At 36.2% G+C, this 60,948-nt stretch overlaps 10 protein-coding genes and 2 non-coding genes across 14 annotated transcripts in view; 8 read left to right on the top strand and 4 right to left on the bottom strand.

Moving 5' to 3' along the window:
- Positions 1–273: 273 nt before the first annotated feature.
- Positions 274–13,498, top strand: LOC106394079 (protein SHOOT GRAVITROPISM 6). Of its 2 annotated transcripts, XM_022718352.2 has the most exons (51): positions 274–433; positions 550–640; positions 718–772; positions 862–993; positions 1,329–1,400; positions 1,886–1,976; positions 2,089–2,184; positions 2,524–2,602; positions 2,689–2,752; positions 3,072–3,175; positions 3,396–3,501; positions 3,600–3,689; positions 3,825–3,902; positions 4,066–4,133; positions 4,221–4,320; positions 4,405–4,512; positions 4,690–4,779; positions 4,861–4,926; positions 5,019–5,114; positions 5,215–5,289; positions 5,511–5,570; positions 5,757–5,846; positions 5,976–6,097; positions 6,590–6,719; positions 6,798–6,877; positions 6,970–7,105; positions 7,243–7,324; positions 7,478–7,623; positions 7,711–7,791; positions 7,887–7,987; positions 8,302–8,540; positions 8,621–8,730; positions 8,844–8,969; positions 9,046–9,120; positions 9,202–9,335; positions 9,419–9,491; positions 9,620–9,751; positions 10,229–10,422; positions 10,500–10,622; positions 10,694–10,754; positions 10,826–10,921; positions 11,278–11,378; positions 11,448–11,553; positions 11,641–11,754; positions 11,841–11,915; positions 12,105–12,203; positions 12,310–12,381; positions 12,463–12,548; positions 12,624–12,714; positions 12,803–12,910; positions 12,983–13,498. In XM_022718352.2, the coding sequence occupies exons 1-51, from the start codon at positions 394–396 to the stop codon at positions 13,160–13,162; spliced, it is 5,124 nt and encodes a 1,707-aa protein (XP_022574073.2). In that variant the 5' UTR covers positions 274–393; the 3' UTR covers positions 13,163–13,498. The 2 variants fall into 2 exon arrangements, with proteins under 2 accessions (XP_022574073.2, XP_022574074.2); XM_022718353.2 differs by lacking the exons at positions 274–433; positions 550–640; positions 718–772; positions 862–993 and having other exon boundaries at positions 2,097–2,184.
- Positions 13,499–15,286: 1,788 nt separating this feature from the next.
- Positions 15,287–16,989, top strand: LOC125585646 (UDP-glycosyltransferase 73C1-like). Its single transcript, XM_048755080.1, has one exon. It carries the CDS (start codon positions 15,371–15,373, stop codon positions 16,859–16,861), a length of 1,491 nt encoding a protein of 496 aa, XP_048611037.1. The 5' UTR covers positions 15,287–15,370; the 3' UTR covers positions 16,862–16,989.
- Positions 16,990–17,221: 232 nt separating this feature from the next.
- On the top strand, positions 17,222–21,935 carry LOC125585647 (UDP-glycosyltransferase 73C2-like). Its single transcript, XM_048755081.1, has one exon. The coding sequence runs from the start codon at positions 18,295–18,297 to the stop codon at positions 19,780–19,782; it is 1,488 nt and encodes a 495-aa protein (XP_048611038.1). The 5' UTR covers positions 17,222–18,294; the 3' UTR covers positions 19,783–21,935.
- A 451-nt stretch (positions 21,936–22,386) lies between these two features.
- LOC106391486 lies at positions 22,387–28,618 on the top strand. The gene is made up of 21 exons (XM_048755079.1): positions 22,387–22,641; positions 22,731–23,741; positions 23,829–23,906; positions 24,011–24,215; positions 24,314–24,473; positions 24,625–24,699; positions 24,875–24,961; positions 25,055–25,144; positions 25,234–25,315; positions 25,399–25,458; positions 25,533–25,585; positions 25,663–25,829; positions 26,145–26,355; positions 26,524–26,581; positions 26,673–26,729; positions 26,837–27,082; positions 27,526–27,590; positions 27,685–27,741; positions 27,828–27,921; positions 28,044–28,184; positions 28,276–28,618. Exons 2-21 carry the CDS (start codon positions 22,758–22,760, stop codon positions 28,447–28,449), a joined length of 3,144 nt encoding a protein of 1,047 aa, XP_048611036.1. The 5' UTR covers positions 22,387–22,641; positions 22,731–22,757; the 3' UTR covers positions 28,450–28,618.
- Positions 28,619–31,944: 3,326 nt separating this feature from the next.
- Positions 31,945–34,659, bottom strand: LOC106392130 (probable 2-oxoglutarate-dependent dioxygenase SLC1). 2 transcript variants are annotated; one of them, XM_013832908.3, is made up of 5 exons: positions 34,210–34,659; positions 33,832–34,122; positions 33,500–33,747; positions 32,528–32,855; positions 31,945–32,344 (listed from the first exon to the last, which is right to left on the bottom strand). In XM_013832908.3, exons 2-5 carry the CDS (start codon positions 34,105–34,107, stop codon positions 32,096–32,098), a joined length of 1,101 nt encoding a protein of 366 aa, XP_013688362.2. In that variant the 5' UTR covers positions 34,108–34,122; positions 34,210–34,659; the 3' UTR covers positions 31,945–32,095. The 2 variants fall into 2 exon arrangements, with proteins under 2 accessions (XP_013688362.2, XP_048611035.1); XM_048755078.1 differs by lacking the exon at positions 34,210–34,659 and having other exon boundaries at positions 33,832–34,143.
- A 9,638-nt stretch (positions 34,660–44,297) lies between these two features.
- LOC125585645 (late embryogenesis abundant protein ECP63-like) lies at positions 44,298–45,906 on the top strand. Its single transcript, XM_048755077.1, has 3 exons — positions 44,298–45,178; positions 45,276–45,454; positions 45,536–45,906. Exons 1-3 carry the CDS (start codon positions 44,384–44,386, stop codon positions 45,756–45,758), a joined length of 1,197 nt encoding a protein of 398 aa, XP_048611034.1. The 5' UTR covers positions 44,298–44,383; the 3' UTR covers positions 45,759–45,906.
- A 758-nt stretch (positions 45,907–46,664) lies between these two features.
- Positions 46,665–46,737, bottom strand: TRNAR-UCU. Its single transcript has one exon. It is a non-coding gene; the product is annotated as a tRNA-Arg (tRNA).
- Positions 46,738–47,690: 953 nt separating this feature from the next.
- LOC125586222 lies at positions 47,691–48,873 on the bottom strand. Its single transcript, XM_048756077.1, has 6 exons — positions 48,621–48,873; positions 48,468–48,549; positions 48,332–48,398; positions 48,085–48,246; positions 47,941–48,001; positions 47,691–47,854 (listed from the first exon to the last, which is right to left on the bottom strand). Exons 1-6 carry the CDS (start codon positions 48,871–48,873, stop codon positions 47,691–47,693), a joined length of 789 nt encoding a protein of 262 aa, XP_048612034.1.
- A 1,448-nt stretch (positions 48,874–50,321) lies between these two features.
- LOC125585642 (bifunctional enolase 2/transcriptional activator) lies at positions 50,322–53,475 on the top strand. The gene is made up of 13 exons (XM_048755075.1): positions 50,322–50,501; positions 50,915–51,043; positions 51,119–51,166; positions 51,256–51,342; positions 51,436–51,516; positions 51,614–51,715; positions 51,813–51,893; positions 52,025–52,240; positions 52,335–52,529; positions 52,626–52,676; positions 52,756–52,896; positions 52,982–53,038; positions 53,145–53,475. Exons 1-13 carry the CDS (start codon positions 50,436–50,438, stop codon positions 53,223–53,225), a joined length of 1,335 nt encoding a protein of 444 aa, XP_048611032.1. The 5' UTR covers positions 50,322–50,435; the 3' UTR covers positions 53,226–53,475.
- On the bottom strand, positions 53,328–57,973 carry LOC125585641 (CBS domain-containing protein CBSCBSPB2-like). The gene is made up of 2 exons (XM_048755074.1): positions 55,820–57,973; positions 53,328–55,698 (listed from the first exon to the last, which is right to left on the bottom strand). Exon 2 carries the CDS (start codon positions 55,654–55,656, stop codon positions 54,010–54,012), a length of 1,647 nt encoding a protein of 548 aa, XP_048611031.1. The 5' UTR covers positions 55,657–55,698; positions 55,820–57,973; the 3' UTR covers positions 53,328–54,009.
- Positions 53,769–53,851, top strand: TRNAL-UAA. The gene has a single exon. It is a non-coding gene; the product is annotated as a tRNA-Leu (tRNA).
- A 113-nt stretch (positions 57,974–58,086) lies between the features above and the next one.
- LOC125585640 (polyadenylation and cleavage factor homolog 4-like) overlaps positions 58,087–60,948 on the top strand; it is a 4,713-nt gene continuing 1,851 nt past the window's right edge. Inside the window, exons 1-6 of the mRNA XM_048755073.1 lie at positions 58,087–58,668; positions 59,561–59,662; positions 59,758–60,015; positions 60,148–60,270; positions 60,346–60,783; positions 60,872–60,948. The exon at positions 60,872–60,948 is cut by the window's right edge and continues 1,405 nt beyond it. Coding sequence (XP_048611030.1) covers positions 58,309–58,668; positions 59,561–59,662; positions 59,758–60,015; positions 60,148–60,270; positions 60,346–60,783; positions 60,872–60,948 — 1,358 coding nt within the window. The 5' untranslated portion in view covers positions 58,087–58,308. The remainder of the gene's footprint in view (positions 58,669–59,560; positions 59,663–59,757; positions 60,016–60,147; positions 60,271–60,345; positions 60,784–60,871) is intronic.

Genomic DNA, 60,948 nt, shown 5'->3' with positions numbered 1-60,948 from the left:
TTTTCTTGTGTTACATCTTTTATATGTCAAAAATTTAATCATGATTTGAAGCATTATGATTTATATATAATAAGACTTGGTTTGGGTTTAAATTGAAGAAATTTAGTTCGGTTTACTTCCCATCCCCTAACCACCGCTAAATTATTGGGCTCAATAATAACTATCCAACAAAGGGATGATCCAAAAGCAACGGGCTTAACACCCGACACAGTACCCGTCCCGGGTTGTCGGGCATGGGTCCATCGTTTTTCATATATTTGTTTTCTTCCCCAAACATTTCTCTTTTTAACATTCAAGTCCTCCGGGAAAGAGGCGACGCAGATTATAAACCAACCACCGAGAGCTTCTCCGCCGGAGAGCGATCCTGATCTCGATCACAAACTTCGATTTCGAATGGCTTCTTCAAGTCTCGGGAGCTCAATCCCCGCGCCAGGTAGCAATTTTCCAGAATCTTCAATTGATCCGATTATTGTTTGATAAATTATGAAATTGGGTCAACATTTGTCGTATTGACCTGATCAAGTTTTGATTTTGGTGTTTATATGGCAGAGGCTGTTCAGCTTCTGGTGTCTTCTCTAGCTGATGATTCCTCTGTGGTGAGAGAAGCTTCCATGGCTTCATTGAGAGACATTGCCTCACTGTATATACCCTTTTTTTTTTGTTTGTATTAAACTTCATACGCAAGACACGCATGCATTAATCATATTGCGTTTATAGGAATCCGCTTCTGGTGCTAGATTGTTGCTATGCTGTGTCACGTGGAGGAAGAAGGGTAACGTTTTTGTTTTCTTGTTTTATTTTTTTCGTCTGTATTTTAGTATTGATTTGACTGGTTTGCGTGAATCTGGTGTGTTGCTGCAGCGGTTTGGTAACATGGCTGGGGTTTTTCAAGTGATGGCATTCAGTGTTGGTGCGTTGGAGATAGGGGAGAGTGATGAAGCTTTCATGGGGAAGCTTGCTAAGATTGCTACAGCTGAGATTATATCTTCCAAGGTGTGTGTATGTGTGTGTGTTGTGAAAAGCTGAACCATTGCTAAAGATTTCCTTTATACTTAGTATTGTTTGACATATTTGCATAGCGAGGCTGGATTTGCGGTATGTCTTGGCTTTTGCTCTTGGAATTTTCTGTTTCGATGTGTCATTTAAAGCTTAGGTTTGTGCATTTTTCTTGTCCGTTGGACAGAAGATTAATCATATGTCGCTCATTCTTATAGGAGAAGTTACCTAGAAATTTGCCTTAGAGATTTCAGGTTTAGATTAATCTCATCAAACATAAGTATATGTTTCCTGATAGTTTTAGTATGTTTTATGGCTTTATAATAACATAGGAACTAAATGCTGATTGGCAAAGGCAAGCGTCAGGGCTCCTTGTCTCAATTGGAACACATTTTCCTGATCTTGTAAGTCTTCTATTTCTTCCTCTTTGCTAATTCAGGTGGGGATTTTTGGACATTAAGAAAACCACTGTTTGTTTAATGTGTGACTTATGCCTTTACTACGTAGTATAGACAAAACGTTGCTGTAAGAGGGTTACTGTACAACATGATTGGTGATAAGATGCATTACTATCTGGATTTACTTCTTGGATTCCGCATACATGTGAACTAACTTTAAAGAATGATCGGTATACTGAAGTAGGTGGCTAACTTTGATAGATTGCGTAGCAGAGACTTTCAACTGTCGTCATGTTAACTTCTGAATTAAGCCATTTTAGATAGTGTCATGAATAAAGCTGGTCCATTTTCTCTCTACTGTCATTTATGATGTAGATGACAGCCTATTCCGCTAGACGATGGCCTTAACTTTTTTTCAGCAAGTCTATTTTTGTTGAATACAAGTCAATTTGTTCAGTGTAATTTTGACATGATCTTAATTGACATGACAGATGATGGAAGAATTATTTCTTCATCTGTCTGGTCCGGCTTCAGCTTCGCCTGCTATGGTTCAAATTCTTGCTGATTTTGCCTCTTCTGATGGTTACATTCTAACTCTCATCTGCTTTCCTTTTCTTTTGTTTCTGACATTGAAAGGTTAATGGAAATTGCAGTTCTCTGATATTTTGAAGTACTTTCATATTTTTATTTGAAGCTTTGCAGTTCACTCCACGCCTTAAAGATGTACTTTCAAGGGTGTTGCCTATTCTTGGGAATGTTCGAGATGTACACCGACCAATATTTGCAAATGGTACAGTGAATCCTTTGATGTCTCTTTTTAATTAGGTTGTGAAATTATTTTATAGAAATCTCCAATTTTCCTCCTTTATCCTATAATAGAAGGGTCATCATGTCAGAATTTGTTCATTTATTGAACCAAAATTCAATTCAATTCATAGCAACAGAGGAGGATATAACTTGTTGATCTGTACATCTTCGAACTCTCGAAATGGTGGAAGAGTTGACAAATGTCAAATATATATCATGCAATTTGCATGTTCACTAATAACAATTTTAAATGATCCAGCTTGTCTCTGTTACCATCTTTTTGCTGATTTGTCTCATATGTGAATCATTGATTTATGTATAGCATTTAAGTGCTGGTCTCAGGCAGTGTGGCTATACATCACCGATCTTACCTCAGATTCTCCTCTTGACAGCGATGTCATGTGAGACTACATTATTTGTTCTGTTTTATTTCTGCTGAACTTTTTTTTGTTTGGTGCACTCAAATCAAGGACTTTATCTGATGCAGGTCTTTTCTAAATTCAGTTTTTGAGCTGTTGTTGAGAGTTTGGACAACTTCCCGAGATCATAAGGTGAGTCTTTGATCTCTTTTAGCATATTAGTCTCCACTTTGGTTTTCATATTATTGCGTCTTCTGTTTAAAATGTATTATTCAAGAGATTACCAGGGTAAGCATATGGTTCATAATTGTTTCACTGACCGTGATTTTATATATAAGTTTGAAGAATATAGTATAAAAATTATTTATCTCTGGTCCTCCCTCCCCCCGTATATTATCAATACAGCGAGAGAAAATCTCTACATGATTTTGCTAGTCGGTTATTCAAATGTTCTACGGAATCTTGACTGTAAAATGTGCTTTTCGTTGTTGTTTATCTTCTGTTTAATAAGGTACGAGTATCTACTGTAGAGGCTCTGGGTCAGATGGTCGGTCTTATCACGCGGACACAACTGAAGTCAGCATTACCAAGGCTTATTCCAGCAATACTTGAATTGTAAGTTGGGTTTTTATTCTATTTTTCTTTCTATCTCAACCCTCAATTCTCAAAGGCCCAGAGCATAGTAAATTCACTGTCGGCTTCATATATTACCCCACTAATCTTAAGTTAGAAAGATGTATATACCAAGGCGTAGGATGATTTTTTTTGTGTAGACTTGTCTCTTTATTTTCTTCTAAATGTAGCGATTATTCATTCCTTTCATTTCAACCTTTAGGTATAAGAAAGATCATGACGATGCTCTTTTGGCGACATGTAGTCTTTACAACCTATTAAATGCCTCATTACTTTCTGAATCTGGTCCTCCGCTGCTTGAGTTCGAGGTAATGGTGTTTCAATCTTCTCTTTTAGTTTGCTAAAGTGCTTCATTGTCTACAATCATCTGAAAGTCGTGTTTCAGCTAAGTGTTACTTCCTTGCAGGACCTTACAATTGTTCTGTCGACACTTCTTCCTGTGATCAGTATAAATAGTGAAAACAAAAGGCACTCAGGTAGTTCAGTGGGACGAAAGGTAAGTCACTGATCGTTTCCATTCTATGTTGTTAATGCAACACATAATGTTTCAGGCCTCTTTTCATTTTTGTAGCCTTTATTTTGGAAGTGTTGTGTATAAATCATTTGCCTATTATTTATCTCTGTGTTGCAGGCATACAATGAAGTGCAGCGGTGTTTTCTGACTGTTGGCTTGGTTTACCCCGAGGATTTGTTTACATTTCTTCTTAATGTACGGAGATACTTTGTTTGATGGATATGGCTCTAGATATTCTTTATATAACTGGCACTCGTATTAGACTCAAGAACTATTGCTTCTATTTGATATTTTATACTGCTTGTTTACATCGAAGTGAAATTTGAAATCTATGTCTTCCTTGTATACTATTCACCAGAAATGCAAGTTGAAAGAAGACCATTTGACTTTTGGTGCCCTCTGTGTCTTGAAACATCTGCTTCCGAGGTGTATTTCTTTATCCTTAGTCAGTATAACATACGTATTCATTTAGAGTTTATTTCCCATCTCAATGATGTTGCATTTTGTTCGGAGGTTACTTGAAGCTTGGCACTCAAAACGGCCTCTTTTGATTGAGGCTGCAAGGTCTTTGTTAGATGAGCAAAGTTTAGCTGTTCGAAAAGCTCTTTCAGAGGTACTGAGCTGGCATATAATGTTGTATTTTAATTCTAACATATGCATGCTTTAGCATGACCTCTTGTCTTCTGCTTTGATACAGTTGATCGTGGTCATGGCTTCACATTGCTATCTGGTCGGTCCATCTGGGGAATTATTTGTTGAATACCTTGTACGCCATTCTGCAATAGGAGAGATTGATAATCTGAAGGTAACCCCATGATTATTATCTTACTCCATGTTGTGTATTATATAATCATCTTACCACTGTATATATGCTAGGGTTGTGTTGAATACATAACTTGAACAAGTTTGAAGTTTTCTCTCTGTTATTACTTACTACTTTTTTTACCTATAAATTTACGTGAGCTATAAATATTTCTCTTAGGCAAAAGGGGAGCCAATTAGTCCAACACAGCTAAGAGCAGTTTGTGGAAAAGGTCTTCTGCTCTTGACCGTTACAATTCCAGAGATGGAGGTGCTGCCTTTTAAAAAAAAGAATGATGCCATTTACTAAAAAAAATCAGATTCTAATGCTAAAGGGGATTTGAAATTGCAGTACATTCTTTGGCCTTTCCTACTGAAAATGATTGTCCCTAAGGTTTACACTGGCGCTGTTGCAACAGTAAGATTTTTCTTTTGCTGCATATTTTTACTTTATCTTTTTTTTTTCTTAATCAGCGAGTAGACCTGAATTTCATTGATATTATTTGATAGGTCTGTAGATGCATATCTGAATTGTGTCGTCGTAGATCTTCAACCACCCCCATGTTGATTGAGTGTAAAGCTCGTGCTGATATTCCAAGCCCCGAGGTGAATTTGTTATTATGCCATGTCATATAATCTAAAGTTTTGATGTGTATGGTAAGAGCTCAAAACTGTAAACGCTTATGCACATATAATATAAATGCAGGAGTTATTTACCCGTTTGGTGGTTCTTTTACACAACCCTCTGGCAAAAGAGCAGTTAGCAACCCAAATTTTGACGGTAAGTATAACTTCAAAAATCCTGCTATAGACTCACGTTCTACGTCCTAATGATCCCACAAAATACTTAAACTTTTTTCTCTTTTTCATCAAGTGTTAATGCTTCTTCGTTATAGCGCCTACTGTTTTAAATAGCTCATATATGCTTCGCCTTATCAAACCAGAGTTTTGCATCTTTGAAGTTCTGTCTTTATCTGAATACTCTGTTGTTACTTCCTTCAGGTCCTTAACTATTTGTCCCCTCTTTTTCCAAAGAACATAAGCATGTTTTGGCAAGATGAGGTATACTGTTGTTTGTTACTTTACTCAAGATACTCTAGTTTTCTTGTATTATGGGGTTTCCAGTCAGTGAGCTACGAGCGAGGGATATATGCTCAGATTACACCGTAGATTTATAGTATTTGTTTTCTTGCATCATAATTCCTGTGGATATGACCCTATTTATTTCTCACATTTGGTAAGCTTTAGATTCCAAAAATGAAGGCGTATGTCTTTGACACGGAGGATCTGAAGCTTGATCCATCTTACCAGGAAAACTGGGATGACATGATAATCAATGTAAGCTTGTTTAACTGGCATCCTTCTGGGACGAAGTTTCCTTAAAGCCTAACTATAAGAAAATTTAATTTATGACCAATTATGCTTGTTGCATGCATTACTTCTGATAGTGGTTCTATTATATATCAGTTTTTAGCAGAATCACTGGATGTCACTCACGATGCTGACTGGGTTATATCTCTTGGAAATGCTTTTGCAAAACAATACAATCTTTATACTCCGGATGATGACCATGCAGCACTTCTACACCGGTAAAAATTCTTGGTTTTTCATGATATTCTGATCTCTGGTTGAAGTTGAAGCATCTCTACTCGTTGTTGACCATTTTGATGTTTGTTGTTGAGCACAAATTTTTGGCTGGGGCTGTTAATTTCTTCTGCCATCAGTGTCGCATAGTTAATCGTCAAAAATGAAAAAAATGTTATTTTTTATAGACATTTGCTTCCTGGGGTTTTTATCTTGTGTCCCATTACCGTATCGTCAAAGTTTAAAACGGAAGAGACATAGCGATGACTATTTTATTTGTCTTTGAATCTATACGTTTTTTGTTTACCACCATTTGGCTGAACAAGCTTGTTATTCTTTTGTTGTTAGTGCTTATATATCAGATCCTGATAGAGAACTAATATGTTTTAAAGTCTCTAGACATCTGCACATATTCTCCAGTTCATAGATACATCTGGTATCTATATCGATAATTGACCGCAGAACTGTGTTGTAAACCCCTTGTGCTTTGATTTTAGGTGTATGGGAATACTTCTCCAGAAAGTTAATGATAGAGCATATGTTCGTGACAAGATTGACTGGATGTACGAACAGGCTGACATTTCTATACCTGCAAATAGACTTGGTTTAGCGAAGGCCATGGGGCTGGTAATTTGAATGTACTTGTCTTTTTTTCTCTCAGATCTTGATTTTCAGCCTACGTTAAGATGCTACTTGATTGCGTAGGTCGCTGCTTCTCATTTGGACACTGTACTGGAAAAGCTCAAAGTCATTTTGGATAATGTTGGGCAGAGTATTTTTCAAAGGTATATTCTTGCATAACTTAATGAAATCATCGGCACAGGTTTGTGAAAGTAAGGACATATAACTGACTTAATGTTCCTCTTGTCAATTTTAGGATCTTATCTCTCTTCTCTGAGAGCTATAAAACAGAAGACAGTGATGATATACATGCTGCTTTGGCTTTGATGTATGGATATGCTGCGAAATATGCTCCTTCATCGGTTATTGAGGCCAGAATAGATGCACTTGTCGTATGTCTTTCAACTTACTTTACTATTTTTCATTTCTATTTATGGTATAATCTTCCACTTACTGTCCTGCTTCGTCTGTCACAATATGTTCTGAACTTATGTTTTTCATAATCGTATGTCATTTTTGTGTACTGCAGGGCACGAATATGCTTTCACGGCTTCTTCATGTGCGGCAGCAAACAGCAAAACAAGCTGTTATAACTGCTATTGATTTGTTAGGTTAGTACGGCGTTAGAAAATACAGATGATGAGTCATTTTTGAAATGAAGGATTGATTTCCTCTCTCTTTGATTTTTTTTCTATTAAGTTAGAGCGCCCAACGTGGTTTAGGTAAAATGGTAGGACTCTGATCTCTTGTGTCTTTGTGTGAAGGTCGTGCTGTCATAAATGCTTCCGAGAGTGGTGCTACATTTCCATTGAAAAGAAGAGATATGATGCTTGATTATGTATTGACTTTGATGGGTCGAGATGAAAATGAAGGTTTTGCAGAATCTAGTCTTGAACTTTTACACACTCAGGTATGATAATCTACGGCAAGAATCTCGACCATGGCGCTTTTCTTTCAAACAAGCAGCTACCATTTCTCTGACTAAAATATTGTTCAGGCACTTGCTCTAAATGCCTGCACAACCCTGGTCTCTGTTGAACCGAAGCTGACCGTTGAAACCCGAAATCGAGTCATGAAGGTGAATAGTGTCTAGTTTGAGCCGTCTAAAAGGAAAATAATGAGATAAATGTCATTTATATTCTTCCGTAAATTTATGCTCGTTTTCTTGGACAGGCTACGTTGGGATTCTTTGCTTTGCCCAATGATCCATCAGATGTCATAGGTCCCCTTATAGACAATCTTGTGTCTCTTTTGTGTGCCATCCTCCTGACAAGGTATTTGTGAGGCTCTAGATTTTCTGAATCTTTGGTCAAGTTTGTTGAAGTCGCTTTTTGCTTTATCAGTTCCATTGATGAAATATTTTCCATGGTCTATGTTTTTTCTTTCAGTGTGTAAATATAGTACTTTTCGTTACTAGATACATAATTTCTAATTGACATTCTCTTATCAGTTCATTTGATACCTCTGTTAGATTAATCAATGATTATGGTAGTGAATTTACAGTAATATCAAATATTGAGTCCTACTTCAAGTGTAAAATTTAAAAGTACTATTTCTCTAATTCAACGATAATATGTGCATGAACTAGTGGAGAGGATGGCAGAAGTCGAGCTGAGCAGCTTCTGCATCTGCTTAGACAGCTTGATCAATATGTTTCTTCACCCGTTGACTACCAAAGAAAAAGAGGTTGTATGGCAGTTCATGAGATGCTTCTGAAGTTTCGTAAGCTTTGCGTTGCTGGCTACTGTGCTCTTGGTTGTTCTGGGGATTGCCCACACAGAAAGTATGTAGACCGCAGTATGCAGGGGAATTTTTCAACTCTTCCATGTATGAAAATATCCTTAAACCCATTTTTTCTTATCTATTCCGTACACCATCTAATTAATTCTCTTTTGTTTGAACAATAGCGGTATTTTTATTTCCTGACCGCGAGGTATTGTGTTTGGGAGATAGAGTCATAACCTATCTGCCACGCTGTGCTGACACAAATTCTGAAGTTCGGAAAATTTCTGCACAGGTATTTGATTTGTACTTATCCTGATGAATTGTGTCAAAAATAATGGGGGATCAATTCATATGAGTACGATTATGATAATTTCTAATGGTTTCTCGTGCTATTATTTTTGTTAGATTCTTGACCAGTTCTTCAGCATTTCCCTTTCCCTTCCAAAAGCAGCACTCTCAAGTGGGTTGGATTCTGAAAAATCTTATAAAGCCTTGTCTTCCCTTGAGGATGTCATTGCTATTTTGAAAAGTGTAAGAACTTCGTGGTTCGGCTCAAGAGTTTTCTACATTTTTTTGTTATGCTTCATACTCAGGTGTCAACTTTCAGGATGCCTCTATTGATCCATCGGAAGTTTTTAACAGAATCGTCTCATCCATTTGTGCTCTTTTAACGGTGGATGAGGTTTGTTTTCTTCCTTCTTTTGTATAAAATCTGATATCATTTAATGGCTGAGGTCTGATTATGTTGTGCTATGTCATGTAGCTCGTAGCAGCCTTGCACAGTTGCACTCCGGCCATCTGTGACAAAATCAGGCAATCTGCGGAGGGAGCCATTCAAGCGGTTACTGAGTTTGTTTCAAGAAGAGGGAGTCAGCTTAATGACAATGATATTTCAAGGTACAACAAAGTTTATTTTCATAGACGGGCTATAGTCCCTTTATTTACATTATTATTTGATGACCTTAAATCTCTTCTGGCAGGACGACTCAGTCCTTGCTCTCGGCAGCAGTTCATATAACTGAGAAGAGTTTACGTGTTGAAGCTATTGGAGCGGTATCCTTCACTCAATTCCGTTACGATATTCGATTTGCATATAGATTTGACAATGCTGTAATATATAACTCACTAGCGTTTATCTTGTACGCTGCTGGTGTAATACTTCTTACCTTAATCACTTGAAGATTTCTGCATTGGCCGAGAACACACAATCATCGATAGTGTTTAGTGAAGTGTTGGCTACTGCTGGAAAGGACATCGTGACAAAGGACATAACTAGGATGCGTGGTGGCTGGCCAATGCAAGATGCATTTTATGTAAGTAGCATTCTCTCTGAACTATGATATAGCATGAGACGATTCTCATACATGACATTATTTTATCTTATTTTCTTTCATGGTTATATCATCTTCTTCGGAAGTCTAAAAAAAATTTGGGCATAATCGACTGACTAGAAGTTTGTACTTCTAGTGTACAACATGTAAGGGAAATGAATAACATTTTACACATGGCACATTTTTTTAGAAGTGTGATTGTGCCTGCGGGGTGGGTTGGCGCAATTTCACCCTGACTAGTAATGCTCAGGCAGCATACTAATTTCTTAGTCAAAAGAAGAAATCATCTGAGCCTTGTATTGGGGGTTATAAAATTTCCAGGTTTAGGTTTTCTTATGAAATAATTTGGGCTGATACGATGCTATTCCTTCTCTCAGTTTTTCCTTCTGCGCTTCTTTATCATTGGGGCAGTATAAATAATTTGACAAGACATCTCATTGTCAAAAAAAATTGATGCAGGCTTTCTCTCAACATACAGAGCTTTCAGTTTCTTTCATGGAACACTTGATATCTGTTCTCAATCGTAGTTCTTTAGTTAAAGCTGATTCACATAAGGATTCACATAAGGGAGATAATACAAGCTCTTCTTCTGAAACACATGTAGAAGATGAGTTACTTCAAGCTGCCATTTTTGCTCTCACTGCCTTTTTTAGGTACGTTTCATAGAACCATCAATTTTACTTGTGTGTACGTGATGCATTTTTGGTGTCTGATATACTAAATTAACCAGAGGTGGCGGAAAAACTGGAAAGAAAGCTGTTGAGAAAAGCTACTCTTCTGTCGTTGGAGCACTTACTCTTCAACTGGGAAGCTGTCATGGACTTGCAAGCGCTGGCCAGCAAGATCCATTACGGTGACTCCCCTACTTCAAGTAGATGTAACAATTGGTAGTGAAGCCTTTGTAATGTTTTTCCTTCTTGGCAGGGTACTTCTGACTTCCTTCCAGGCTTTCTGTGAGTGTGTTGGTGATTTAGAGATGGGCAAGGTACTTTTAACTTTAGCATTAAATTGATTCTGGTTAATTTCCAGTATCTGACCTGACCTGTCTTTGCTTAGATTTTGGCTCGTAGTGGAGAGCAAAGAGAAAAAGAAAAGTGGGTTGATCTTATTGGCGATATTGCTGGATGCATTTCAATTAAGAGACCAAAGGAGGTACCTAGTTGTTTGTACCCTAACTGTTGTGTTTCACTAATTGATCATTGGCTCATTAGTTGAGTCAATTGTGGCAACATTGATATTCTCTTGACCATGGATGTGGAGATATGTGTGCATTATAGTAAAGTTCACATGAGACATTTTTTCTGTCTGAAAAGAATGAGATTAGGGAAGTTTAAACTGTTCTTAAACACAGCCTGACTGACTTGGGGGCTTACGCATCTGAAGTCTGAACATATTGTTGCTGAAACCTTTTTAAGCAGAGTAGCATAAAAGAAATCTAGTGATGAAGAAAAAAGAGTTTACAGTTTCCCTTCAGACAAACTTAAAGTGTTTCTGTACTGGTGTTACAGGTTCAACATATTTGCATAATTTTAACGAAAGCACTAAACCGTCCACAAAGATTCCAAAGGGAAGCTGCTGCCGCTGCATTGTCAGAGTTCATACGCTACAGGTAAAATATTTTTGGAGTCCATACAACCTCATTTTCTAAGTTTCCTCTGCTAAAATTTCCGAGTTGCAGTGGTGATTTTAGTTCTGTGATGGAGGAGATGGTCGAAGCACTCTGCCGACATGTGTCAGATGATTCTCCGACTGTAAGGCGCCTTTGTCTGAGAGGATTAGTGCAGGTAAGAGTTTATTCGGTTTCTGCTACTTTGGAATCAAAGTTTATTATTCGGGAAATGCATAACTTAGTTGCTTTGGGGTTTTGCCAGATGCCATCTGCTTGTATGAACCACTACACAACTCAAGTTATTGGTGTAATATTAGCGTTACTCGATGATTTGGATGAATCAGTCCAACTAACTGCTGTGTCATGCTTATTGATGGTAACGACTCAATATTTCTGAACTCTGTATGTCAGATCTATACGCTATTTGCTTGAACTCTTATGTGCTTGTTTTCTTTTGTTTAGGTCACAGAGTCAGCATCTAATGATGCTGTTGAACCTATCTTGTTGAATTTATCTGTTCGGCTTCGTAACCTTCAGGTAACTTATCTGAAACAAATACTGTACGAGATTAATCAAAGCTTTAAATTATCTGAAAGGTTTTTTACTGAACTGACTAAACCTTGAACGGAAGCAAAACGCAAAATTAGTTCTCTAAGTTCACTAAACTGATAGGTGTTTCTGATGGTAGTGCTTTGCCACTAACTTTGAAATTCCTATTTGTAACAGATTAGCATGGACCCGAAGATGAGAGCCAACGCATTTGCAGCTTTTGGAGCGTTAAGTAAATATGCTACTGGAGGGCAACGGGAGGGATTTGTTGAGCAGGTGACACATTATCCTTTTTGTTTCGTTTTCAGTGATATGGATGACGAGAAAAGAAGGTTTATCAGCTTATATATAAAGCTCATTGGATGGATATGTTTAATGTCAGATTCATTCCACACTTCCCCGCTTGGTAGTACACCTCCATGACGACGACCCTAGCATTAGGCAGGCTTGTCGGGTAAATTTCTTCATAGCCTATTTCTCCTTTGCTTGTTTTGAAGTAACTTTGAATTTACATATATGTTAATTGTTTGAATAGGTAACCCTCAAGCAGTTTGCTCCACTCATGGACATACAAAATGATTCTACTCTGTTTGATTCACGTGCTTTTGGTTCTGACCATAGGTATGCCTACGAGCTCCAAATCTATATTTTTGCGAAATGATCTCCTTTATTGTCTAAAATTGTTTTTATTTTCAGAAATGACTATGAAAACTTCGTAAGGGAACTCTCTAGGCACTTGGTTCATGAGTCGGAAAGAGTTGACACTTACATGGCCTCAACCATCCAGGTTCGGTTTTGCTCAAAGAACTAATCATCATAGTTGCTTCATATATAAAATACATATAAAAAGCTAAAGTAACAACTATCTGGTGCAGGCTTTTGATGCACCTTGGCCAGTAATTCAAGCAAACGCAATACACTTCTCCACCACCATGTTATCACTTTCAGAGGATCAGCATATGTTCTCTCACTACTATCCACAGGTATATTAGAGAAACTACATATGACATACTCGTTGAAGTATTCAAAGTTACTCAACCCCGTCTGTTGTTTAGGTGTTTGAAACGCTGGTTAACAAGATGACCCGGTCACAAGATTCAGTTGTGAGAGCGGCATGCTCATCAGCCTTTGGTTTGCTGCTACGATCAACCAAGTCAACATTGTGGAGAGGAGCTCGACTTGATCGGACTGACTCAGGTAGAAAATCCAATGATCCCGAGTCTGCTAAGAAATAACGTCTTTGGTGTGTGAGAATCAACCGGTTACTGCCAAAATCTGGGGGTTTGCGATATATATCAATTGGTACAGTGTGCAACGTGAAACCCGTCCAGGTGTGTGTGTCGTAGTGTGTTCGTTGTAAAGTGTTTTATTGTTTTCTTCTTGTAAAAAAGTGACTAGTGTGGTCATCTCCATTACCGAACTCATGAAAGAAACATTCACACGAAGTGTTGTAGGCTTTGGATCTCGGTTCCACTTTTGTTGATTGTGATTTTGAGGCTTCTGGTAGATATAGCGGTCGTGAAAGTGTCATTGTATTGTTGTTTTAATTCTAAGTTGGAGTTTAATTGATCTTCAAAGTCTCAAACAAAACTAATTTTTTTTTCTTGGGGTAGATTTATTATTGTTATGTGCCTTTATAGTAATTCTGAAGTAGGGGTGGGCGTTCGGGTACCCGTTCGGGTTCGGGTCGGGTATTTCGGATTTTCGGGTATTTCGGTATAGAGGTCTAGAACCCGTTCGGGTATTTCTGTACTTCGGGTCGGGTTCGGGTATTTTTAGTTCGGATTCGGTTATTTCGGATCGGGTTCGGATATTTAGATTTTGAAAAAAAAAATTAAAATTTTCATTTCTCAAGTTTATTGTATTTAAAAATATAACTTTTAGTTTGAATGGTTAATAGATTTGGACATAACATTTTAAAACTAAAAAGGAACTAATTTAGTTATTTTTTTTAATTTTGGATATAACTTTTTGTTAATTTTTGAAATAAAAAACTTGACATGCATTTTAAGTGAGTAGCAAATCATTTTTCCGTAATTGTATGTATATCATATGAACTTAAATTATGTGTAGTATCAATATAAATATTTTATATAAAATGAGAGATATAAACTAGAAACATAATGTTAATTATACATATGTTCGGTTATATTCGGATATCCATTCGGGTTCGGGTATTATCCGTTCGGGTTCGGGTATCCAATCTCTCCTTATTCAATACCCGTTCGGGTATTTTGCTACTTCGGTTCGGATTTCGGTTCGGTTTTTTTGGATCGGGTTCGGGTGTCATTTCGGATATCGGGTAAAGTGCCCACCCCTATTCTGAAGAGTGGAGTGAGTTGGTAGAGGATATAACAGAAGCTGATAAGCCATTCTATAGTGTGATAGTCAACACATATCAAGAGCCTGCTTATGTCAAAGACTCCCAAGGAAACAAGGTCCAGTAAAGCATTGGCCATTGAACCAGTTTCCTTGTGGAATAAGGGGAAACAAATCAGACATTGGTAAAGATGAGTGCCTTAAATGACTTGATTCGAAGGAACCCGGCTCTGTACTATATGTTTGCCTTGGAAGCATATCTGTAATCTTCCTTTGACTCAGCTCAAGGAGCTTGTTCTAGGCCTAAATGAATCCCACGGACCTTTCATTTGGGTCATAAGAGGTCGGGAGAAAAACAAAGAGTTAGTTGAGTGGATCTTGGAGAGCAGATTTGCAGAAAGAATCAAAGACACAGGACTTCTTGTCAAAGGATTGTCTCCTCAAATGATTAGGAGTGTTGCTGGATAAGAAAGACGGTGGAAGATTAATGGGTTAGCTCACGAGGTTGCGGAAGAAGGTGGCTCTTCTCACTCTAACATCACTTCCCTCTTAGAAGACATAATGCAACAAGTGAAATTCAAAAATTGATTACATTGTTGTTTAATAATTTTTATATGCTTCATTAGTTTTGAAGAAAATGTTAATATATTATATAAGGCTTTCAACTATGTCAATATTTGCTGATAAGAAACTATTTTTACATTGATTTCTTTTGAAGATAAATATTTTATATAATTTTAGGGCTTTTTGTTGTTTCTTTGAGATTGTTGTAAAAGTGTAATTGTCTATATTCTATAGAGAGGACTCGAGAGTCAAGTTTGATTTCTCCTTTTTTCCTTATCGAAAATTTATATTTGCGGCTGAGAACTCTCCACAATATTTTCAACTTGCTTCTCAAGAACATTTCACTAATTATTTTTGGCTTATAGTTACATGAATACAAAAGAACACATGTCCCCGCCAGGAAATGTTCTGTACTAATCTCTGTGGACCATATTGCGTTTTGTTATAATAACACCAATATACATATGTTCTCTCTTATATCACCTTGTATATATGTAAGAACACACAAATATACATCAACACAACCAAACCAAGGCAGAAAATAACTTGTAGAACTTCTCATGGCTTCCGAAACAACCCAACAATGTTCTCCACCTCTTCACTTTGTTCTCTTCCCTTTCATGTCCCAAGGCCACATGATCCCCATGGTCGATATTGCAAGGCTCTTGGCTCAGCGAGGTGTGACTATAACCATTGTCACTACCCCTCACAACGCTAACCGGTTCAAGAGCGTTCTTAACCGGGCCATCCAGTCCGGCCTGCCCATCCATCTTGTGGAGGTGAAGTTTCCATCTCAAGAATCGAGTTCATCAGAGGTACATGAGAATATAGACTTGCTAGATTCATTGGGAGCATCAATGCCTTTCTTCAAATCCATTATCATGCTCGAGGAACCGGTGGAGAATCTCTTCAAAGAGATTGAACCAAGGCCAAGCTGCATCATAGCCGACATGTGTTTGCCTTTCACAAACAGAATCGCCAAGAACTTTGGTATACCAAAGATCATCTTTCATGGCATGTGTTGCTTCAACCTTCTTTGTATGCACATCATGCGCCAACACTACGAGTTTTTGGATACTATAGAGTCTGATAAGGAGTACTTCACCGTTCCAAATTTTCCTGACAAAGCTGAGTTCACAAAATCTCAGATTCCAATGATCACACAAGGTGCTGGAGTTTGGAAAGAGATTTTAGATGGAATCGATGACGGTGATAACACTTCTTATGGTGTGATTGTCAATACCTTTGAAGAGCTTGAGCCAGCTTATGTTAGAGACTACAAGAAGGTTAAGGAAGGTAGGGTATGGAGCATCGGACCGGTTTCCTTGTGCAACAAGGAAGGAGTAGACCAAGCTGAGAGGGGAAATAAGGCGGCTATTGATCAAGAGGAGTGTGTTAAATGGCTTGATTCTAAAGAAGAAGGGTCTGTGCTATACATTTGCCTTGGAAGTATATGTAATCTTCCTCTATCTCAGCTCAAAGAGCTAGGGCTTGGCCTAGAGGAGTCCCAAAGACCTTTCATATGGGTCATAAGAGGTTGGGAGAAGTATGCTGAGTTACTTGAGTGGCTTTCAGGGAGTGGGTTTAAAGAAAGAATCAAAGAAAGAGGTCTTCTCATAAGAGGATGGTCACCACAAATGCTTATTCTTTCACATCCTGCTGTGGGAGGATTCTTGACACACTGTGGATGGAACTCGACTCTTGAAGGAATCACTTCCGGGGTTCCATTGCTCACTTGGCCATTGTTTGGAGACCAGTTCTGCAATGAGAAATTGGCGGTTCAGGTGTTAAAAGTTGGTGTGCGAGCTGGTGTTGAAGATTCAATGAGCTGGGGAGAAGAGGAAAAGATAGGAGTGTTGGTGGATAAAGAAGGGGTGAAGAAGGCAGTGGAAGAATTGATGGGTGATAGTGATGAAGCTATAGAGAGAAGAGCAAGAGTCAAAGAGCTTGGGAAGCTAGCTCACAAGGCTGTTGATGGAGGAGGCTCTTCTCATTCCAACATCACTTTACTCTTACAAGACATAATGCAACAAGCACAAATCAAGAATTAATTGTATTGTTGCTTTTGATTGGATTATCTATTCCTGTAATATGTTAGTTATTAATTAATCAGGATTCAGTTAATATGTGAAATCGTCTAAAATTGTTTGCCTTTTACATCATATTAATATTTTACATATTTTTTCTAACTTTTTTTAAAAGTTTAGTAGAGTTTAGAGACCTGTTGTGGTGGTCCTCACTCCTCAAGAGTTGAACTTTGATAGTGCTTCTAGCAGCCCCTTTATAGATTAGACTTATCATCAGCAGTTTTTTTGTCTTCGTTGTAAATGTCATCAGGAACCATTTCCCCATGGCGCAACATGAAGCTTTGTTACCAAAGACGGTTAAAATATATTTATAGCTTTTTTATTTTTAAAGATGTCATTCTAATATGTAGAATGTAGTTGTCCAAAGAGAGGAATAGAGAGTCCGTCCGAGTTTGATTTTTGTGTGTTTATTAATTTTGTAATTTATGCGTCTGTGAGCACTTTTCTCTTTATTTTCAACGTAGTTCTCAAAGATATTTCACTTTGGGGCTTGAGTACTAAAGAACACATTTGAGTGGCCGCCACGGAACGTACTAGTCTCTATATGTTTTGTAAACAATAAGCCATTTGCTTCCTGTCTGTATACCTACGAACTATGTAGTAACAATAACGTAGATATTGTGGGTGAATACGGAAATTAGGGTTTTTTCTTTGTCTAGTATTTAGTCTATTTTCCCCATGAAATAGCTATTTTAAACGTATCTTAACTTTGAGATATTTTATGACTTTCGGTCTAATGAATTCTCTAATCAAAATGCTCTATGAATAATTGAGAGGAAAAAAGATAAGATATAAAATGGAGAATGGGACATGGACATGTGAAGATATCAACATCGGGTGCTACATTTTCTTTTTGTCAATAATGTGCATCTGACCAGGCCCATATCTTAACCTTTTTGTCACATTTGTATACGTAATGATTTGAGATATACGGTAATATTCACGAAGAAATGCTTAATATAGAACAGGCAGTCAAAACCTAAATTTACTTAAAATTACCCAAACTCACCCAGTTTTACTACGATATCATTTCTGCGGCTGTTAACTTTTATGCCTTTTTCGACGTAGTTCTCAAAAATATGTCGTTTATTTTTGGCTTATATGAATATAGAGGAACACGAGTGCCCGCCACGAAATGTATCTGTACTAACATGTGGACTGTATTGTGTTTTTTTAGCGAATAAGCAAATGCGTTATTGACTTATTGTTCTCTCTCTCTTTCTTGGTCAAGATTCAAGAACACGTCGTTTTTTTATTATTTTCTTGTCGTCCAAGTTTATCTACTTCTATCGAGTCAATATATATACATATATCTATGCAAAAACAAATATACACACTCACACCATCCAAATCAAATCAAAGCAAAAACAGAAAGTAAAGGTTAGAGAGAGTTCCTCATGGCTTCTGAAACATCCCAACAACTTCATCCACCTCTTCACTTTGTTCTCTTCCCTTTCATGGCTCAAGGCCACATGATCCCCATGGTTGATATTGCAAGGCTTTTGGCTCAGCGTGGTGTGACCATAACAATTGTCACGACGCCTCAGAACGAAGCGAGGTTCAAGAACATTCTAAGCCGAGCCATCCAGTCCGGCTTGCCCATTAGGCTGGAGCATGTGAAGATTACATTTCAAGAAGTTGGTCTGCTTGAAGAACACGAAAACGTAGATTCTCTTGACTCAATGGAGCTGATCGTACCTTTCTTTAAAGCAGTGAACATGGTCGAAGAGCCGGTCATGAAGCTCATGGAAGAGATGAAACCTAAACCAACATGTCTAATATCTGACTTTTGTTTGCCTTACACAAGCAAAATCGCCAAGAAGCTCAATATCCCAAAGATCGTTTTTCATGGCGTATCTAGCTTTTGTCTTCTGTGTATGCATATTCTACACCGAAACCTAGAGATCCTGGAGGCCTTAAAGTCAGACAAAGAGCGTTTCTTGGTTCCTAATTTTCCTGATAGAGTTGAATTTACAAAACCTCAAGTTACTATAGCAAATGATAGTGGAGAGTGGAAACAAATCTTGGCTGAACAGGTTGAAGCTGATGACACATCATATGGTGTAATCATCAACACATTTCAAGAGTTGGAGTCTGCTTATGTGAAGGACTACAAGGAGGCTAGGGCTGGTAAAGTATGGTCCATTGGACCTGTTTCCTTGTGCAACAAGGTAGGAGTAGACAAGGCCCAAAGGGGGAAGCAAGCTGCTATTGATCAAGATGAGTGTCTTAAATGGCTTGATTCTAAAGAAAAAAGGTCAGTGTTATATGTTTGTCTTGGAAGTATATGCAACGTTCCTCTTGCTCAGCTCAAAGAGCTAGGGCTAGGCCTTGAAGAATCTCAAAGACCTTTCATCTGGGTGATAAGAGGTTGGGAGAAGTATAATGAGCTAGCTGAGTGGTTCTTGGAGAGCGGTTTCGAAGAAAGAAACAAAGAAAGAGGGCTCCTAATCAAAGGATGGTCACCTCAAATCCTTATCCTTTCACACCCTGCCGTTGGAGGATTCTTGACACATTGTGGATGGAACTCGACTCTTGAAGGAATCACCTCAGGTGTTCCATTGATCACTTGGCCATTGTTTGGAGACCAGTTCTGCAACCAGAAACTGGTCGTGGAGGTTTTAAAAGCGGGTGTAAGTGTTGGGGTTGAAGAGGTCATGAGATTTGGTGAAGAGGAGAAGATAGGAGTGTTGGTGGATAGAGAAGGAGTGAAGAAGGCAGTGGAAGATTTAATGGGTGAGAGTGAGGAGGGAAAAGAGAGAAGAAAGAGAGTTAAAGAGCTTGGAGAATTAGCTCACAAGGCTGTTGAAGAAGAAGGCTCTTCTCACTCCAACATCACATGCTTCCTTGAAGACATGGTGCAAGTAGCACAATCCAAGAAGTGATGTATTGTTGTTACTCTCTATTATATCATTGATCATGTAATATTTTATCAGCTATTAAACTTCACAAAAAAATTATCATTTATGTATGGTTGAATAATCGAATTTATATCAAATTATATACACTAAATAGTTTTTTTTTTTCATATTCAAACATTTAAATAGTGGGAAAAGCAAGTTTATAATATTTTGTTTTGTTAAACAGAGAGTTGAAAGCTAGACAAGTGGTTCTGAAGATTACAGCTGCGGTATTGCTTCTAGCGACTCCTCAGAGCTTTACATATATATAATCACTGTGTTTTATTTTCTTGTTGAAGACTTATCAACAACCCTTTTCCTCCTTATGACAAAGTTGATTTTGACGTATGCTACAAAGTATGAAGATTTTTAGTTTCTCTAGTTACTAATATGATATGGGCTTTGAGAATTTGTGTTACTAGAACGCCCAATAATATATCAAAGCCCAATAATATATCAAAGCCCATTAACTCGGAAGTGAGATGAATGATCAGATCTTGAACTGGAAATAACACTCTCATATAAGTGTCACTGTCCCTGAAATTGATCTTCCCGACAACAACCCACGACACCATCACAGAGAAAATGTAGTGTTGTTATTAACCTGTGCAAATCCATGTAATATTAACATAGATATAATTTAATAAAAAAATGAGTTTAAGCTTCGAATCGAAGAAACACCAATGCCTTGTTTTCCTGAAGTTCAAGTTGCAATTGACAAGTGAAAATCATATATGATCAGTGATTCAAATTCATCTGGGAAGTATAAAATCAAATCTGAAAAATATGAATGGATGTGGAGTTGGAGCTACAATAAAAAAAAAACGTAGCCAAGGGAAATATGGCATATCCAATAGAAGATTCTTAATTCTCGTCCTATATAGTTTCACAATATATACTTTTATTTTTATAAAATCAATAAACAAAAAGTTAATCAGTAGCAGTGTTAGTGTATAGCACTACTTTCCTATGACTCAAAAGTCTCAAACAAAATGTTGCTTCGCCTTTTCACGATTCAAATATTTTGAATATTTTCTAAAATACTGTAACAACCATAAATTCAAAATACAAAACTGTGGTTACACGGTATAACGTATAGCAAGGTTGCTCGTTAAAAGATATCAGTTAATCTCACATAGTAGCATACACGTGAATCAACAACATAAATACATAAACAACTGATCGTCACCGAAGTATATAATCAATATGGCGAATTGGTGATTCGTGTGATGTTTAATGGTTTACGTAACTATAGACTATGTGTATATCTTAGGTTTAAAACATGAACCAGAATAACAAAAATAAAGTTGCATGGGTGAGATTTTAGTTGTTTGATGTTTTGTAGGCATTTTGCACGCACAGAATATAAATATACAACACGTCAAGTCATCGCATACGTATGATCCATTACAGGGTTTATCACACGTATTGCTTTTGTTTGTTTAATTTCATAGGTACTATCAATGTATTCATCAGACAAGATAACTCATGAAATCGGATCCCATTTTCTTAAAGTAAACGAGAAAGTAAAGTATATATTTTATGGCGTGTGATTGGAGCTGAAGTGAAAAGGGTAGCCAATGAAAATATGGCATATCCTTGGAAGATTCCCAATTTCTCAACCCATCATTTTTTTTTTCAAAATATTTAATATTATCACACTTTATCACATGGATGTAACTTTGCTAGCGTAGAAGGGACATTATAGATGTATGTATTTGTGCGAGTCTATAAAGAAAGCATAAAAGCATCATATGAAACCCTCTCTCCACAACACCGAAACATGACGGTGGTGTTGGCTCTTCTCGAAGAGCCTCAGGAAGTTTGAACCCAGCAAGCGGGTTCTTCTCTATATATGTAGATTGGGCAACTCGATCTGATCCTTTGGCATTTCCTCTATCTGATTGAAGAAGAAGAAGAAGAAGAAGGAAGATGATGTGTGTATCTTCTTCTAACTTTTGAGAGTTCTGTTCAACTTGTGTTTGGTTCACTGTTTCGCTTCTTCTGGTTTATATTATTTGTTTTGTTATGTCTTTTTGATTATCTCTCCATCTGTGTGTTAGTAACGTGATGATTACTACCCTAATGTTTTATGAGTTGATGCTGAATTCTATAGTATCTTAATGGTTTATACTGTATTTTACTTCCTATGTTACAAATAATTAATTCATGATGAGATTTTTGCAGAAAATGTGATTTTGTTTTAGTTTTTAACTTTGTGGCCTTGCTTAAAACTCAAGATAAGAATATGATGGCATGTAAAGATTTGTATTTAATTAACACAAAAATCACTCAAAACCTAACTGTGTCGTAGTGAAAATATATTTGATTAAACTGATTCCACCAATTATTATCTTTAACACGAATGTTTTTTAGAAACCTAAACCATACTATCATTGACCAAAAGATAATAACGAAAAAATTCAAAATGTCTACATACACTAAATAAAAGATGTGACAGTGAATCAATATTCAAAAGATTATGAAAGTAATGTACTAACATTTGAAAATTGAGTGAAACAAATGTAACAAACGGCAAAACATATAAACGGCGCTTGTAAAAGTTAATAATTACAAAAATTGCTTTGTAAGTCAATATGGGCCTTTGGGCCCAGCTTTAGTTTCTTAACAATCGGCCCTTATAAAAATCAATAATTACAAAAGCTGCCACTGTCTGTATTGCTATCTTCTTCCCCAATGGCTGCAAAGAGAGTTTGCGTTCACCTTCCTCCTCCAGATCAGCCTCCCCTGAACCCTAAATCCACTCATCGATCTCGATTCTCGATCGGATGCTATACCTCCGCCGATTCGTAACCAAACCGGTGGTTCTAAAACTCTCCCAAGGTTCGCTTCGTTACTCCGATTAGGTTAAACCGTTTCTGTTTTCTTCTCTACTAATCTCATCTTGCTTCTCCATTTCTTCTCTGTGTTAGAGTCCGATTAGAGCAGATTCGTTTGCTATGAAGGAAGAGTTTGCCCCCGGCGGTGGCGGCGAGATCAGTTCGGTTAAGCGGATGGCCTTAGACGGCGGCGAGAGGAGTGGGATTAGCTGTAAGCGAATCAAAACGACTTTAGTTAATGGTTTTATCGTTTACACTAGAACGAGGAGGACTAAACTCAATAAGGTTAACGAAGAAGACGAGTCGAAGCCAACGGATGAAGTTGCAATCAATGATCCAATAGCTGAGAGATCTTGCGTTAAGAATACAGTTGTTGAGAGATCTGTGGAGAGAACTGCTGAGGAAGAGCGCTTAGTTACTGGCAGCTTAGCTGAAACTAACATCTCTGAGAGTTCTTGCGTTAACAATACTGTTGTTGAGAGATCTGTGGAGAGAATTGCTGTGGAAGAGCGCTTAGTTACTGCTAGATTGGCTGACACTAGCATCGCGGAGAGTTCTTGCGTTAACAATACTGTTGTTGAGAGCTCTGTGGAGAGAACTGCTGTGGAAGAGCGCGTAGTTACTGGCAGCTTAGCTGAGATTATGGCGGATGATAAGTTCAGAGAAGTGGATACTGAGAGTGGCAGTAGTTGCTCGTTAGTTGATGTTGTGATTGATGATATACAGTTTGAAGAATTGTTACATGAAGCGATTCCTGTGGAGATTCTTCCGGAAGGGAGCTTGGATTTTGAGGTAGCTAAAGACAGAGCCATTGGAAAACGCTATTTGGCGTCAAAGGCGAATAGGCATGGATCTTTAAAGCGTACGAAGAAGACGTATAAATCGCTTTTGAGACTGAAGAAGGTAAACAAAGTAGTCTCTAAGGATGCAGAGGTTCTGGCAGATTCAGAATTGGATAGTGAGGGGTTGGATGAACAGAATCTTTCTATGAGTCTGGCTGGCATTTCCAATGTAGTAGTCCGCAAAAGGCCAGATACAGTGAGGGAACTTTTTGAGACTGGTATACTTGATGGTGTGTCGGTGGTCTACACGGGTACTGCTCAGGTTGGGCTATTCTGTTTTGTTTTTGTTTGGTTTTGTGACCATTTCATTCTAGCTTAATCTAAGTAATTTTTTTTTATAATGTTTTAGTCTCAAGGCTTTGGTCTCCGTGGCATCATTACGGATGGTGGAATTTTGTGTTCGTGTTCCTCCTGTGATTGGGCTAATGTAAGAATATGTTACTCTGCAACTCATAATGCAGGTTGACTATTATTATCTCTAGTTATTCTATCAGAAATATTCTGGTGTACATAAACACGTTCTTTTTGTAGGTCGTTACAACTTCCCAATTTGAGATTCATGCTAATAAGCAATACAAACGAGCATCACAATATATTTGTTTTGAGAATGGTAAGAGCCTACTAGATGTTCTGAAGATTTGTAGGAACGCTCCTCTACATTCTCTTCGAGCAAAAGTTCTTGATGCTGTTGATAGTGCGTCTAAAGAAAAATGCTTCACCTGTAAAAGATGCAAAGGTGGGCTGTTATAGTATTTTCTCCCTAGCGTGTTCTAACACGTATCGATTTCTTAGATTTCTTCGGTCAAAATTGAATTTAATGCCTGTGGTTTGTAGGCGTGTGCCCTTTATCCTCTCTTGGCCATAGAGGGTTACTGTGTTTGTCATGCTCAGAGATAGAAAATTCTCAGAGCAGCCCTATTGCGACATGGACCCCAACTAGTGCTCCTGCGTGCATAACATCTCTGGCTAAGAGCAGATGGAAGATAACAAGAAAGTTGGTAACCTTTATTCTATGTTCTCTTAGTCATAAGGTGTCTCTTCGACTATTTATATTTCCATCTTATGTGTGGCGAATTTTATTTTTTCTTTGGGCATCATGCATGAGTGTAAATACTCATTCTCTACTGTTTTGTTTGCTTTTTCAGGCGATCAGAATCCACATTAAAGTCGCCTCTATCTATATCACCACTGGGAAATAGCACTCAGGAGATCACAAGAAAGTTGGTATCCTATTGCTGGTTTTTTTATGTTTGTATGTATTGCATCTTCATCAACCATTGTATTGATAGGACTCTTTTTGGAATTTTTTTTGTCGCTTAAGCATGGTATATGTAATGCATGTCCTCTTTTCTTGAATCTGATCATCAAAATTTGAATTACCACCTTACGTCTCAGGGCATTACGTCAAGCTTTGGTTGGGAAGGCTCTCAGTGCTTCTACAAATATATCTTCACATAATAAGTGCAGATCTGAGTTTAATATGTTGGTATCCTTACTTCATGATGATATTAGCCAAACTAACGCTGATGATAAAGAGTCGTATTTTGACGCGTCTAGTTCCTTGTATTTTTGAAGGTTAGCCCAACATTCTGTGACCCCCAAGGCTTTAAAAAGCGTGCCCCTTTCTGTTTCTTCAAAAAAGAGGAGTTGTAGAACAACGAGAAGGTTAGTATCTCTTATTTGTAGCATCCTTATTTTTGTTTTTGCTGGCTGGTTTCGAACTATTATGTTTACTTACATCTCTTTGCATGCAGGGATCAGGGATTGCATAAATTAGTGTTTGAGAGAGAGGGATTACCAGATGGAACTGAACTAGGATACTACGCCCGCGGACAGGTTAGCTACCTTATCGTACGTGTGGTTATTATATATCTCTGGACCTGACCTTCTCTTTTAACACATAATATCACTGTGGGCAGAAATTGCTCGGAGGCCACAAAATGGGTGCCGGAATTTACTGTTACTGCTGCAAGTGTGAGGTACTTGATATTATACACTCTACATCATGATCATGCATTATCAGTTCGTTCTTAATATTGCATTTTTCGTGCAGGTGAGCCCATCCGTGTTCGAAGCTCATGCAGGCTGGACATCTCGCAGAAAACCGTACGAATTTTCTCCTGTCTCTTTTATATTGGAATTTTGCATTCCTTCGATGTCTGATTAGTCTCTACTTGTTGCAGTTATTTTTACATATATACATCTAATGGTGTGTCTCTTCACGAATGGGCAATGACTTTCTCACAAGGCCGGAAATATTCTGCTAATGAAAATGACGACTTGTGTGTCATTTGTGCCGATGGTGGAAATCTTCTGCGCTGCGATAGCTGCCCAAGAGCCTTCCACATAGGTAATGTACTTAAAACAGTTTTACAGCATGCATTTCACTTTCTTTCTTTACCTCTTGAATAACTTTTCCTATAGTTCAATATCTACACGTGTTCGTAACATATTGCATGGAGGATGAGTTAATTGAATGATTATAATACTGATCTTGAAAAGGGTATGGATATATCTACAAGCAGGATCACTTCCATTTTAGCCACTTTTCTGAATTTCAGATCATGTCTCTCAAACAGTAGAGTCCGTTGTATTCTTATGTTTTGAATCACTTTGTTGAAATTTCGATAAATTTGTTCTCAATTTATCTGTCTGGTCTATGTAGAATGTGTTTCCCTTCCAAGTATTCCTCGTGGTAACTGGCATTGCAAATACTGCGAGAAAAATTCCAAGACCGAGACTATTGGAGAGTACAATGTTAATTCTTCTGCACCTAGTCAACTAGAAGGAGTTGATCATGCTGATCAGTTAGCTGGACGATGCATTCGAGTTGTCAAGAACATGGAAGCTGAAACAAATGGGTGTGTACTATGCAGGTAAATATTCTGGCCGAGTCTAATTTCTTATTCTGAATGTGCGGTATGCTAACAATTATTTAACTACTATGTCCTTCGAGTTAGAAGGGCATTACCTGTTTGAGAGTATTTTATTAATATGTGCACGAACCCAGTACATTAATCGTCTTAACATATTTTTGTCCGCAGTGGTTCTGATTTTTGCAGATCCGGATTCGGGCCACGAACGATCATAATATGTGATCAGGTAATTTCTCAATTGTAGCAAGATCTTAAATTAGATTATTTGCATATCACACTAATAATTACTACTTTTACTGATATTTACATTGCAACAGTGTGAAAAGGAGTACCACATTGGATGTCTGAGTAGTCATAACATTGTGGATTTAAAGGTGACAGCATATAACTCTATATCCAGCGTATAGTCTTCTGCGTGTGTGCCCATATTAGATCTTTTTGATAATTTCAGCTAACACGGGATGATATGATTTTCTGACAGGAATTACCTAAAGGAAATTGGTTTTGCTCTATGGACTGTACGAGGATCAACTCCACTTTGCAGAAGTTACTGCTTGGTGGGGCGGAGACGCTTTCAGATTCTTCTTTGGAAATAATACGCATGAAGCAAGGATTAACTGATGTTGATTCCGTCAGTCATCTAGGCATCAGATGGAGACTGATCAGCGGCAAAGTTACTTCTCCTGAAAGCCGGATGTTGCTGTCTCAGGCGTTGGCTATTTTTCATGTAAGCGGTTTTGCAGTTCAAAATCTTTAACTTTATATCATAGCGATCCTTTTTGTTCCTATCTGATAATTGGTACTCTTAACACAAAGAATGAATTGACGTAGCTCATGGCTATTTCTCTTTTCGCTAAGTAGTGGCTAGATAACTAGCAAAATGCAGTAATACACTATAACACAATAAAGGTTGCATAGATCTACATTATCCTTTAGTATAGTTCGTTAAGACTCAGATAATATTTCTACAGTTTCAGCTTCATTTTGTTAGTATATACGCATATCTCTATTTCTATGTCTGCAAGTTGAAACTAAATAAGGCATAACCATGAATAAGAATCACCCTCTTTTATGTTTTACCTTTATATTCCTTTGTATCTTTCATGGAATCATCATATGACCAACGTTCCTCAAAACTTATACATCATGTTTAATGCTTTTTACTTGCAGGATTGCTTTGATCCTATAGTTGATCCAGTTTCAGGGCGCAATCTTATTCCAAGAATGGTTTACGGGTAAAGGACTCTTCCATCATGCGTGCTTCAAGTAGCCTGATTTTTTATTTCTATAACACTTTCATTAACAATCACAAGTGCATTTTTCGTTTAGGAAGAGTATGCAAGGACAAGACTACGGAGGAATCTGCTGTGCTGTTTTGACTGTGAAGTAAGATCTTTTCCTCGATTCTATATAAGTTTTGTTATTGCGGTCAACCATTGATTTGGCTTGTTTTCCGCTGCTAATTTATGTAGTGCAACTGTTGTTTCTGCTGGACTACTACGAGTATTTGGCCGAGAGGTTGCAGAACTTCCATTAGTTGCAACACGCATGTGCAGCCGAGAGAAGGTAAGTGTCTTATTATCCCAATTACAAACCATATCTAAAAGATAAATCATGTTTCCTAATTGACCTGTTAGGTTCCTTTCCTTGCTTAACCGAGTTTAATGGGGTTTTTTAAAACAAAACAGGGCTACTTTCAATTGCTATTTTCCTGCGTTGAGAAGCTACTCTCATTCCTGAATGTTGAAAGCATCATGGTTCCAGCAGCTGAAGAGGCAGAGCCCTTGTGGATGAACAAATTTGGCTTCAGAAAACTCGCACCTGAACAGGTAAAACGTTGGGATTTGACTTGTTTGTAAATTGTGTAGTAAATGTTCTAATAGAAAGAATCTCATAACAATGAAAACTTTATTGTTACAGCTCAGCAAGTATGTAAAGGTGAGCTACCAAATGGTGAGGTTCAAAGGAGCGTCCATGCTGCAGAAACCGGTTCGTTCGCACCTGATCACTGACAAGAAAACCGAGGCGGAACACAATTTTGATTTGAAACAACCTAAGGAGTCGTTAAAGATGGATGAAAGAGTGGATGAGTGAGTTACAAACAATAGAGACGTGTGTATATTTTGTAGATTAGAAACGAAACTCTTTCTGTTTACTTTTTAGATTCAGATTTTACCTTTTGTTCTTATTGGAAAAAAATATTTTAAGAAAACAATATGTTACAATTTGGTTTACATTAACATTGTTTCTTTCTGTTTCTGCTCATCGTGGTCCACGTTTATTCAAGTACTACACCATTAGTATTGTAAAACAAAGTAGCAAGTTTTATTGATCAGATAATAGACTTTTAACTTAACAAAGCAATTTTTGCCTCTCAAAAAGTGATCAGTGACCAAATGCACAATTTAACCACCACACTCAAAATTTTCTATGAAGAAATTAGATTTACGTTAGTTTACGACGTCAATCTTCCTTACAGCTAGCTACAAACTTCTAACCTCTATTTTTCTCTGAATAAGCTAAGAGAAGCAACATAATTCATGATGTCAAGTGAACTGATCTTGATCTTCGTTTCTTTTCTCTCTATCATCCTCTCAATCTATGGTTTACCAGAAAGATATCTCAAACAGTGGAGGTGATTGCCAAACCTTGCACACTAGCACAATGCTTCATTTGTTTTTATTTTTCGACACTCTCGCTCTCCAAATGAGAGTTAGTATGAATTGCTAAAAAAATCTTCTTATAAAAAAAAGATGTATTTGAGTGGATCAAACTATAAGTAGCAAGTTTTATTCATTGGATGAGTACAGTTAACTTTCATCCATAGCAATGGAAGATGAGTTTACCATGTAAATAAAGAAAAATATATGAGGATTCAAAATATAACAACTTGAAGATGCAAGCATGACCAGAGCCATGTCCATGTGTTAAAAAAAGAGGCAAGTGCCTCAGGAAATTGCTTCAAATTCCATATATTGGCTACCATTTTTTAAAATACAGTTAAATAAAAATATTCTAACATTTGGATTTACGATTTAGTGATCATTGTTTAGGATTTAGTATTTAAGGGATAAGATTGGGGTTTTAAACTATTATATATGTTTTATAAATTATTCTTAAACATTTATAAATGATTTAGGAGGATTAGATTAGCTGTTTTCATCACAAACATAAAATATTTATGAAAATGGTTATCTTTTAAGAGTAGATTTGGAAAGAGATACCGAATTTATGGTAATATTTAAATTCTCCTTAGTTTTTGGGCCTCTTCTTATCCAATCAATTGATTTAAAAATATTTAAACATGTCGACATTTTTGTAATAGTTTTCTGCAAATTTAACTGTATTATCCTTTCTGGTCTAAATTTTATATATAATTTTAGATTTTAAATATTCGCTTATTTTTTTTTTATGTATATGTTTTCACATATTCTAATTCATTTGATATTGTAATGTTGAATAATTTTATAACTTTGCAATTACAGTTATGATTTTATTATTTGCATAGGTGTGAAATTTTTGGGTCATCATTCTTTGAATATATGTAAACAACCTTATTAAATATTTTTTCATCAACTATTTTCATATTTGTTTTGTTTACTAAGTTGTCTTAACTTCACAATCAAAAAACATTTTAAATTTCATTAAGGCTCCAAATTTTTATATTGCCTTATAAGGTCCAATATTGACTAGGCACGACACTGAGCATGACTATACAATTAGATCAATAGAAAACTAGAAGCATGTTGGTTACATATCAATACATCATAGATACACTGCTCTAAATTTTGAAGGAAATTTGAAAAGAAAACTAGTTGAACAAAATAAGCATAAATTAGAAATTAATGAAGGAAAAAATAAGCAAAATGTAAGTAAAATATAAGTAAACAAAAGTGAAACAATATTGTAAGACTATACCATAACTAATCATTTACTAATAGTTAACCCAAATAAATAATCAAAACTGCAAGAGTATTAATTTTGAAACTATATGTCGTCTTAGTTAAGCAATAAGTTTGATCGAATTTGTATTCAAACTATGAATTACAATAATTTGTATCAAAATGACAAATCATATGCTATTCAAGTATGATTTTCTTAAAATGCAAATTGAGAGCATGTTGATTCTATAAAATTATAATAAAATCTTTAAAATTGCGGTATTATTGAACTCGTTGCTTAAAATATAATTTATTACTAGAATAGTTTTAAAAGTAATGAATTTTAGAAGATTTTTTGTTAAACTTCTTAATCAAATATCAACAATCAGTTTCAGGTAAGGATACCAATATCAACAATCATTCTATTATGAACCTAATCAATGCATTTGTTCTCATACATACATATTGTTTGATCTGAGGAAGAACACTGCACCAGTACCCGAACTTGGTGTGGAAGGTGCACAAGCAATAGCTTTGCGGATTGAAGGAGACCAAGCTATAAATTATGGAGCAAACCACAAAGACAGAGTTTCATACAGTAAACAACTAACAGATTCTCAAGCTTCTCATTTCATCAGCATATCATATATAGATGGTGATCAGTGGCTCCATTAAACTAGCGTACTCTACAAGTTTTAGAATCCTGAGGTTTTGAGTGATTTGTACTAACTCCATCCCTATTGGTGTAGAAGATTCAAGTGCAGATTCTTCTCTATATACAAAGATCAAGCACCAATATTGTTAGCCAGTAACTGAACAAGTCTACCGTCAGTGTGATATATCAAACATCACACCCACAAGGCATTGACCATTAAATGAAACTCTAGGAACATAAAAACACACAGAGAAACCTTCTCTCGTTCTTTGTTGTCTTCAATCCAGGTAACTCGAATCTGAATGCTGTGGAAGTTGAGTATGAGAATTTCCAAGTTCGCCGTCTCTACTAAGTCTCATGGAAACAAATTATCACACTGCATATTATAAGAAACCAAATCAAGTATCAGTAAGCAAAACCGAGCAGGAAACAAAACAGAGAAGCGAATCATAAATAGCAAACATAGAAGACCTCACAAGAAAGAGGCAAACAGACCCTACATCACACATGTTTCTTCATCAGTGTGTATCAACTAAATAGGAAAAAATCCGAAAAAGCAAGAAACTTGAGTACCAATAAGCAAACCTAATATCAGTTTACGCGGGGATGGTAGAACTTAGTTATCCGAATTGAATGAACTTTTTAAATGTTTAACTTGTTTTTTCCGGGACTATCCGAACAATCAAAATTGTTTTCCAGCGTTATTGTTTCTTTTTCCCTTCCAATTTTAGCGTTTTCATATTTTATAAATTATTTTATAGAGACAATTATGTTTTTTTTATTCTGTAGTAACTACCTCAGAAAATAGGAATTGTTCTTTAAATAGATTTTTTGAGTAAAATAATCTTATTGGACTTATTGACCCTCTTAGGTTGTGTTTAACAATTTTTATTAAAAATGTTATGTTTAACAAGTCACTGAGTTTAACTTTAGTGAATTCAGATTACAAAGACATTTAGATTTTGTATGGTTGGGTTTAGTTTAATGTCCACCCTTAGCTATTTGGAACATATACAGTACAATTTCATCAAAAAAAATATAATACAATTAAAATAACAAAGCTTGATAAAGTTGGAAGCTACGCGTATTTTTGTTCTTTTTTTTGTTCTTTTAACCATGCATAACATAAATCTATAACATAATCTAATCCACCTTAATGTTATTAACATTAGAAGAAGAAAAATGATAATCTTTATCGTTCATTTTAGATGTGAATCTTGCGTGATTCAAGAAAATTCTTCCACTTGGGTTCACGAGTAGATATATACTGAAGAAAAGTGGCAAAGTCGGTGTCCATGTACTGCGGTTGATTATGTTCGTCGATGAGTTTCGGTGATGGCTTCACGACCGAAGTCAAAGGGAAGCTATGCAGCGATGCCACGGATATCCTAGGCTTTGTGGAATTCACCAATACCCTATGTAACACGCTTTTGTACCTCCCATTGCTAAATATCTACATGAATAACAACAAAAATTGTATAATTTAAATTATTCTGTCAAGCTGAGAATGATTTGTTAGAATATGGAACAAAATATCAAAAGATTGAAAACTATATTTAATGTTAAATAAATGTAATTTTTCATAATTTGGTAAAGAAAATAGAGACAAGCTTTATAAGAATATGACAAGTCATACCTCGAGATGATCGCCAACGTTGATGACAAAGGAGCCAGGGATGGGATCAATAGTGACCCATTCGTCACGGTACAGAATCTGAAGCCCTTCAACGTCGTCTTGAAGAAGAAGTGTCAAGAAGCCGTAATCGGAGTGAGGTGGCATCCCCAGCGTCAGCTCCGGCTCTGGGCACGGTGGATAACAGTTCACGACCACCATCTGACTACCTTCTTTCAACTCCTTCGCTGCCTCGTTGTCGTCACCGTCTATCTCAAGGCTCTCCATGATGGCTTTCACCATCATCTCGAACATCTCTCTCGTCTCTGTCGCGTAGGTAGCCGCCAAACTCCTGTTTTCAGTTTTAAATTTTATTTATAAATTAGTCACAAGCTCATGTAATTAATTTTGTACAATACTATTAAATATGTTTACTAATATTACACGTGATATGTAACCCGTGACTGCTCTTATATGGTGGCGGTGTAACTAGGATAAGTAAGTCGTATTATATAGACCTTTTCTTTGTTATTTAGTAGTTTTTTCTACCCATCTTTATAGATTTTTACAAGCCGCCACTTACATATCTATTACTATAATAAATCAAATAACACAATCACCTGGCTGTAGTTAGTTTATTTAGGTGGCACTTTGTGACCAAAATATACGGATTTGAATTCATATTCACTTCAAAGATTCTAAAATATGTACATACAATTTTTTACTTTGACTAATTAACTGAATCCTTCTTTAGATGTATTTAAATATTCATATACGTAATGTTTTTTTTTTTTGGTGTAATCATGTACGTAATGTTGAACAACCTGTTTTGAGTTTAACACTTGAAACCCACATGTGCTGTATATATGTGTTTATGTGGAATTTCTTGACGAAATTTCTAGTTTAATATATTTATTTTCAGGAGAAAAACTGCATATGATTAATTAACTTTCAGTTAGTTATATGTATAACGTAATTAAATGTGGGAAAGCTCACCTGAAATCGGATGGAGAAGAAGGCCAATAAGGAAGATAATCAGGGAGAGGATGTGCATAAAGCTTCAAGAAGTCTCTCCAACAAAAGACATTGTCTTTGTTCTGGTTGAAACTGGTACCGTACCGTACTGGAGCCGACATGTCTGACGTCATGTACTTCGATCTCTCCTCGTACGGAAGCTCAAAGAATTTCTTACACACTTCTATCATGTTCCTGCTAACGTCTCCCCCCATTCCATGATTCACCACCTGCATACCCATTCCAATAGCTTACTTGCTTAGCAAGCGAGTAATATATACCAGTTCATGTACTTTAGGGTTTTGAAAACCAACCTGGAAGAATCCGTAGGTTTCGCAGGCCTCGGCTATGGTTCGTAGGACATGAGACCGGTTAGGCCCTAGGAGCTCGGCGAAATCTATGATGGGAAGCTTTAAGTTTTGTTTTGGTTTGGTGAGCTTGTCGGATTTTGTGAAGATGGGTCGGTCAGGTTCGGGCCATATATATTTGGTTGGCACTTTGGTCAGACCGTTGTCACAAAGATGTTTCACGCCTTTCTGGTATCTATTGTTCTCTTCCACTACCACCGGAGCTATCATCGTCGGCGACATTCTTCTCCGTATGCACTGCAAATGAGACATTGCCATGTTATCAATTAATATATACAACGAACTTATAAAAGAACGAAAACTCACGAGATGTATGTAATTTACCTGATGAATCTTGATGTTCTCTCTGACAATAGGCAGATATTAAATGTGAGGAATCGATGTTTCAGGATTTGGTAAGTTGTGGTGGTTTTTTCATGTTGGTGGGTTTAGGTATATTTATATATACGAGTGTTTGATGAGACGTTGAAATGAATAGTCTACAATTGATATTTTGACGAATTAAACCAACTTTGGTATTGTTCTGAGTCAAATTCTTGGAGACTGACTTCTTCTTCCTAACTCGTCTCCTTACCAAAAACCGTTGACATATTATTAGTATCTTTATTCTATAGTTTCTGGACGATAAGACCACGAGATGGTAGGGTCTAGCTCACAAGAATATGAAATACATTTGAAAATGATCTAGAACAAATATTAATATTATTACAAAAGTCTACCTAGTTTGTGTATTTTGGAGTTGCCTCCTGAACTTTCATACAAAAAGATAGAATTTGATATATTTTATTTAAGAGAAAAAATATTATATATAATGTTTGCTCAAAAAGATGGACGTAGCGAGATCTTATATTAGCTTTGTCACAAATGCGCAACAGCTATTCTTGGGATAATGGTAATATAATAATACATGTAACTATCCTTATTTAGTCTAGTTATTAAAACTCAATATGAAATTATTTTTTAAAAATCATAACAATTTATCATAATTACTAAATGCCAAACGATAGTTTGATAATTGAGTATGTAGTGATGATTAAGATAATCTTCTAAAAAATAAAATTTAAAATACTTATCCTCGTTTTAATTGGGGTGGGAAAATAAATATAAAAGTACTATTTAAAATGACCCAAATTCAAAATTAACACACATAATTTGGTATTCATATAAAGAGCACTACTAAAAAGGGTACATATTCAGTTTCATAGCAGGCATAATTATAGAATAAAAGGTATAATTATAGAGATGTTTCATAGTACTATACCAATCTCATATTGTATTCTATACAAATACACATACTTTAACATTTCAAAAACATACACGAAATATAAGCTTTAAAACTATTTAGTTTTGACCGATAATTTTGACTACACTATTACTTGATAAATAGTAGCCTCTGTTTTTCTTTTCATAACTATCCATCTGTCTTTGTTAAGAAAATAGAAGAGGCTTGAGAATTCTGAAATTCAAACCTAATATAAATATTGCAAAACTTCATAGCATTTTACGGTAAAAGTCTATAAGATCTCATATGGCGCGAAACTTCGTTGCTTGGGTCCCGTTGGGTAGGGATTGCGTTAACTCAAAAGGACTTTATATATGTTGACTTTTGCAATTTTGCAAATATAAAATTTTGCTTAAAATTAATGCAGTTATCTTCGTAGGTGTTTTGATTATTATCTTATTATTTTTTAAAAAGATATTACTTCTTATTCGATTTATCTTTTTGTGTGTTCGTCAGATGTATAGCAAGTCTGGACCAACCAGCAAATACGATCCCTCGGTTACACCTAAGGCATTGTCATAATGCACATGTTCTTTGAATAGATATATAGAACATATGATATGATTTGTTGTCCAAAAATAATAATAGAAAATATGGTTTTTATATCAGCTGATTATGATTTATATTAAATCATTCGAACATTGTATACATAGTAGGCATGCAGTGGCGGACCTACAGAGGAAGATGGTGTTGCATCTGACACCCCTTAAATCTCAATAAAGTTTAATTTGTTCCATAAAACAATGAAGAATCGGTAGTTCTAGTGGTAAAGTCTTCATTCTGACACACCTAATCCGAGTTCGAATCCCACCTATGACACCTTTTATTCATTTTTAAGTTTAGAATAACAAGTTTGACCCAGGTAAAATCAGATCCTGGGTCCGCCATTGTAGGCATGTATCTAAATTGATTTGTCAAAAAGAAATGTATCTAAATTGATTTCGCAAGAACTTACTTATAAACATATCACTAGGAACAAGACCTGGCAATATTTACTAAATTTAATTTGTAGGAATCTTTCTTAAACGTAAATTTCTTTTTGAACCTTAAATTATTTTTTTGCTTAAAATTTTTATAACGTAAAAGTCAGCTTTCCAAAACACGACATAACTTATGAGATGGTTTGGGCGGTATAAAAGAATTTAAATGTCTAAACAACGTTGGGCAATTACTAGCGTCCAAGGGATTACGCGTGCAAGACGGCCATAAAATACAAAATTAATATAGCTAAATAATATATACGTGTATTAAAGTTTATTTAAATAATATTTCTCTGTTTCCTTTTTTTTTGAAACACATTTTTTTGAAACATTTTTTTTTGAAACACCATGTTTCTATGTTTCCAAATCTTTAATTTAAATGTTGTTCAGTTGTAAAATAATTCCATATATATATTTATCCAGCTTCACGCTTTGTAAAATATATTGTGTTTTCTTTATTTTATTGTTACTATTATATTTTTATAAAATTATTATATATACACATTTTATACATCTAAAAACTTATCTATGAGATTCCATGTAGGTGTCCGCATAATAAAACAATTGTATTTATAGAATTAACTATTTATAAAACTCGTTTTGTGCTATTTTTAGGTTTTTCCAAAAAATAGTACTGGAAAACACATGTTATTGTAAGTAATAACTACGTATTGAAAGTATATATATGATATCATATGTTAGTCCATATCCTAGTTTTAGAGCTGTGGAAAACTTACCCATAGATAGAATTTCAGTCAGAAAAAAAAAAACTTATATACTTTTAGTTTTTCTAACTATAATATATATAATTAACCTCAAATGGTAAATCGGAACAGTTACAGGTGGTTTCGGGAGACTGGAAAACAGTGACTCTTAAAGTTACGATTTACAGACTAAAGATGAAAAATATATAACGATTCATAGGATTCCGATTTTATGTATTCAACTTACTCGTTACTCATAGTTGAGTACGTAAAAATGCTTACTTAATGTTCTTGTCAAGAAAAAATGTTTTATAAGGAAATTATAATATAAAAAAAGTATGATTCGACGAATCTTCCCAAATATATTAAGATTTAGTTTCATCCATGCATTCCAGTGGTTGATGATTTAGTACGTAGTTAAGATTAATACATAAGTCAGCATGCAAGCCCTGATATCGATTTAAAATGAAAAGAAAAAATCATATGATCTTTTTGGCAGATTGTTCGAAGATTAATTTTTCCCTAGTTCGAAGATTAATTATATATATTTCCTATTTATCTATCAACAGATAATATGTGTGATTACAACGGATATTTCTATATAAGTCAAACGACGACATCTTGTTCAAATTGGTTGGTTTTACGAAATCCATGTCACATCTGTGTATGAGCACGTAGCTAACTAGACTATTGGACGTAAGATAAAGCCAAAGAGTGCCCCTTGATGTTTATTTACTTTCTGTCATATAAAATAAAAGTTCCGCAATATCTAGTATGAGATTCACATAACAAATAATAGGAAAAAGGAGTGTGAAACAAAATTCTCAAATTAAACATAAATTTTTATTATTCACGTGTGAAACAAGATATATTCTCTAATCGTTAGTTGATTTCATTAAAAATCAAAATCAAAAAAATTTAAAAGAATATTAAACCTTTTCTGATTTGTTTGAAGTCTTTATAAATGGAAATGCAATTTTAGACATTTCTTCCCACGTGGAAATTGTAAGGATAATTTTTTTTCCGTTAAAGACTGAAATTTTTTTGAACTTTCTTAAAGACAAGAAAAATGTATTAAATTATGTATATAAGATGATTGGAAGTAGTTGTTGTTCAAAAGAAAAAAATCAATGGAAGTGATTTAATTTTCCACAAGGTTTAGATCACTTATGAAAGTTATTAAATTTAATTAAACTTTTCCATCTAAAGCTAAGAGATTTAAATTTTATCTGTTTAGCTAAGCAACTACTGTACTCAAACAATGTAAAATTAGTGAACGTCTTTTATTTGTAGGTGACGACATGCTACTATTGCCAAATAGTAATTGCTTGTATTTAATTTGTTGAATTCAACTGATCTATAGATTTGAAGTTGTCTAAATACATCATTACAGGGGATGAAAAACACATATTCATAAACATCAACCGACCTAACTAATAATTGTTTTGTGCTTACTATCCTTGAGTCTCCCTACAAGTATGAGCTTTATATAGTCGGAAACGGATTACAGATTTTGTAAAATCGACGAAGCAAGTCCCCAAAAAATAACCCTACATGTCCATTGTGCAAAAAACTCTCTATTTTGTCTAGCACAAAAAAACTTTATTAGCAGTTAAAACAATGCTTTAATGTCGATAACTAGTGTATATTTTTAGTTCTTGCTGTATGAATATCGTCTGTTTTGTACTGTAGTTACGTATGTTTTGAATGGTGCTTTTTAATCAGATTTAGACCTAGATTTTTCTAGATAGTGTTGTTTAAAAAAATAATGCAAGAAGCTTAAGATAAATAAAACCAACTGTGCTGATATATATATATATATATATATATGCAGAGTAACAAATCATACGAATTTGATCGAATGGCAACTACATAAAATAAATGTAGAGTCTAGAGAAATTAGGAAGTTTAATTTATTACATTTCAAATTATTAAAGTTTAGAAGACGGTAAAACTTGCGAAAAAGCAAGGAGCTGAAGGACGACCGGGCCTCGAAGTCAAATACAAAATTCAATATATTAATAGAATTGAAAAATAAAGTATATGCATGCATTTCGTCTTTTCCTCTCCATTCGTTGCATTGGCTTTGTATGACACGTCAGGCTCTTTATTTCTTTATATTCTTTGTATCATTACCATTCCTTCGCGTTTAATTTCAGCTCTTCACGTTGACAAAAAAAAAAGTTTCAGCTTTTCACACAGAATAAAATCAGATTACGAAAAAGGGAGTTAACAATCAGCTTTTCAAGACAAAATTAGATTTTTTGTTTTTCTTTTTAAATGTTTAGTTATTATTATTATTATTATTTTTCTCTATTTTGATATCAAATTTTGCGCAAACAAATAGCAAAAGAAAAATACCATATTTAAGAATGGACATCTATCTAGCGAGTAACTAATTAAGATAAATGTTTAAAATAATTGAAAATTATAAAAAAAAAAGTCAATACAGTTTATAGTTATAGATTGACTCCATTATTTCTTTATCAATTAAGCATTCAATAATATATATATAAATATTTTATAATATTATGTGATATTTATCAACGATAAATTGGTCTACTCATTTAGCATAAGGAATTGGATTAATTGTGTCTCTAATTCGATTCTTTACATCATATCATTAAGTAATAGTATCAGTTAGTCACGGATTTAGAGAGACAATAGAATTTGGTCCTAGCTAATTCCTCTAGATTAAGAAAAACAAAAATATTACGTGAATTTTGACTTCAGTAATTATAAAAAAATTACAAAAGTGGTAGCTATCCAACCATCGTGAGAAGATTATGAGACACCGACACGTGTTAGTTGAATTAAATTAATGCACATTGTGACTTAGCATCCTTCAGTTTAGAATAAAATAATTCATGGACCTTTCCAAGCCCTGTCTAACAACAAAAGTTTAAATCGTATATTTTAAAATTATCGTTAAAAGTCAAATAATATAAAACGTACAGGAGTTAATGACATATAGCTGACGAACCGTTGCATCCGTAACGTTACTCAAACAATATTATAAGTGACAGGATACGAAACTAACAAATTTCATGTTTGAAACTTTGCTTTCAACTATTTATGCTGGTGCCACCTTACATAAATGATATTTAGCTGTCCAATTTGGCAATTGAACGTAAATATACTGAAAATTCCTTAAACTACACACTGAAAAGTTGCAATTAACTTAATGGATTTCATTCCACTTGATCGATTGTTGTTGTACTATTAGTTATAATGTATCTAAACTAGCGAAAGACAGGGTCGGTAATCGTGTCATCATCACTACCATTCCAACAAAAATGATACCTTGAAATTGTTTGTAATTATGTCTGACATATATCTTTCTAAATTAGAACTAAAAGTTTGAAACCAATATTATTTAGGATTGTTAGATGACAAATGTTAACTTTGATCATAAAATCCAAAAATCACAGTAACAGCATGCAATGGTTAATATTCATTGAGTTTGACATGGACTACGTAACAACCCAGTACATGAACAAAGATGTGTTTATACGGTAAGTTTTTTTCTGTTCTTCTGTAAGTTCTTTTTGGGTTCAAGTCTTCAAGACTATTATTTTGTCCCAGATGATTATTGGTACGACTACGATCACGATATATGCTTATATATTTGTTATTAATGTTATAATTAGAAGACTTGAGTACGAAAACTGAATTAGCTCATGTACACGACTCCAAGAATACTTGATATTGTTCGAATGTGGTATCCTGCTAATTAAACTTAAACGAGACTTAGTCATGTAAAACTACGCGGTGTTTAAATAAAAAACAAAAGCAAAAAATTACGCGGTGTTTATGTTTCCTAATCGTAGCTAAACCGGCATGCTGTTTCGAAAAGTCAAAGAGTTGACCGTTGAAAGCAGACAGGTCTCCTGATTCATGGAGTAGTGTTTTTAAGATCTGGCCATGTCCGTATGCGGAAATAGTGTACTTGTGATGTACTTTGTGGACCCTTCGTGCTCTTCTTTATATGGTCAACTCCTCCTCTTCACTGAGACATTGTATTTTTTTATTAAGTTTTTTTTTTCTGTAAGAAGCTCAGAGTAGCCTCTCTGGCTTTTGATTATTTTATTTTGTTGGATATTCTCTGTGTGAGTTTATGTTAAGAAGTATTGACTTGTGGAAGGTTGAAGTATATTCTATAGGGGTCTCTCCATGTCTAAATCTTATGTGCGTAAATACAGTTCATTACTAGAGTAAAGGATAGGGAATAGGGTCTATTTTGTGAGAAACATGTTGCATCTAACCTAGAGACTGAAATGCAGAATAGCTAAAAGACATAGCTGATATCTAAATACTTGATCCAATTCTCAGATGATTGCATCGGCACTACAGCTTCAAAGCTATTAAAGAAAGACTCAGAAAGCTCCTTTTAAAGGAATTTTTTTATTAAATATCAAGAAATTCAGGATAGACTTTTTCTTCCAAGTGTCACTCGACATCCTATGACCTCTGGGTTTTTTCTTAAGATGTTTTTCCGGTTGAGTTAACGACACTTGCTAAAAATATTTCCAATCAATGAATTATCTTAGCACAGATTAAACAAACATGGGGAACCTGGTTGTATCATTCCAAACGCTCTAGCTCAAAAAGCATAAACAAACAAGTGGAAATATGATTATTATGATAATGTGGAAAAGAAACAAAGAAGACAATGTGGAAGAAACATAGACAGTTTTCATTCATGATCTTTTATTTATTTCACCAAGGTTAGCAGTTACACAGTTACAGATCTTTAGAAAAAAGGGGTTTCATCTGAAATTCAATCAGAACCGCCCTTTAGAAAAAAAGGGTTTCAAATATAAAGACCTCTTGAAGGCCTTGGTCAATGAGTGTATGGCCAATGCATATTCCTTGAGCCTCCATCAGAAACGCCAATAAAAAGAGTTTGTTGATATCTTATCAAGAATATTTCAGGACTGTTTACAATAAAGAGTCTTGCAAAATAAACACGTTTGCAAAATGATGAAAAATGGTCAAAAGACGAAACACAAATTAGATTATCCGAAAGAAGATGATCACATTCGTTTCCATTAGCCTGGTTGGTTGAGTTGTATTAGAGATATGTTGGGCCGGAAGATATGTATCTTACGGACCAAGTCTGTGAAGCCTGTGAAACCCATGAAGACCCTCAAGAATAAAAGGAAAGATTTGAAGAACAAGTTACTCTCAAAATATTCTAACATATTTACATTAAGTGTTTAGGAAAGTTACCATTATCTAGTGTTAACATTATGTTAATGTTACCACTATATACATGCATATTGTATTCTCTTATTAAACACAATACAATAATATATCTATTCTATTATACTTTACATGGTATCAGAGCAGACGATTCGTAGGGATCAAAATTAAGCTTTCGCGTTATAAGTTTTAAACTTCGAAGATGCTTACCATCGGTGGTGTTGATGATGGCAAAGAAGGTGGTGACGACGATTCAGACGAAGACGTCAACGTATACGTCAAGTTCTCTCATTAGGGATACTTCTTAATAATAAGTATTAGGGTTTTGTTAAGTACGTTATCTAAGTCAAAGGATTTTTTATTTTTTTTTATTTTGGTGAATGCTTGAGAATTATTGAGGGTTAAGGTTTGTAGTTTCACATGGGTTATTTTCTATCTGAGATTTTTCTATAGTTTAGAATTTCTCAACAGTTGTTTTCTCATGGGATTTATTGGTTATAGTTTAACCATTACAGGGGAGTTCTAGTTGAACGTTCAAATTCTTAGGTCAGTTTTTTTTAGTCCGTGTTATGGACTGTCCAAGTCAAGGATAATTGTTTATGGAGCTGCAGTTGCGCCCACGAGATGTATTCTCATTGTCAAGACCGAAGAAGAGCTGAAGATTTCATCCCTCCTTGTCTAAGTTGAAGTTTATTCCCGAAGGAATCTACTGATTTGTTTTCTTCGACATAGTGTCCACGACATACGTGGTCTGCTTTGTGATTGCAGATTTGCGTGTTGCATCCCACGTTTGTCGTGCGGGGGAGTATTAGAGATATGTTGGGCCGGAAGATATGTATCTTACGGACCAAGTCTGTGAAGCCTGTGAAACCCATGAAGACCCTCAAGAATAAAAGGAAAGATTTGAAGAACAAGTTACTCTCAAAATATTTTAGCATATTTACATTAAGTGTTTAGGAAAGTTAGCATTATCTAGTGTTAACATTATGTTAATGTTACCACTATATACATGCATATTGTATTCTCTTATTAAACACAATACAATAATATATCTATTCTATTATAGTTTACAAGTTGCAGTAAGCTTGGAAGATATGAAGAGCACAACGGTGGCGGATAATATTTCTTACGAGGAGAAGAACCGTTTTGGAGATAGGGAGCTTCTCGGATTCTCACAGATTTGAAGTATCCATTTTGTCCAATGACATGAGCAGTTTGGTAGCGACAAGCCTTGGCCCTTTCTAGAACAAAAACCACAGCAATTTTCTTCTCCTCATCAATGAAAAAGCTACCGTAATTAGGGTTAACCCGAAAGCCAGTGAGCAGTTTCAAAAACTTTGTCCACGACACAACATCAGGACCAATTTTGTCCGTAACACTAATCTCGATTGTCTTATCTGAGTGTTGATACAGCTTTTAAGAGGGCCAAGGCTTGTCGACTTCTACTTCTCGACTTCTCTTCTTCATAGACTTAAAAGGTGAAAAACATTAGATTCCGTCACTCCGTATTCTTCAGGGCAACCATGCTTAAGCATCACAAGAAAATACATGTTTTATTAAATGTGGTTAGTTCAACTAGAAAAATATCAAATGCAAAACCTATATCATCATAAGATCGAGTAATGATTGAGATTATAGGTATGGACTACAACCCATAACTTCATAGTATGATATGATGAAATTGTTCGCAAGCGTCTTATTGACTCAACATCTTTGTACTTTCTTCGCCTTGACTTATAAATTTTATAGCGTTTCACGTTTTTTGGTGATTTTGTTTTAGATTAATGTAGCTGATTCTGTCACCACTCTTCTCTGTTGTATTACGGTGTGCCGTTTTAGTTGTAGATAGCTCTCCTTGTGAAAAGGTTAAGTGTGGCCTTTATTCTCTGTAAACTCTTGGTTCGTTTTTAGTTTTATGTTCAACATATAGGCTATATATCAATAATCAGTTGGATATAAATTCCTCGCGCAGCTCAGAGGTGTTTGATACAACGACCGACCATCAATGCTTGCTTATGTCTTAAGTCATGACCATGAACAATGAAGATCCATGCATGAAAGGTCCACGTGTCATGGTACATCCCAAGAGGATAAACGGTCTATACGTGTCACACGAAAGGCTACTTGGAAGGCAAGAAGAAAAGAAGTTTAAAGAAGCTAATAACGTGGCAGCTCTTGCGTCTGCCTATCTACCACGTGGAGTTTCCGCATAAAAGGAGCATTCACTATAATAAGCAACAAAAACACATCGACTAATAACACAAGTCAAAAATATTCAAAAAATCCACAAATCACTTGAAACCTTTCACAAGTAGAGAAGCGAAGCAATGGCGTCGGAGAAACAACGAAAGACGGAGAGAGCCGAGGTCGCAGCAAGGCTAGCAGCTGAAGACTTGCATGACATAAACAAACACCGTGACGATGACGTGGCATTGTATAAGGTAACGGAGAGAACAGTCGAACATCCGCCAGAGCAGGAGAGGCCAGGGGTGATAGGGTCGGTGTTCAGGGCTGTGCAAGGAACGTACGAGCACGCGAGAGATGCTGTTGTCGGAAAAAGCCACGATGCGGCCGTGGCGACCAGTGAGGGAGCTAAGATGGCTTCAGAGAAAGCGGCTGGAGCCAAAGATGCAACCCTTGAGAAAGCGAAAGAGACGGCGGATTACACGGCTGACAAGGCGAAGGAAGCCAAAGATAAGACGGCGGAGAAGATGGGAGAATACAAAGACTATACGGTGGATAAGGCGGTGGAAGCGAAAGATAAGACGGCAGAGAAGGCAAAGGAGACGGCGAACTATACAGCGGATAAAGCCAAAGAGGCGAAGGACAAGACTGCTCAGAAGGTGGGTGAGTATAAGGATTACACGGTGGACAAGGCCAAAGAGGCGAAGGATTACACGGCGGAAAAGGCTATTGAAGCAAAAGATAAGACGGCGGAGAAGGCGGGAGAGTATAAGGACTACACGGTGGAGAAGGCGGCTGAAGGGAAAGATGTTGGAGTGAGTAAGCTTGGAGAGTTGAAGGATAGTGCAATAGATACGGCCAAGAGAGCTATGGGTTTCTTGTCTGGAAAGACGGAAGAAACCAAACAAAAAGCTATTGAGACCAAAGATAGTGCCAAGGTTTGGTAACATTGTGTTATTTAATGTTAATACTGACTATACAAGACATGAATGTTTGACGTATATATGTGTGTATTTTTTTTTGTTGATAATATAGGAAAAAATGGAGGAAGCTGGAGAAGAAACGAGACGTAAGATGGAGGAGAAGAGATTGGAAGGTAAAGAACTCAAATACCAAGCTGGGGAGAAGGCACGTGAGGCATCTCAAAAGACAAGAGAGAGTACTGATTCGGCAGCTGAAAGAGCCCACGAGACAAAAGATTCTGCTGCGGTTAGGTAAAAATATTAAGTAACGTTCATTGAAGCTTGATTTATTGGAGCACATTTTTTGACGTTATTGATGATATGTGTATAAAGGGGTAATGAAGCGAAGGGGACAATATTTGGTGCACTAGGGAATGTGACGGACGCCATAAAGAGCAAACTGACAATGCCATCGGACATTGTAGAGGAGACACGTGCGGCACGTGAGCATGGAGGCACGGGGAGGACGGTGGTTGAAGTCAAAGTCGAAGATATAAAACCTGGTAAGGTGGCGACTTCTTTGGATGAGGCTCGGAAAGACGAGGGAAAGCTTTAAGCTAGGATGATGGATCTGTTTGTAGCAGACTAGCAGCTGACGTTTTCTGATGTTTCCCTCTTTGTTGTCGTTGTTTTTGTGTTCTTGTTTTGGAAAAGAGAAATCTTATATTTATGCAACTTATTTAAGACTAGCTTTTAATGTGTCACTTGGTTATGGGAGCGAATGTTTGTTGACTTTTAGAGGATTAGCTACCATACTCTGATACTCATCAACTGGAGTCTAACATTTACGACGGACTCAAAGCTCTATCTTCATCATTTAATCATGGTTTCCCTTAAGTTCAGAATGACACAGCTTAGTGTGCGTCCTATCTTGACTGTGTGACCAGAGAGACATGTTGAGTTATGTCTCTCAGCCCTTGACAATGTTATGATATGTAGGACTGAGCTATGCCGATTCAGTGGGCAGAAGATCTTCCCAGGGCGGGAATCAGATCCATCAGAGATAACTCTGATTACATTAGTCAAATGTCCAAGAGTTTGTTGACATTTGTGTCTCTGTATTTGGCAATGCATTTGAACCGAGACCATATTTCTTGTAAACAATTTAAATCAATACCAAATAAAAACACTTGATCTGACTTTGGTTAATACCTCCGATTCTGTACATCTTGAAATATATTTTTGAGTTGGAGTTAAACTGAGGGTGTCTACCTGCAAGTTTTTTCACCATGTTTGGTTCTTCTTGCTCGAATCATTTTGTCTTGTCATCGCTTTCAGTTGTATAAGCTGTAAAAAAGGTAAAAAGGAACTCAAGTAAATGTCACTTGAATGGGGATAACTGTGTACTGATCAATGAGATACATTAATATCTCTTGTACTAAATTTTCAACTTCTTGCACCTTTAAAGGTTAAAATGTAAAATTTAACATAGGAAGGAAGGAGATGAAAATAAAAATAGATGCACGCCCGGTGGGACTCGAACCCACAATCGTTTGATTAGAAGTCAAACGCCTTATCCATTAGGCCACGGGCGCTTTTGCCTATTTTCCGATTATGTTTTAACAGATCTTGTAATATTATATTATTGACTAAATTTAGTACATTTGTAAATATAGTTAAATTACGGTATGGTAAATGTTAATTACTTAACTCTCAAGCATGAAGTTTAGCTCTTGTTAATCACTGTTTATTCCATATTGATGTAAGGTAGACGCATGAGACGTCAATTCTGGCGGTTCTGGTATTGAAGATATTTTCTCGGGTGATAATCCCTTGTCCCTTTCTAACCTGCATGAGTCTCGCAATCATGTATATCAGCACTTATGGTTGAAGCTATTGTTGTCCGTCTTGCGGTAGTTACTGCTGCCTACTCAAACATCTGACCCCTGGCGGTTCTTTCCAATTCCTTATCTCTTATCAAGCTATTGAAGAATGGAGGTTTTCAGCGTGAATTTTTCGATATCATGTTTGATATCTATCACTATGTCTTTTTTTGATGTCATTTCCTTTTCTTTTGTTACTTGAAACTTTAATGGAGAAGTTAATGCTGTGGCAAAATCAGCCCTCTCTTCGCTTGTTACTAATTCCCTCCGTGGAGTGTAAACTATTTTTAAGTAATGCTTGTTGTTTGATCAAAAAAAATTCCCTACTGATGTCACTTTTTATTGCATGCCCATTGATTAATAATTCTGAAACACGAATCTTGTGGTTGGCTTCACTACGTACAAGTGGCTAAAAGCTTGACTTGCCGCTTTACACTTGCTTTAGACTAATCCAAAACAGTGTGAAAGAATACAGTCTGCGTAATGGCCAAATTTTGATTGCAAAACTATCCCACAGGTTCATAATCATAGTTATTGATAGGATATAACAAATGATGGTAAACGACGAAGGTTCATATTTATTATTAGAAACTTATCTTGTGTGTGATCAATATTAAGCTAAAGAACAGCGTTACGGAAAATAATAAACTTCAAGAAACATATTATCATGCTAGAACGGAGACAATCTTTGAGACCTTGCAGTAGAAGGACCAATCAGGATGAGAAGAATCAATCTTGGGTTGTCCGAAAGAGTTCTCTTTAATATAAGCTTGCACGTCTGATGCATTTGCCAGATCATCCAAATAAGAGCAGAACTCTCCTTCTGGATCTAGCGTGCATAAAATTACATAAACAATAAAGTCACAAAAAAAAAGATAAGTGATAAACATCAAATGCTAAAAATTGGTTGCATACCAAGAAAATCATCATTTTTGTCTGTAGGATCATAAGGCAATGGAAACACTCCTGTATTGTCCTGCATGCACATCAAGATATATCAAAGTTGGAAGCAGCACCTAAATGATATATAACTTTATAAAGAGATTTGGATTATTTTACAGGATTAATAAGAGCTTTGTAGGGCTCATTATCAATGAGAAAAGTGTTTGAAGCAGAGAACTCTTTGAACTTTTGGAACACTTTAGAAAGATCCTTGAAGAACATTGGCTTATCACTGTTCTCTAGTGTCTTGAGTCCAATATTAGTACTCTGTTTTTGATCCTATATATAGTTAACAAAGAGTGTAAGATGTTATATGCATATATGAAAAGAAATATATCCATATATAAAGATAAAAGAGTCTTACCCACACAAACAATAGCTTATTTTTCAGATCTTCAAGAACAATGTTAAGGATTATATCGACATTACTCCTACAATCAAAACCATGAAAAAGTAAATCAAAGTATATACTTATAAAGTTGAGAAATGAAATGACTAACTCGTTAGCAGATGACCAAATCCCAACTTCGAATCTCTCAAGGCAAAACTTCATGAACTCTCCAGCAAATGGCCTCTTATACACTGAAAAAATCGAAAATAAAACATAAAACATTGTATATTTGTAACCAAATAGAATTGAAATGTTATGTTACCAAGATTTGGCCCACAAGTTGCATCTGGAGATCGGTTCTCTGGCTTTCTACGCAAATTTTGCATATGGACTCGGTATAGAAGTAGACCATTTGGACTTAAGATCAAGAGTTTCTTCTTCTTTTTCTCTGGTCCTAAACTAAGTTTGTCTAGAATCGAACTCAATTCTGTCTGCTCTGAATCTTTCTCACTTGCGTACTCATCGTCGTCACTGTCCGCCAGAACAAAACTCTTCTTGGATTTTTCTTCCGCCATTTTTATTGTTAGTAAAGAACGTCAAGACTAATGTTGTAGATTTATACTATTATATTAAGACTCGATAGGGTTAAGCCTTCTTAAGTTGGTGGCGATTAAGCTTCACGAGGTCAAAGCTCATTTATTTGGCGTTTCTTTTCATGCAGTTCTTTGATTACTACATCTCATAAATTGACTTAGAACTACTAATCAGAGGGATCCCACATGTCATATAGTCACTTGCACGGTTACACCATATATATAGTACCGAAAGAATTGGCTTTCACATGCGCATGACAAGTCCAACAACCAGCAATGAGAGACCCGCTCTATCAGAACCGAGGGATGCTACACGATAGAACTTGAACTTAGAGCATCTTCGTTCTCACTCCATATTTATTCCATTGTTGAAGTAAAATATGGTATAAGGATGAAGATGGTTTTAACCAGTACTCTCATTTCATCTTTTAAAGATTAATTTTAGTTTATTTTTCTAATACTGATTTATTATTTTATTTTATTAAATATTAAATAGATAATTTATAACCGACATGCTTTCATCTATAATGTTTCTAATTTTACTATCATTATCCGCTTAATGATAACTTTTTTTTACCATACAAAATTCATCTGATGGTTGTATTGTTACCATGCAAAATTCTCTTACAATTTTTTTTTGTCATCAACTAAAATTGAACTCATTTAATGTAAAAATGACAATTCATCTGATGGTTGTATTTTTACCATGCCAAAATTCTCTTACATTTTTTTCATGATTTAGTTAATAACTAAAGTTGAACTCATGTAGTGTAAGAATATTTACAAAAAAAACTCGTTTAATGTAAAAATAACAAATGCTCATAATTCTCTTGACTATACATTCAACTTTGATTTTGATACATTATATTTACAATTTTAATATGTTAAAATAATACTATGAAACTTCCTATTTTTGAAAATAGACAACACTAATTATATTTTTCTTTAATATCAATACAAATGGAAATAGTATATACGGAACTGAAAATGGAATAAACTCCACAACCAAATATTTATTACTTGTTCTAAAATCTAAACTAAACTAATCGTAATGATTATTACTTGGACAAGGATAAAAGGAAAATAAAAACCTCCGTTGACAAAAACGTAAATAAATCCTCTTTTTGTATTAAGTTATTATATTATATAATGTAGACAAATATGCGTAGTATTATTATTATTGAGTCCACTATCCTCTTATAAAAAAATAGAATTCAACCAATAAGAACAAAACACGTAATAATAATTCACTTAATCAGTCTACACCATATGGCAACTGCAAAAAAAAAAGAATAAAAAAAATAAAAAATAAAAACCTCTTCTCGTCTGCAAAAGGCGTGCAGCACATCGTTTTGTCTTCTTTCGCATCCAACGAGCCTACCTTATCATCCAACGGTTGATATTAAAACAATCCAACGGCTCTCACATACCCATTTCCTCTTTATATACCTACCCAGACCTCACCCTTTCACCAACTACTCTTAACCGTTCGCTAAAACCCTCGAGCTCATCGCCTATCTTCGCTTCTAGATCTACTCGAAACCATGGCCACTATCACCGTCGTTAAGGCTAGGCAGATCTTCGACAGTCGTGGCAACCCCACCGTCGAGGTTTGCTTCTTCTCGCTTAACTCTCGTGGATCTGTTTGTATGATGAGTATTTGAGCTTAGGTGACTGAGACTGTGCTTTGATCGCGATTAGAACCATAGATTTGAGTATCGATCGCGATTAGAACTATAGATTTGTGTTCTGATCGCGATTAGAACTATAGATTTTCGTTTAGATCGCGATTTGAGCTATAGATTTGTGTTTAGATCGCGATTAGAACTATATAATTGCGTTTCGATCGCGATTTGAACTAGAGATTGTGTTTTGATCGCGATTTGAGGTATAGATTTGTGTGGATCGTGAGAGATGATGATGGATCACCATCTCATCGTTTGATCTCACGTTACTTTGTTTGTTAGTGATGGATTTTGATTCATAGTAACGAAGCTCATGGTTGATCTGATGATTTGTGTAGGTTGATGTACACACATCAAATGGTGTCAAGGTCACTGCTGCTGTTCCGAGTGGAGCTTCCACTGGTATCTACGAGGCTCTTGAGCTTAGGGATGGTGGATCTGATTATCTCGGAAAGGGTGTTTCTAAGGTGAGACACTGCGTTTGTGGTCTTTTTGATTTTAATGAATGAAATCTGATTTTTTTTTTTTGTTGATGTCTATAGGCTGTTGGTAATGTGAACAACATCATCGGCCCAGCGTTGATTGGAAAGGTGAGTCTCTCTTTTATTAGTGCTTCAAATTTGTTTCTTAAGCTGTTGTTTTTCTGACGTTCATGTGTTTTATTGGTTGTTTCTTGTAGGACCCGACTCAGCAGACTGCTATTGACAACTTCATGGTCCATGAACTTGATGGAACCCAGAACGAGTGGGGTTGGTGCAAGCAAAAGGTGTGATTCAAGGGAAATTCATGTTTTGTGTATTCACTCATTAATGAAAGATGAGTCTCACCATCTTGGTTCTTTTTTTTTTTGTGTGTACAGCTTGGAGCCAATGCCATCCTTGCTGTGTCTCTTGCTGTTTGCAAAGCTGGGGCCGTTGTCAGTGGCATTCCTCTCTACAAGGTAGACTGATAATAAGTCTGTTGTTGCTACTCTGGTTACTTGTTTTTGCTGGTGCTAGATGTTCTAAGCATTTTTCTTTTGTGTTATTTGTGTGCAGCACATTGCCAACCTTGCTGGTAACCCTAAAATTGTGCTACCAGTTCCCGCTTTCAACGTCATCAATGGTGGATCACATGCAGGAAACAAGCTCGCTATGCAGGCATGTTCATTGTGGTTCCTTTTCTTTGAAATGTTAAATTCCAAGCTTCTTCATGTTTTGAATATTTCTGATTGTGATTGGCTATTGGTGTTTGCAGGAGTTTATGATTCTCCCTGTTGGAGCTTCATCTTTCAAAGAAGCCATGAAAATGGGTGTTGAAGTTTACCACAACTTGAAGGTAAACCTCAAATCATTGTGGTTTTGGAGATGCCCTCATAAATGATATGCAAAATTTGTGTTCCCTATTACAGCTTCTGTAACTTCAGTTAATTCCCGTGGACTAACTAACTTCTTCCGTATGTTTTCCAGTCTGTGATCAAGAAGAAGTATGGCCAGGATGCTACCAACGTTGGTGATGAAGGTGGCTTTGCACCAAACATTCAGGAGAACAAGGAAGGTCTTGAATTGCTCAAGACTGCTATTGAGAAGGCTGGATACACTGGCAAGGTCGTCATTGGAATGGATGTTGCCGCTTCCGAGTTCTACTCATCAGACAAGACCTATGACTTGAACTTCAAAGAAGAGGTTAAATTTTATTTCCTTATTATTTTCATCCTCCTTAGGATAAAACGCAATCATTCCTAACTTATAAGATCTTCCTCTGTTTGTTTCTCTGCAGAACAACAATGGTTCTCAGAAGATTTCTGGAGATGCACTCAAGGACCTATACAAGTCCTTCGTTGCTGAGTACCCAATCGTGTCCATTGAGGACCCATTTGACCAAGATGACTGGGAACACTATGCCAAGATGACCACCGAGTGTGGAGACAGTGTTCAGATTGTTGGTGATGACTTGTTGGTCACCAACCCCAAGGTTTGTGACATAACCCGATGGTCTTACCAGTTTTATGTCTATTTTCCTTGCATTCTCTTTCTCAAAGTGCTTATATTTCTGTCTCTCTCACTCCAGAGGGTTGCAAAGGCAATCGCCGAGAAGTCTTGCAATGCTCTTCTCTTGAAGGTATTCTCCAACCCAAGATTATAGTGTTAATTCAGATTATAATCTTTCGACATTTACTGACTAAATCTTTGGTGAACAGGTTAACCAAATCGGGTCAGTAACCGAGAGTATCGAGGCAGTTAAGATGTCGAAAAGAGCAGGATGGGGAGTGATGGCCAGCCACAGAAGTGGTGAAACCGAGGACACCTTCATTGCTGACCTATCTGTTGGCTTGTCTACTGTAAGTTGTCAACCATTTAAAACGTTACCAAGCAACCAATTACTTCCATGTTGTCTGATTCTCATTTGGTACTCTCTATCTCCAGGGACAAATCAAGACTGGAGCTCCATGCAGGTCCGAGCGTCTAGCCAAGTACAACCAGGTAAAACATCCCAAACCAAAATGATCATTGTGTGTTTAACAAGAATCAAGAGCTCAGTAGTTTTTTGCTGTCTAACTGTTTCTTCCACTTGGTGTGACATGAACAGCTTTTGCGTATTGAAGAGGAGTTGGGATCAGAGGCAGTTTACGCTGGAGCTAACTTCCGCAAGCCTGTGGAGCCGTACTAGACAAGTGCTGCTCGTAGAAGCGAAGTGCTCTCCTTTGTTACGAGAAAAAGAAGATCTGAGTTGTGCTTGGTCATTTTGCTTTAAATAAAACATTACGTTTGCTTTTTTTTTCTCCCTTTGTTGGTTTATTTTCCAAACCACTCTTGTTGGGATTAAGTTGCTTATTTTTGTAAGAAAAAAACCTGAGATAGCTCTGCCTTTAAAGAGGACAGCAGCTCTTCTTTTATAATCTAATTTCGGCTTCTTTTAATTTCATGTGTGGATGGCGTAGAGGCTGATTTTATCAGCAAAAGTGTTCTACGCTGTGACTGCTTAATGTCTGGTAAAAATGTGTTTCTTTGAAACTTATAACCGCACACTATATGAAAAAAATCTGTTTGCGTTTGTTGAACGTTTCCATAAGTTTTCCACTCTCGTAAGATCACTAGAGCGCAAAGGCACTCATACCAAATTAATTGGATCAACCAGAATCGTTCTTCTCGGTTATAAACGTTGTAAACAACTAGCAAGTGATGTATGAATATACACCTTGTTTTCCAATAAGCAGGTTTGCCCGAGTGGTTAAGGGGGAAGACTTAAGTTCTTCTGCACATAAGTGCGCGTGGGTTCGAACCCCACAGCCTGCATTTTTTACTTTTTACACTGAAGAAGTTGAAAAAAATAGATTAGTAGACATCATCGTTTTTTCGCAACAATAATAATATCATTACAGGAACTAGTTTTACAAATGTTAATCGAAAAAGACAAAAACCACATTTTCGATTTAAATCATTTAAAATACATATCATTTCTTGGAACGCTTCAGGTAAACAAGAAAACCTAAGCTCGTCAAGACAACAGCCCCAGCCACAACTCCAGCCTGCCACCAAACCCAACCGCAGCCATCACCACAACTCCCCTCAAACAAATCTCCACTTCTCTCAACACTCACCATCTCCGCAAAATCCACATGCAATCTCAAAACCTTTTGTCCCAAAGACCTAGCAAAAGCAACCGCAGCAACAACATCACTGTCCCTACTAATCAAAACCTTGTCACCTTCATCATCCTCGTACATTATCTGAACCCCTAGATCGCCATCATCACATCTTTGCACCACACCACTCATCACCTCCTCAAAACTCTCCCCCGTCGACTCAAACCTATGCACTCTCCCTTTACGATCTTCGAACTTAAAAGCAAACAAACTCACACTCCCACAAGATTGCAGCTTCCCGGAGTCTACTCCTCCTCCTCCCTCCGAGTTCAACAACATCGTAGACGACAAATCGCTGTGAGTTTCGTAATCCTCAGGTGGATGCGGGTCTAAACTGAGAGCCGAGTCCCAAAACTTTTGCATCATGGTGTTGGCCATGTCGCTAACAGCTCCTGGACTACTCTCAACGGTGGACATAGCCGCGTGAGTTATTTGCAATACGTCAACACACGCTACTACGTACCCGTCCTTGTCTAAAACCGGAAGGTGTAGAAATTTGCCTTCATGCATGACATGCAACGCGTCGACTATTGTTGTCTCCATGCATGCAGTTTCAGGGTTTGGTGTCATTACTTTCTCCACAAGAGTTAACTCAGGGGAGATATTCTTAGCCACGACTCTCATCAATATGTCCTTTGACGTTAGAATGCCTTGGATCTTGTTTCCAACGGTTATGATCACTGAGTTAACACGTAGATCACGCATCTTTTTGGACGCTACGAAGACGGGATCTGAGGGAGACGCGAGTGCAACTTTTGAGTGTTCTGTAATGATTGTGGACAAGGCAGGCTTGAACATACGGTCTCTTAACGTTTCAACGAAAGGATATGGAGCTGAGGTGTTGTCACTTCCCCATTGACGTTCAATGTCTTCCACAGCAGCAGCAGCTAAAACACTTCCTTGCTCAGCTGCTTTCTCCATACGAGAGATAGCGTCGTAGAGGCATTTTGTTATGTCTAAAAGAGCGATGACTTCACCGTTCTCTACGACCGGTAAGTGTCTGAACTTCCCTTGAACCATCTTCTCAAGTGCCTCGATGGCGAGAGATTCCGAAGTGACGAAGATAGGGTTTCTTGTCATGACTTTGGAGACAAGAGTGTGTTCTGGTCTTAACCCTTCTGCGATCACTCTTGTTGCTATGTCCTTGTCGGTGACAATGCCTGAAAGAAGAGCGCTTGAGTCTGTTAGAAGAACTGCATCGACTTTTTTACGAGCCATTCTTCGACAAGCGTCGAAGACGGTCGTTCCCTCGGGGATGGTGATGGCTTTGGATAATCGTAGCGTCTTGACGGTTCTCTCGGTGTTTGAAGAAACCGGTTCAGGGAGAGGTGAACCGGGTTTGGGTGAGGGGTTCTCATTTAGGCTACTGCTTCCACTATCCTGGGGTTGGAGAACCGGTTTCTTGGAAGCTGATGATGATCCTCGCCTTGTGCTTCTTTTACCAGATGAAGTCATGTTTAGGAGTATGTAAGGTGGTTCTCTTAATCACCCTTCAATCTACACAACAAGACAATAATTTCATTGCAAGAATATATGATTAAACATAAACAAACATTTTTTTAACAATTTGGATTAGATTTTCAATGACAAAATAACAAAGGAATGTATGTGTCCTTACATGCCATTCAGACCAATGGATTAACGATGAGAATCCAATAATAAACACCAGATGATGATGAAAAGCTTGAGATTGATGTGGGCGTAATGGATATTTGGTAGGGTTGGTGTTCTTTTTCAAATCAAACGTGGGTGTCAAGTTTCATCTTCTATGAGCAAAAACCATATTAAAAAATTACGAAATTTATATGTTTGATCTTGAGAGAATCCATAGAGGCTTTGAATTCCAGAAATAAGATTATTTGTTATCTGTTTCCCTTTTTCTTTTCCTTTTTAGCTATTTTCTATTTTTCTTAACAACTCACCCTGAAAGAAAGAAGAAGATGAAGACCATAATTCTGTTATTATTGTTAATCTAGCTATGTCAATACAGTTTGGGTGTACTAATTGGTGAAAATAGTAGAAATTAATTTTTGTTGACTTTTTTTTTTTTTGTCATGAGGATAACATTATGAGGTGAAAGGAAAGGGTACAATTGTGAAAATAGACCATATATTAATTTCATTTTATCATAAATATGGTTTGGATATAAGAACTAAAATCAAGAACTTATTATTTAGTGAATTCGATTTAGTATAATAGCAATTAAAATGTTCTTTCCGTTACTTATATCATCATGACATTATATATGTTTTTTTTAGCAACCCATGGCATTATATATGTAATTTCTTAAATAGTAGCTTAAATTGACATTCTTTCAGTGTTTTAAAAGATGTATGTTTATGTATTTTTTAAAAGCACTTCTGAAATACAAAAAACCATACTAAAATCATATAGTAAAATCAAAATCATATGTACATATAAACTTATGTTTAATAATATAAATACAAAAATCCATACTAAAATTTAACTAATGTAATAATGAATATACAAAAATCCATATAAAAATTATATAGTATAAATTATTTTTCATTTCAAAATTTTAAAAGTAATAGTTACATGCAAATTTTAATAATCTATTCCTAATAAAATAAATGCTGTAAATATATATAATTAAATGAAAACAATTTAACTTATGTCTATTTGATTATTTCAAATAGTTAATGTGCTAACACTATATACTATAATCATATTAAAAAAAAGATTGATCCATATTGTTGTTCTTTTGCCTATATATGGTAGATTTAGTTATTTACAAATGAAACAAAACTTGACTCACATTAAAAAAAAAAAATTTTGCAAAGATTAATAGCAAGAAAACTAATGATTACATTAGTATTTTTTCCAAATCATCTTTCCTATTGTCCACGATATTAGTAGAAAATAATTATTTTTTTTCTTATATAGTTTGGCGGACTTTTAGTGCACTTTTGTTTATATTAAATAGAGTCGCAAGAGACAACTATAATAACACCTCCAACATTGGAGTTTTAGATAAGTATCTAAAACAAAAAAAAAATTTGTAAACATGAAAAAGAAAGCATGAGTATCTCAATTAATAACTTTAAACGTATTTTCTAGAATTCGATCTTCTATTTATCTGTCTATGATTGCATTTGCTTTTAAAAAAAATAAATAATTGTCAAACTAAATAAACTAAAATTCTAATGTTTTATATTTGAGATTATCTAATTTGAATTTTTACTCGTTAAAAATTCTGATAATTGCGAAATAAAATTTCCTACTTTTAGTGTTTTCTCTCTTATAATTAGATTTTTAGCATGACTAGCTTCATGTTACGATAAATTCAATTTTGGTAGTACAATTCAAATGGTAGATATTACATACTAACCAATTTCAATTTTTTTGTAGGTGATATGTTGGGATCTAAGAGTGATTCACATTTTAAATATTTTGTCTATAATTTTAAAACTACTAATCACATTTCATATTAATCTCTTAAAGCTGCATACAATAAAAGAAAATCAGATGTAGAAATTTTACTTACCAAATTTATTTTTTTAGACGGTATAAAAATATGAAATAAAATATAAATACTTTTTTCCCTTTTACAAGTACGACACACACAACTACAATAAATACATTTACAACTCAAACTGGACAACAAATAACTTAAAGCTACAGTCCAACCAGTAGTTTTTTCACTGTTTGCTATCGGTTTCTGGTTTCAGCTGATCAAGATTTGGTTCAATGTAAGAATTTCTTTCATCACCTTGGGTTTAAACCAGATGGTTCAACCGGACAGATCACTAATGGGCCACTAACTCAACCGGACAGATCACTAATGGGCCACTAACTGGGCCTAACATTCCTGAAACCAGCTCCGATCTCGTCTCCTTAAAATCCCCAATTCTCAACCCTAATTGATCGGAGTTCGTCCCAATCTCTGCCATTTGTGCCGAATCCAAACCGTTCCTATCTCAGCTCTATAGATCGCAATTTAGTTTTTTTTTTTTCTTTTTCTATTGATTTGTATTTGAAGCTACTGATTGCTGTAATGCTCCGCCTCCCTCTGATCCTTGTGATCGCAATCGATTTTTGCCGATTAGTTTGTTTTTTCTCGATTCGTGTGTTGATATAGCCCTTAAGATGGAGAATTCGCGTAGACCTTTCGATAGATCGAGAGATCCAGGGCCTATGAAGAAGCCCAGGCTCAGCGATGTGAATTCGAACGCGCGGCAGTTAACGTCGCAGAGAACGATCGGTGCCGCGTCGTCTTCGAGATTTCGAGCTGCTGGGGGAAGAGAATTGGAGAGTGATCCGAACGGGGAGGCTTATCAGCCGCAACCGGTTCATCCACATTACGAGCTTGTGAACCAGTATAAGTCGGCTTTATCTGAGCTCACGATCAACTCGAAGCCGATCATAACGAACCTCACGATAATTGCTGGAGAGAATGTTCATGCTGCTAAGGCCGTTGTTGCCACCGTTTGCAACAACATCCTCGAGGTGAATCATGATCACTGTTATAGTTTGTTTTACTCTTTGATCCATTTTTTTTCTTGAATCTCTTTTTTTTTTGAGGAATTGTATTATATATAAGGTAAGTAAGGTGAAGGTGGTGGTTGAGATTGTGATTGTGATCTGTATACGAGGTTTAATGAGAAAAAAATCCAATTTTTAAAGCGACCCTTGTGTCTCTCTGGATGATATGTGCTTTTTTTTAATACTTGTGAATCAAAGTTTTTAGTTTGTCACCTATTGGATCCTATTCTGTAAAGTACCTATACTCCCGAAACTATGTTGTTAATCACTTCTTTTTGAGAATGCATATATCAGCTCCTCATGTCATTTTACTGAGTTTTTCTTATCTTATAGGAGTGTGTAGTCTCTTTGACAACGTTGGGGTTGCTCAATTGTATCTCACTTTATTATTTGAGGAAGAGCTCTTCTCTATAAGCTCTGTTTTTTTTGTGAGGTTGTATTTTCTGTTAGTGCCTTCTGATTACCGAATACTCTCAAGAAAGAGAAGACAGTGTTTATTCGTATTTGGATAGCAGAGAAGCATTGGAGGGAGCCTGTTCAGTCAAGTCGTGGGAAGACAAGGATTACTCTCTCCTTTTTTTTGTCACTTTAGCTTAGAAGCTGAGACTTCTAATAGTGTAACGATGCCATTTTTGGCCATGTAGTTTTCGCTGATGTTCTTTAATGTCTTTCTGTGTCCATCTTTAGTTTCCTTGTTTGTCAGAATATGTTTTAGTAGTAGTTTGAATGTCATCATATTTTTTGATCCAAATTTTAGTAGTATTTCTTATCCTTTAGGGTCTCCTTGTTGGTTACTCTCTATGAGATCAAATTGGCCTTTTCTTCCTGGGTATCTGATTTGAAGAGTATTATGCAGGTACCAAGTGATCAGAAGCTGCCAACATTGTACCTATTGGACAGCATTGTGAAGAACATTGGAAGGGATTACATTAAGTACTTTGCTGCCAAGCTTCCTGAGGTTGGTGTTTTAAATTGATAGTCATGGTTATATAATTTCTTTTCTTTTTTTCTGGCTGCGTCATCTTTGATTTTCCTCTTTTTAATTCTGTGCAGGTATTTGTTAAGGCTTACAGACAAGTTGACCCTCCTATGCGTTCTAATATGCGGCATCTCTTTGGAACTTGGAAAGGAGTCTTTCATCCGAACACACTTCAGCAAATTGAGAAAGAACTTGGTTTTAATGCTAAAAGTGATGGCTCAGCTGCTGTTAGTAGCACAGGCCGAGCTGACCTGCAATCTCAGCGCCCACCAAATAGCATCCATGTGAATCCAAAGTATCTAGAAAGGCAACGCCTTCAACAGTCAGGAAGGGTAAGCAACGTAAACTTTCTGCAACTGAAAATTATCAGTGAGGACAAACCTGAAGTAAACACGAGTTTATATACTGATATGTAACTTCTGTAAAAGTTTCCTGAGTATTCTTCTTTTGATTTTTTTGTGCAGGCAAAAGGAATGGTTACTGATGTCCCCGAGATCGCATCCAATTTGGCAAGGGATTCAGATAGACTGGAAAGAGTTTCAAGCATAGCATCTGGAGGCTCGTGGGCAGGTCCAGCTAAAGTAAATGTAAGAATGAGTTTTCCTTGGCATGGTTACAGTTTTTAACCTATGTTCTGTCTACTGATTGTGTGTTGAACTCAGACCATTCGACGACCTCAAAGAGACTCACTCAGTGAACCCCTCTACGAGAGAGATATGGAGTCAATATCAGGGGAATATGATTATACTTCTGAACTACCGCATAATTCTAGACCAGTGATTAAGAAAGTTGATGCAAGGGTTACTGACGACGGGTGTGAGAAACAGTGGTACGAAACCGTGAGCAGGGGTCCTGATCTGATTTCTGACCAAAGGGATGTGTTACATACTAAAAGCACAATTTCCAACTACGCGACTGCGAGACTAGAAAATTTGGAATCAAGTGGTCCTAGTAGAAACACAGGTGTGCCGTATGATAGTTGGAAAAACTCTGAGGAAGAAGAGTTTATGTGGGACATGCATTCAAGGTTATCTGAAACAGATGTGGCCACTGTCAACCCAAAGAATGAGCTTCACACACCAGAGGAATCAGAGAGATTGGTTAGCTATGATAGTCATTTGCATTACTTTTAATTATGAAGTTTTCTATTTAGTTTCTTGACTTTTTAAATCTTTTCCCATCTTGTAGGAATCTGACAATCACCTCTTAAAACGACCAAGATTATCAGCTCTCGACCCAAGGTTTGATCCGACTTCGACAAACTC

The sequence above is a fragment of the Brassica napus genome, chromosome C4 (genome assembly GCF_020379485.1).
Source record: "Brassica napus cultivar Da-Ae chromosome C4, Da-Ae, whole genome shotgun sequence".
In the NCBI taxonomy this organism is placed as follows: Eukaryota; Viridiplantae; Streptophyta; class Magnoliopsida; order Brassicales; family Brassicaceae; genus Brassica; species Brassica napus.
The sequence above is the reverse complement of the archived record's forward strand: the minus strand, read 5'-3'. Positions and strand labels throughout refer to the sequence as shown.

Coding starts and splice junctions, on each gene's coding strand:
- LOC106394079 (XM_022718352.2), top strand. CDS start 394: ATGGCTTCTTCAAGTCTCGGGAGCTCAATCCCCGCGCCAG. Junction 8,970..9,045: donor TCATTGCTATTTTGAAAAGT/GTAAGAACTTCG, acceptor GTCAACTTTCAG/GATGCCTCTATTGATCCATC. Junction 12,911..12,982: donor TCTCTCACTACTATCCACAG/GTATATTAGAGA, acceptor TCTGTTGTTTAG/GTGTTTGAAACGCTGGTTAA.
- LOC125585646 (XM_048755080.1), top strand. CDS start 15,371: ATGGCTTCCGAAACAACCCAACAATGTTCTCCACCTCTTCACTTTGTT.
- LOC125585647 (XM_048755081.1), top strand. CDS start 18,295: ATGGCTTCTGAAACATCCCAACAACTTCATCCACCTCTTCACTTTGTT.
- LOC106391486 (XM_048755079.1), top strand. CDS start 22,758: ATGAAGGAAGAGTTTGCCCCCGGCGGTGGCGGCGAGATCAGTTCGGTT. Junction 23,742..23,828: donor TCTACACGGGTACTGCTCAG/GTTGGGCTATTC, acceptor ATAATGTTTTAG/TCTCAAGGCTTTGGTCTCCG. Junction 24,962..25,054: donor TGCAGATCTGAGTTTAATAT/GTTGGTATCCTT, acceptor GTATTTTTGAAG/GTTAGCCCAACATTCTGTGA.
- LOC106392130 (XM_048755078.1), bottom strand. CDS start 34,143: ATGGCAATGTCTCATTTGCAGTGCATACGGAGAAGAATGTCGCCGACG. Junction 33,748..33,831: donor AAACCTACGGATTCTTCCAG/GTTGGTTTTCAA, acceptor ATGGGTATGCAG/GTGGTGAATCATGGAATGGG. Junction 32,856..33,499: donor TCTTCTCCATCCGATTTCAG/GTGAGCTTTCCC, acceptor AACTGAAAACAG/GAGTTTGGCGGCTACCTACG.
- LOC125585645 (XM_048755077.1), top strand. CDS start 44,384: ATGGCGTCGGAGAAACAACGAAAGACGGAGAGAGCCGAGGTCGCAGCA. Junction 45,179..45,275: donor AGACCAAAGATAGTGCCAAG/GTTTGGTAACAT, acceptor TTGATAATATAG/GAAAAAATGGAGGAAGCTGG. Junction 45,455..45,535: donor AAAGATTCTGCTGCGGTTAG/GTAAAAATATTA, acceptor ATGTGTATAAAG/GGGTAATGAAGCGAAGGGGA.
- LOC125586222 (XM_048756077.1), bottom strand. CDS start 48,873: ATGGCGGAAGAAAAATCCAAGAAGAGTTTTGTTCTGGCGGACAGTGAC. Junction 48,550..48,620: donor AACTTGTGGGCCAAATCTTG/GTAACATAACAT, acceptor CGATTTTTTCAG/TGTATAAGAGGCCATTTGCT. Junction 48,002..48,084: donor ACAAAGCTCTTATTAATCCT/GTAAAATAATCC, acceptor ATGTGCATGCAG/GACAATACAGGAGTGTTTCC.
- LOC125585642 (XM_048755075.1), top strand. CDS start 50,436: ATGGCCACTATCACCGTCGTTAAGGCTAGGCAGATCTTCGACAGTCGT. Junction 52,241..52,334: donor ACTTGAACTTCAAAGAAGAG/GTTAAATTTTAT, acceptor GTTTCTCTGCAG/AACAACAATGGTTCTCAGAA. Junction 52,897..52,981: donor TATCTGTTGGCTTGTCTACT/GTAAGTTGTCAA, acceptor CTCTATCTCCAG/GGACAAATCAAGACTGGAGC.
- LOC125585641 (XM_048755074.1), bottom strand. CDS start 55,656: ATGACTTCATCTGGTAAAAGAAGCACAAGGCGAGGATCATCATCAGCT.